Source organism: Hakea prostrata, chromosome 5, assembly GCF_041222555.1.
Source record: "Hakea prostrata isolate BN-2017 chromosome 5, UWA_Hpros_2, whole genome shotgun sequence".
In the NCBI taxonomy this organism is placed as follows: Eukaryota; Viridiplantae; Streptophyta; class Magnoliopsida; order Proteales; family Proteaceae; genus Hakea; species Hakea prostrata.
In genome coordinates this window covers 22,905,874-22,977,962 of record NC_142604.1, presented here as the reverse complement: position 1 = coordinate 22,977,962, position 72,089 = coordinate 22,905,874, and the positions used below count along the sequence as shown (strand labels likewise).

Sequence of the window (72,089 nt, the reverse complement as noted above, 5' to 3'; positions counted from 1 at the left end):
AGGTACAAAGTAGTATCCAACATACTATGTTAGTCGTGTACTATTGAATGTAGAAACAAGATACTTGGAGATGGAAAAACAAGCTCTAGTGTTGATAATTGCAATTGGGAAGCTTCGGCCATACTTCCAAGCGCATCCGATCGAGGTACTAAACAACTTCCCATTTAAGAAGGTATTGCATAAACCCAACCTTGGTTGGAAGGGATGGTAGCTTGGGCTGTAGAATTAAGTGAACATCAAGTTGAGTATAAGCCCCAAAACGACAATCCAAGCACATGCATTAGCAAACTATCTAGTCAAAAGCACGGCACCTACAGAGGAAGTAGAGAGGAAACTTGAACCTGAGAGATGGAATATGTACGTGGATGGATCAAGTAACCACTTGGGAGGAGAAGCTGGCATTGTTTTGAAAATTCCCAAGAGATTTTCCATTTGGTATGCACTACGCTTTGGCTTCCAAGCAAGCACAAATGAGGTGGAGTACGAGGCCATGTTAGCTGGCCTCCAACTTGCTAGAGCACTCAACGTCAGGTAATCAAGGTCTGCAGTGACTCAACTGATCATACAATAGGTTCAAGGAGAGTATGAGGCCTGAAAGCCTAGAATGGTGAAATACCTGAAGAAGATACAACAAAGTAAAGTCGCCTTCAATGATATCATAATCACTCAGATCCTAAGGAAGGAGAATGAATTAGCTAATGATTTGTCATGATTGGCGAATGCAAAATGCAAGACTTTAGGACCTGCAATCTACATGGAAGAATTGGGGGCGCCAAGTACAAAAGAGGCCAAAGTAGCCTACACTAAGGAAGGAGTCACTTGGATATATCCCATTTTCAAATTCCTAGAATGAAATGAACTCACTGAGAATCCAAAGGAAGCCCAATTGTTATACCAAAGGTCATATGCTGGTCCCTTGCTCAAGTGCCTTGGACCTGAGGGTTCAAAAAATTCTCTTGTTGAAGTACATGAGGCAATATGTGGAGCTCACATGGGAGGATGAGTGTTAGTGCATAAGATATTGAGGCTCCGGATGTTTTGGCCAAAAATGCAAGAAGACGCACTCAAGTTTGTGAGAAAGTGTAGAGAATGCTAGATACGTGCCAATGTATTGAAAGCCCCGATCGTACCACTCGTTTCAATCCTGGACCCCATACCATTTGCAATGTGGGCGATAGACCTTATGGAAAAATTCACAAAAGCCTCCGGGGGGAAGAGAATACCTGGTTGCAATCAATTATTTCACTAAATGGGTGGAGGTAGAGCCATTTTGTTAATAACAAAAAAGCTAATGGAGAAATTCCTCCTTGATAGCATTATAAACAGGTTCAGGCTCTCGAAGGTTATTGTCACCAACGACAGCACACAGTTTGACAATCCACAATTCACTAAATTTTGTGATGAATATAGAATCAAACATCAAGTGTCTTCTGTTTCGTATCCTTAGAGCAATGGGTAAACCAAAGGTGACCAATAGAACTTCACTTTATGGTATCAAGAAATGACTTGAAGGTAACAATGCTTTCTATGCAGAAGAACTCCTGAATGTATTATGGGCGTACAGGACAAGAAGGAGGATGCCGATGGGTTAAACACCATTCAAGCTTACATATGGGGCTGAAGCACTAGCTCAAGTAAAGGTGATGACCGGGATGATCCAAGACCGAGATTCAAGAATAAGCAAACAATCAAGGACTGTTGGGTAACCTTGACTTCTTGGATGAGGTTTGAGCAAAATCTGTAATGAGAATGGAACAATATCAAAGGCAAGTATCAACCTACTACAATACTCAGGTAAAGACTACAATGCTCAGGTAAAGTATTGAAGATATCATTTGGGAGACCTAGTCTTGAAGAATACGGCAACGTCCAATCCTCGTCATCAAGGAAAGTTGGACCCAACATGGGAAGGGCCATACATAGTCATCCGAGAAGTCGGATTCGGGGCTTACCGACTAAGGAACCCTAAAATGGGAAGGAAGCACAATTGTTTGTGGAATGCTAAGAACTTACTAAAGTTCTATTAGTAGCACCATTTTGTTAGGTTTATCCTAGGCAATATATGGGCTTGGATTAATTACTGGGGTTAATAATTGATGGGGGTCTCAACACATCGGGCCGATGCACTGCCATTAGGTTTGAGATGGGCCAAACCAATCCATTGTGGAAGTGGACTAGGGTTTGGGATTGCTATTATAAATAGCTATGACGGGGTCCCTCTAATCTCTCAAGTTCTTTTGTTCTCTTCTCTCTCCACAAGAAAGAGGTATGGTAGAAAGACGAGGAGATTGGAGAAGGCTTCGTCACTCTGCAGATTTGGCATTCAAGGTTTGCATCAATCTTTTTCAATATACGTCTGGTGTAAGGTATGCCCAATACTTTCTAAATTTAATATCGTATTCTAGTTCTTGCATGGTTTTATTATTGATTAGGATTTTGAGGAAAACCCTAGAAAATCTAACAATTGGCATCATAGCCTTTCCTGCAAAACTAGAATCGATTGTTCGTTTTAGTCATAATTTTTTTATAGAACATATTATATGGTTTAAAGAGATTTTTTTTTTAGAAATGAGATATCCAATTATGTTATTTAATTTTGGATTGGACCCAATGGGAGGATCCAAGGTTTAATTGAAACCCTAGATTATGTTGATTTGATTAGATCCAGGGTTTAATTGAAACCCTAAATTATGTTGATTTGATTTTGGCTTGGATCCAATGGGAGGATCCAGGGTTCAATTGAAACCCCTAAATTATGTTAATTTGATTTTGGATTGGATCCAATGGGAGGATTTAGGGTTTAAATTATGAAACTAGATCCTGTTAATTTGATTTTCTATTGGGATCCAAATGGGTGGATGATAATATATTGCGTGAATTGTTAATCCATGAAAGTTTTTAAGTATCTTGATTTTTTCGTGAAGTTTTTGATGATATAGGATGATAAGATCTTGAATCCTATCTTGTGTGGGTGTTTTGGGTTCATTTTGGAGAAAAAAATTTTTTCCTTTTTCCAGACGGACCACCGTCTTGTATGAAGCGGGAGTGGCCTCAATTGAACCCCACCTAGCCTAGTCTGGCCATGGACCAAAAAAAAAAAAAAAAAAAAAAAAAGAAAGGAAGAAAGAAAAGAAAAGAAAAGAAAGATTTAATTTTGTATTAACCCCTTGCTGGTTGTGTTTTATATTAATATATTGTGCATATTTTGCTTTTGGACTACAAATTTTGGATGGAGACAATAAGAGGAGGAATGTAATCCACCAAAGTGGCATCTTCTCCATCTTCTTATTGTCTGCCATAGTAGTCAAAGTTTGGTTACATTGCCCAAAGGTGATATTATCTAAGTAACATTGATATATGCACTTAAGTGGGAATGTATAATATTTTAAGGAATTTCATTAACTTAAAGGTAATGAGATTTTTGAGGATTATTGTTGCATTCAATTTTTAAATGTGGTTTAATACATTATGATGTTTTGGGAAGCATAATTTAGAAGTTTTTTTTATCAGCCAAAGGTGAAAGGAATTTTCAAAAGTTATTGCTATCCCGTGGTATTTGCAAATTACATGTGAGACCTTGTATATTCTAACCCAAAGGTTGAAATATTACTTGGTCGGCTCATGTTGGCTAAGATTTCTGCCTTTAGCATGTTTGGTATGGTGTGAATTTCATAAGTTTCTTATCATCCAAAGGTGAAGGAATTTTAGAAAGTCATTACTATCCGCGGTATTTGCAAGATTACATGTGAGACCTTGTATATTTTAACCCAAAGGTTGAAATATTACATGGTCGGCTCATGTTGGCTAAAGTTTTTGTATTTAGCACGTTTGGTATGGTGTGATTCTCATACATGTATATCTAAGAGTGACGTGTGATTCTCATAATATAATCATGATATAATTGTTTGAATGTCTACTCTCATTTATGTTGCTCTTTTGAACTTTTGTTCTCCTCTTAAGATGTCTACTTAAGTTAATGCTTCAGCTTCCATCCCTGCTCTCTCCGGGAAAAACTATAAAAGATAGGTAGATGAAATAAATGCTATGCTTGGATTGCTTGATTTTGATGTGGCTCTTAAAGAGCCAAAGCCCACTGATCTTTCCGTTGCAAGTACACACGAGGAGAAGCTAAAGCATAAAGAATGGGTGACAACCAACAAGAAAAGTTTAATTATAATAAAAAAGTCCATCCCTGAGTCCATGCGTGACAGTGTAGAGATGAAGGACACTGTAGTAGAATATCCTACAGAGATAAAAGCAGTGTTTGAGTTATCACAAAAGGGGGAGAAAGGAGAACTGATGTCCAAGCTGACTTCATCTACGTTTGATGGTATGGGAAGTGTTAGAGAATATCTTCTAAAGATGTATTCTATTGCAAATAAATTAAAAGATCTTGAGACAACGATCGATGACGAATTTCTAGTTCAATTTCTACTTCATCTTGCTATCAAATCTCTTCCAAAGTCATACGCTACCCTTAGAAATTCACTTAATGCGCAGACAAAGGAAAAGACTATGAAAGACCTGATTTACATATGTGCTCAAGAAGAAAACGACAAGAAAAGAACAAGAATCAAGACTATGAATTTGATTAAACACAACAAGGCATCTGTTAGTGGGTCTCATAATAACAAACAATTTTCTTCCAAGAAAAACAAGTATCATCTATATAACAAGGAAAAGAAGAACCATTATGATATTACGTGTTACTGGTATGATCAAAAGGGACATTTTAAAAGAGACTGTAATGCACGTAAATCTTGGCTTGAGAAGAAAGACTCTAAGGATGGGAAGAAAGAGTAATACAGGGGATGAAACCTTTTTCCCATAGTAATTCTTATGTTCTGATGATTGAACTTTGCACTCACATCACTATTATTTGGTAGTTTGATTGATCTTATGATCTGTTCTTGATTAAATTTATTCTTGTTTAGTGGGAGAACTCACTGGGAGTTAATGAATTGATATTGATGATATATATATATGATGAAGGAATTATTTTCTTATGGATGTTTTTATGCATGCATGAATTTAATTGTGCTTTGTTGTTGTGATGTTTTGAAAATGGTAATTTTACCATTTTTCAAGTGTGGCTTTAGTCATAATTGATGGATTGACTATTAACCATGGCCTTGGGCCTAAATGTGTGTTGACCTTGAATGTGACGGTGTTCAAGGCAACCACAGAATATGACGATATTCAGGGGTATGACGAAGGATCAACAAGGAATAATGTCGTTTATGTGATCACAATTGTTGAATATTCCTTGTTCATCTCATTTCGGTTTAGTTAATAAATAAACTTTTGTTGTGACTGATAGAAAGAAATATGTCGTAGATGGGACATATATTCTACTATTGTCCGACATTAGTGAACTTGTTAACTAGATCAAGGATTAATGGCAGACTTTTGTGATTGAGATTCCATGGCCACATCAATCGTAACAGAGTAATTAATCTAGCCTAAGTGGGGATTGTTAGGTTTATCCTAGACAATATATGGGCTTGGATTAATTATGGGGTTAATAATTGATGGCGGTCTCAACACATCGGGCCGATGCACTGCCATTAGGTTTGAGATGGGCCAAACCGGTCCATTGTGGAAGTGGACTAGGGTTTGGGATTGCTATTATAAATAGTTATGACGGGGTCCCTCCAATCTCTCAAGTTCTTTTGTTCTCTTCTCTCTCCACAAGAAAGAGGTACGGTAGAAAGACGAGGAGATTGGAGAAGGCTTCGTCACTCTGCAGATTTGGCATTCAAGGTTTGCATCAATCTTCTTCAATATACGTCTGGTGTAAGGTATGCCCAATACTTTCTAAATTTAATATCGTATTCTAGTTCTTGCATGGTTTTATTATTGATTAGGGTTTTGAGAAAAACGTTAGAAAATCTAACAAATTTTTCATCGTAGAAGTCGGATCCTCGTCACCAAGGAAAGTATCGAATATTTTGCAGTGGAACTTGATCAAGAATTTATTATTTCTTTTTGCAAGAATAAATGCATTTGTGAAACATTTATCACTAAATCATTGAAAACCCAAAATCATACGGAAAAATGGAAATCAAAGAATTACAAGGCTTCAGATTTTATGAATAAGACTTAAGAATCATACCTAGGGAGGGCCTTGAGAAAATCGAGTAAGACCTTCAAGCCCATGAATTCATACTTAGAACTTTTGGGAAACATTTTGCCTATGAGAGCTTCGGGAAAACCGAGTAAGACATTAAAGCCCATGAATTCATGTTTCGTGTTTGTGAAATTAAAAGTAACCGCAAGCGCACGGTATCATGTAGCTAACGGGTCGATCTCAAGGAGATATGCCACTTTAGAATTAACTTCTTAATGATAATGCAGAGTGCAATGATTAAAATTTGTTAATTACTTAATTAAACTAAACAAATGGTCCTAATCCATACATCTAATGCGATCAAATTGAAACGAAAACTAAAGCAAACATAATCAACGCATAATTAATAAAGGCAGAAAAAAATGCGAATAATAAATAAATATAAATAAAAGGGAAGTGATCCGAGTGTCAACTCTGGATCTAGGGAAGGGGAGTATAATTATAATGACTTTGACCGTGGACCATTTGCCGTAGCTTACAGTTCACTGATCGGGGGAACGGATATTAGAGAAAAAAGAAATTACAGAAAAGAAATAATTAAAGCAATAAAATGAAAGGGAAACCTTAACCAAAGAGAAGTACGACTGTAGGCATCTCTGATCAAGGACCCAGGGGAAGGGAGAACAATAAATAAATGCTTAAAGTAAATCCTAAATTAAGAATATGGAGGGGTAGATAGAAGCGGGAATGGAGGGAGGAGAGAAGATTATTGAAGAAAACCCCGAGGGGTGGCTCAATTGGCAAAGCCCAACGCTTCCACATAGGAGGTTAGAGTTGGAATCCCCTTGGGGCCAGGGGCGAAGCCCCGCCTATATTAATTATATAAAAAGCGCCTTGAGGATGTAGTCATGGTGCGCACAAGCTGGCCCGGATTAACCTCATTCCAAAAAAAAAAAAAAAAAAGAGATTATTGAAGAAGGTTACTTATTTCCGGATTGAACAAACTATTCGAATCTCAACCAACCCTAACAACCAGATCTAGATCTAGAATGATCTAGATCTGCAATTGCTAGACCCAAAGAAAAACGAATCTTAAAACTTGAAACTTGAAACTTGAACTTGAAACTTAAACTTGAATTGCATTACATAGAAAAATTAAACCTAAATATTCAATCTAGAAATTTAAATCTCACAAATGCAAACAAAGAAAACTAGAGAAAGCCTAAATAAACTGAAGAGAGAAGAAAGAGTGCTTCTACTAAGCTCTAAAACACCTCCTCCCTTGATGGAGTATGCTCTCCTTTTATAGAGTTTACATGGGATATGAATCTTGACAGAATTTGAATCAAACTCAGGATTTCTATCTGACTCAACCAATTAGGGTTTTGATGTACTAATTGGACTGACTTAGAGAGCTCAAATGCACAATTCCACCGTTGGATTTGAGGATCAATAAGTCATGAAGCTCTCCTCCAAAAATCAACTCGATCGGACACCAGATGACCGTTTGATGAAGGGATTGATCGAAATTGAACAAAAACATTCAAAAACAGGATTTTTCCTTTTTCTTATCTGAATATAATTATTTTTCCTATTTTTCCTATTTTTCTTTCTTTAATCAAATCACAAATAGGAAATAAGATATTGAGGTATGCAAGGACTCGTTTCTCCATTTGGACTCTCTCAATAATATCTCTGTAGATTTGATTGATAATTTATAATCTCAGCCGTAGATCAAATTTGCCTTCTTTATCTCTTAAATATTTCGAAGTTGGCCCATAATCACATCTCTAGCCCATCATGCTCCAGATTAGGTCCATTTTTGCATTTGAGAATTTGAATGGACCTCTTGACGTGTAAAATTGCATGATTCATACCCAAAACTCCCAATATTTGCTAGGGCGGACGAACGAAATTTAAACCGGACAGAGCGAGAACCGGGTGTAAAACCGATCAGAAACAGAGATTCACCACCAAAACAGAATCTAAGATTATGGGTAAGGGGAGAATCCGGGTTTCAAAAAGCTACATTTGCCATTCACAAAATCACGCGATCAAATAGTTTTAGGATGAATCGTTCTTCCCACCAAACTCTAATTTTATAAATTATAACTCCATAGATTTGAAATCTATAAATTTGAAATCTCTAAATATTTGAAATCTCTAGACTCATGTAACCAAACCGGCCCTTAAATATTGAAAAGTCTTCAAACTTGCAAAAAAAACATAAAACCCAAGGTAGCTCCACTCTAAGTGTGTAAAATGCATGCTTTATGCCCTAAGATTTCACATATAAATGTGCTCATCACTTAGCATTGTTGGGAAATATTTTGCCTATGAGGGCTTGGGGAAAACTATGTAAGACCTAAAGCCCAGAATTCGTACTTGGAATTTTTGGGAAATATTTCACCCATGAGGACTTTGGGAAAAACCGAGTAATACCTAATGACCCATGAATTCATACTTGGAAAATTTTGGTAACCCAAATACTCCTTATTTATACTTAGAGAAATTGGAGGCAAGGTGCTGCCTATTAGGGCCTTGAGAAACTAAGTAAGACCCAAGCATTCTTCAGTACTTGGAAAAATTTGGACAAAGAAGCCAGATTGTGCATGTACTTAAAACCTTGTACCAAAGCTTAGAACTCTCAAAAGAAAAGGTACGCATAAAAATCAAGTTAAAATTGTTCAAAAAAAAAAGCACCTAAGGAGGCTGAAGCATCATAGAAAGAAATTGTACCAAAAACCACACAAGGCCTAAATACTTACAAGTCAAATTTTTCTAGGACCCCAAGTGTTGAGTAAACCATTCAAATAATTTTGAAACCCACTTATAGTGGGAACAAGAAACAAAGTCCTGAAAATTTTAAGAAGCTTCGAGTTTGACGGCATTCCCTCGAGTATCAACATTCTCTCTAGTGCCTTCCTAAACTACTTTCTTGAGAATTTTGCTAGTAGCTCATCACTATGGTAGTCGTCCTCTTCGGGTTCTAGATGTACAAGATGGAGGAGGCATCTCCATATGATCCTACACTTGAACAGTGCAAACATCTGAGCATGGAGAAGTATTGAAGTCAGAATCCAGACAGATCCTAACCATCGCGAAAAGCAAAACCATTGTTACAAGAAAGGAGCTCTTGAAATTTCTTACTCACAAGGTATTTCTTAACACATGATTTGTGGAGCTCAGGAGAGTGATGCTTGGAAAGGGTAGAAGCAGCAGCAACAACCTGGTTGCGTCTGAAGTCCTTGATGAAGAGCAATAACCAATAGATCCAGCTACAATGGTGAATCTGATCTACTCATCCTCAATGAGCACCCTTGGTCCCTCATGATTCACCTATTTCCCAACCCATCTCAGTATTTGTACTGCCAAAACCATGGTTTGGGTAAGATGACTTTTCCAATAAAATTATAAGCAAAAGAAAAAGAAAAAGAAAAAAGAAAAAAGAAAAAAGAAGAAATGCATTCACTTGACTTGAACACTTTGACAAATGCACCTGCTCAGAATGCTGAAGTGATTCTATTCCAAACAGTGGTGGACTTTGTAAGGCACCTACTTCCTATATAATCCAACAACACATAGGTAAGATTAATTTGAAGTAAAAAAAATTTTAAAATAAAAAGAGATAGTATGTGCATTTACCTGAGTTGAACACTAATTAGAACCCTCACAAAGTTGTATTAAACTCTGAGAGGCACCTATGTGTTGTACAATCCAACAACACATAGGTAAGATTAACTATCAAATATATATATATATAAAAATCTACAATACAAAAAGAGAATACATGCATTTACCTAAGTTAACCACTTATTAGAACCCTGAAACATTGCCAAGAAATTAGACTGTGGTAAGCTTATTTCAACGAAACTCTACCTTTTCACAGGCTTGACAGACCTCTTCTTCTTTCTAGTTTTTCATGCTAGGGCTTCTGTCTTTTTGCTAATCCCCTTTTCTGAGATTCTTTCGGTTTGAGCTGTAAATTTTTGTATGTTTCACCATATTCTTCAAACAATGCTCAATAGGTTGCACAAGAGTTAGATTTTCGAGCTCCTAACGATTCTCATTTAGATGATCACATAGTATCTTACAACCAACTTCTGTTTCACAATCTTGGTTAATAACTGTCAAAGTTATAGGAGTAATCATCCTATATAGTTGTAAGAGACTTAGTTGTCCATCTAGTTCAATACTTGCCCCTTCTCCTTCTGTCTTATCAACCAATGCCAATTGTCAAACTATCCTCATCCATCTTATCAAAACATATTTTCTAGGAATGCACTTAATTTGAAAGAAATCTAAGACTTTTAAGATATGAAAACAAAAGATCCCAAAACTCTCAAATTTCTTTATAGCTACATGTTATGCTCTCTTCACCTATGTTACGCAATATTCTATATTCATTTTCTATATAATCTCCATTCTCATTTGCCATCCATATCACATATTCCACATAAAAATTATTTGTAACGTGGCTTTTAATACCATAAGCATTCATCAACTCATACTCCTTCATAATTTCTTTAAATATACTTGGAGTATATTACTTGTAAGTTTTCTTTACCAACAGTATCCTTGCATATGAACTACCAAGAACCTCATTTCATGCATCAATTCTTTTTTTCAATTAATTAGCATGTTTGACATCCACAACATCCTAAAAATGTGTCATAAACCTTGGAAGATTAAGTTTGTGTCTCAAACATTCTTTGAAATCAGCATTCACACTTTCAACAATTTGTGTGCTCCTCACACCTATTGTGAAACAATTTTTCACATAACAAAAAGCACATTTTTCTCTCAATTCATATGTTCGACCTAACCAACTAATGTTTGAACCCCATAATTCTCTCTTAAATTCCTTTAGGCAATTCTCCTCAACTTCTATATAACATCAGATGCATTTTTGCAAAATTTTGGAGAATAGTGCCCCTTCATACATCAAATATCCATGGTGTTGGTGCAACCTAGAGGGGGGTGAATCGATTGCAACTAATAGATTGTCCCAATTTTTCGGCTTGATTGGAAATAAATTGAAAATTCAAATGAATCAAACAATAACAATCAACCACAAGACAAGTATTTTATCGTGGTTTGATTTTGCAAGTCTACATCAACTCCTCTCTTGGCCTCAAGAGAGTATTCCACTAGTGATTCTCTTTTAATACAATGGGTAGAGATCAAACCCTTTACAATTTTTCTTACGGGGTCAAGAGCACCCTTTACAGTCTTTGTTTATCCTAGGGCGAAAGCACCCTCTTCAATCTTTGTTTATGGGCAAGAGCACCCAAAAATCTTTGTTCATGGGTAAGTGCACCCAAAACCAATTCTTGTCTACCTAGACTTAGAATTGAAGACAAGCAATTACAATGGATGGTTAGAGATTACCGGACAAGGGGTGTGACATTTTACCCCTTGTGTAAGTGTGATGCAATGAGAGTTGTATGCCCAAATGATATGATTTGCACCACTAACACCTTCAATCACCTTAAGCTTGGTTCCACAAGCTTGTTTAATGCCTTGGTATGTTCATTCAAGGTTGAGTGAAGATGAGAGGCAAAACCCAATTGATTTCTTAACATTTGAGAGCTTGAGAGTACTTGGGAAGTAGTTGATCAATTGGCAAAGTTCAAGGTCTAAAATGGGGTAAATTGGACTTATATAAATGGCCTTTGAGTGCCTTAGCCCAACCGCCAACGGATAGATTTTAGTCCAAATTTCAGTCCAGAAGGACATCCGTCGGAGTCTAGACGGATGTCCATCTAAAAATATAGCCATTTGAAAAATATAACCGTTGCAGATTTTTGACTAAAAGGATATTCGTCTGACTAGACGGATGTCCGTATCAGAAGGATGTTCGTATGATCAGACGAAAAATCCGTCTGAGCTTCTGTGACCAGACGGACGCCCATCTGGATCAAACGGACGTTTGTCTGAGGCATAGAATGCACATTTAGGTGCATACAGGGACTTGATTGGGTTTTAGTATTTCTAACCAACCATAAGCCTCATACACTCTCCTAACATGTTCTAGGTCAGTCTAATGACATGATATGTGTATAATTGAGTGCAATTACATATGAATGTACATGAAGTGACTTAAGTCCTAATTTGCTAAGTCTTCTTGCTTGAGCTTGAGTTGACGATCATTGATGTTTTTAAGTCTTCTCGTACTCCATTCTTCATACTCATCTTGACTTAGACTTCATGTCCATCTTGGCTTGGTCTTGGCTTTGACTTGGGCTTAGGCATTTGACATTGAGTTGGATTTGGTCCACTTGCTCTCATATCTAAACAAACACAACTCAGTATAGCTATTAGTAATCATGTTTGTTATCATCAAAACTAATTAAGGTTGATGTGGCAATGTTGATATGGCATTTCCCAACACATGGTGTTTTTTCGTATTTTTCCAAAGATGCCAAGTGCACAATGCATAGTGTGTATCAGGTGAAACTTCAGTTATTGCCCTTGCCATTGCAGCATCCTGATCAGTAAAAATTGTTTTCGACTTCTTTTGACCATTAATTATAAAGAATGTTATAACCATTTAAATGACTCCACTGTCTCATCATAAAGCAAAGCACCTCCAAAGATAACTACAATCTTATGATGGTTAAACTCCACAAACACAGCCAATGGCCTATTTTCCCCTATTGTGCAGAAAGTAGTATAAAAAATAACTATATCACCAAATGGTTAATAATCACATTGCATCTCTAGGTCAGCCCAAATATATTTGTCAACTTATCTTCATTGTCCATCTGTACACAATGCACAAAAGCAGGGTTTAGGTTCCGTTGATTGTCAAAATAAAGCATCAAACTCCTAGCGTCACCATATGCCAAATCACGTTGTCGTTTGGTATTCAAATAATTTTGAAGATCTTTCTCTGTGAAGCCAAGGTTTTTTTGTCCTCTGCTTGCAAACCCAACAAATTAAATGTGAACCTCATCCCCATTCCAGTTCTCTCAGCCAATTCTATTTCAATAACTTCACTACTAGATATTGCACGTTGGGACCACATTAAATGTATAATTTCTTCTTTCTGAAGATTATGGTTATGCTCATCCAAAAATTTATCAACTACTACAAATTGCTCATCTTTCACTCTTACTACAGTCATCTTAGCTGGACAACCAATTCTAGTCTCTGGACTCTTTAGCTTTACATCTACTTCTTTTTCTCTTCGATGTCCTTTTCTACAAACATAACACATTTGCACGATAATACTCTTATTTACTCTGCTTCTATGCAGATATTGTCTCCTTATACTGAACCCACAAATATGCCCATAGTTGTTATAAAAATCATAAGCGTCTCATATGACCTAAATTCCTTACCAATTTGAGGCATGGAAGTATCTTGATTATTATCCATCTCCAATCAACTTTGACAACTCACTACAAAGACACATTTATAAAAGTTAGGTATCATAAGTAACAAAAATTATTCGAGAATTGCTTTAAGACAACATTAAGCAATTTATACAAGTCATAAGCAAGGTCAAATACGGAAGTTTCAGAAATGCATACATTTATGTCATACATTGCTTTTCTGTTTAAATACATTTCCTTTTGGCATATTGTCTATGAATGATCCATAGCAAAACAACATTAACCTTTTGCTATCAACTAACTACCAAGAAAACAATGGACAAGATAAGAAGTAGAGCATCGCATTAACACATTATTGTAGTCATGCCATTAATATTGCTTTTCTTATTGACACAAAGGTACCCTCTCGTCAGTCTATGACACTAAAGGAAAGGCACTGATTGCTCAAGAAAACTTTTATGTTTTAAATTAACCACAAATGGAGTGTGATCCAATTGAGAACGAGCATGTCTTGCAATATCATATGAAAGGGAGATTCACTTCTCCATTTCCTAAAATCTATGTCATGAGTTTTTCCAAGAAATTCAAAGTAGAAATAGCTGATAGACCTCCAATAATACCGATTGTACTGGCTTGCCTGAGCAGGGGACTACTTATCTCAATTTTTGTTGGAGCCAAACCTGAACCAGAACTTCTCTTAGATTCTGATGAGTGACTACTCTTATCAGTGTGTAAGAGAACTACAAAGGTTGCATAGCTCTAGCTGAAGTAGGCCTACTTTTATACTAGATTGTTGCTTGTTTAGATTACTGGGAAAATGTGATGGGTATATCAATTCATGGAAAGACATTTCAAGCTTCCAACCTACATATTGTAAGCAATATCATTTGAAACTATTCAGTTCCCTAGGAAAAACCCCAAACCTACCCCAAAAAACTATCATAAGCTCTCCAAATCTATTTTTAAATACCAAAACCACTTCACTAAACTAAAACCAGCACCTAAAGCAAAAAAGATTCAACCTAGAGAACATCAACAAACAAAACAAAATACTACTCCAGAATTAGTAAATTTTGAAACTTTCCTCACACAAGCAAGCATCAAAACTAAAAGTTTAGCAAAAAAAACTCATGGTTGTCTTTCAATCACTATTCCCACCCAATTATCTCATTACTATCTACCATTCAAATATATAATAATTTGGGAGAGAAGGGAATCAAAACCACACAAAACAAAGACTTCCCCTTGGTTTCCTGTCCTTCTCGGTGGTTTCATGACATAGATGCACTAACAAACTCCTAAAAACTTAGTTATCATTTTCAATTACCAAAGCCTTTCAAGGAATTCATGGCAATAACAAACTCATAAAGACAAATCAAATTAATTAGAACAGAACAAAAGTTGGAGCATTTTGATGAATGCAAACAGAGGCACCTTGGAGCTTAGAAAAATGCATAGAAAAAGAAGAGATTCAAGGTTCCCATTTGGAGGTTAAACAGATACAAGACTCACATTTGAGTTGCATGACTAAACTCTATTAAATCGTTACTTTGATTTAAAAAAGAAAAAAAATAAAAACTTTGTTTTCATAACCGTTACTGCTAAAAGGAAGAAACAAAAAACAAGGGATTGTAGCTTACAAAATGCAACAGAGGGTCCCTTTTGCTAATCGACTCAATGCACTTTTGATTTGATCGCAGAAGAAAGCAACGCAAACTCTAATTGTCCTGCGCTGGTCCAAGTCTAAAGCTCAAATGGAAGACGGCATCCAATGGAGGGGTTCACTTGCACTGATATTGCAAAGTTCAAATGGAAGAGAGAATCGTGGGGGGGGAAACGTGGGAGGTGAGGGTAAAAGAGAGATCATAGAGCTTCTTCAGATGCAATTTCAGTAGAAGAAGATATGTGGAATTCGTTCGTGCACGGTTGGTAATGGTGATTTTGAAAATATATTACTAGGTTTGGTTCGTTTGATCCAACGGTCTAGAATAGTTCGCAGATTGCAACCAAGCGGTTTGTTCACTGAACCACTCCTACAACCATCAATCGCCACGATCGTTTTGAAGCAATCGGAGGGCTAGTTGAATCGTCCTACGCATTTAATGCGCAAGACTGAAGCAAAAAGCGAGAGAGAGATAGAAGGAGAAGGAAAAAGGAAGATGTTCTACATTTGAAAAAGAGAAAGAAAAAGGAATTGTTGTTGTGTGCCTTAAAGAAGAAAATAAAGAGAAGATGTTGTTGCTGCCTACTTTTTAAGAAGAAGAAAAAAGCAAAGAGGTAAGAGAAGAGAGGTACAAGAAACTTGTGTTTCAAAAAAAAAGAAGAAGGGTAAATTGAGAAAGATTGAAAAGAAAAAGAAAAAGAATAATTGGAGGTTGAAAAAAAATCAAGTCATGTTACAGTGCATCTTACACAAGTTGAGGTAACCCGCATTCATAAGTTCTTGTTTATTATTTTTCTAGGTTATGTTCAGTGATGAAAAACCTAGATCATTAATGTAATTTAGGGAACTTGAATTGTTGTTTTACATTGTAACCTGACAAGTTGGTGCTTGTCTAAGTGGTTGGGGTTGTTGCGCTTGTCTCAGTTGCATTTCATACTGAAGAAATGATCGGTGTTCCTGGACTGTTGTAATAGTCAAAATATTGAGTTTATTGAGTAATATATGAAACCCTTAGTAGGGTATTACTCCGTTGATGTAGGCCGTTTGGCCAAACCACGTAAACTCTGGTGCATCGTGTCTTTGGTTTATTTTTCTTGTTTGTACATATTGAAGTGGTTTGACTGTAGAGTGGTGGTACATTGTTTGGTAGACCCAGCTACATTGTGGTATGTGGTGGACATGTCCATGTATAGTTGATAACTATGGGATTGTCATGATCAACCTTGTCTTGAGTTTAAAGAAGCATCATATCAAAGCGAACTCTGATTGACCCCCCCGTGTTAACCTAGGAATATCAAATTGCAAGAAATAGGAATACATAATGGAACCGAGAACAACATGTCACCATCATTACTGATTTTATTCTATTCTTCCCTGCTCTCCCAAAGAATAGACAATAAAAATTCCCCATTGACCTCTTTAGAGCTCATCTTCATAACCTTAATGGCGCTCGAAAATAGAATAGTAGTTCTCAAAATCGATATGATTAGAAAAGGAAATTTAAGGGTGGAAAAATAGAAGGAAGATTAAGGACCTGACAAATCTTTCTATAAACACTTCATCAAACAATCAAGATAAAAGCCTAAAAGACATGGAAAAAGAGAAATAAGGGAATCTAATATCACAAGAGTTGTCAATTGAAGTGAAGGATGGGACCATTGCAGTTGGGGCACTCTTGGGCATGTTTTGAAATCACAAAGTACATGAAACATCTCTTGCAACCTCCAACTACGAGAACATGTGATGCAGTTATTTTTTTAGTTCAAACAAAGAAGAACAGAGAGAAGAAGAAGACAGAGAGTTCGAGGAGAAAACAAGAGTTTACTATACTGATGCTTTATCCATATGCTCTATTTACATTTATATCCAAAACTATGATCAAGATACTTCCACTTGTCTTCAGATCTAGATCTACAACCTGATTGTAACTGATCACTTACAATTAAGCACCAAGTTGAGTTACAAAGCTTTAAACCAAATTACATATTATAATCCTTTAAAAAGGATGGTTTACCAGTCTTACGTGTGGACCTTCGTGGGCCTTCCTGTGGATGGGCAATTGAAATATCTCCATTCAGAAATTGAGTTGTATCAATCCCACTCCCATAGGAAGCAACCTTGTCCTCAAGGTTGAAGGAAGGAAATTGCTTGGTGAAGTCAGCAAGGGTGACCCAAGTTGATTCAGTAGGGGACACTCTAGGCCATTGCACCAAGAGCTGCTGCACAACAAAACCCAAATGCTGCACCTAGCGAGTTTGAAGAATAGCTACTGGCAAGAGCTTCTTAGGAGGAAGCACTGGTGAGGTATCAGTGATAGGTGCAGTTCCCACAGATGGCTTGAGAAGAGACACATGGAAGACAATAAATTTGAGATTCTAGGGAAGCAGTAAGCGATAGGCCACTTCGCCAATTTTTTGAACAATCTGAAATGGACCAAAGAATCATCTTCCCAACTTGGTATTTAATCGTCGAGCAATAGTAGACTGTCGGTATGGATGCAACTTGACATAGACCCAATCACCAACATTATATGTCTTTTCCAAGGGATGTTTATTATCCTGATCACGCATCCTGTCCTGGGCACGTTGGAGGTTACATTTCAGATCAGAAAGTAATTGATCATGAGTGCGTAACTTAGCATCCACAGAGGCATTAATCGATGAGCTAGGTAAATAGCGAGCAATGGTTGGAGGGGCTCGACCATACAAAGTTTCGAATGGAGTGGTGTTAATTGCAGTATGATGAGAAGTATTATAACAGTACTCCTCCCACCCTAGGTACTTCGTCCATTGGCATGGGGCATCTGTGACATAACAACAAAGGTATTGTTCAAGGGAATGATTGGTTACCTCTATTTGGCCATCGGTTTCAAGATGGTAGGAGGTGATGAAGGCCAAGGTGGTGCCATTGAGGCGATGTAACTCACGCCATAAGCTGCTCAAAAATAAAAAGTCCCTGTCGCTGACGATGGAGCGTGGAAAACCATGGTGTCGAATGACTTCAAGCATAAACATGTCTGCAAGTTGTGAACTAGTAAAAGATGGGGGCAAAGGGTGTGCATACTTGGTGAGACGATAGATGACTACCCAGATAGTGGTTTTTCCCTGTGATGCTGGTAATCCAGTGATGAAGTCCATGGACAGGTCTTCCCATACTTGCACATGGATTGGCAGAGGTTGGAGCTATCACATCCACCCAGCCGATACCCTATTTGGCATACCCGGGTATGTGATCCACAGTCCAAGGATCAAGCATATCGAGGGACCATGCCTCCCACATACACGATAACACAATCATGAACAATGATAATCAAGGTAAAAGCAATAAATAACAGATATCATGAATAACATATGAACAAATAATCAGAGTGCGGAAATAAATGATACCAAGTGTATAAGTATGATTATAAGAAAGAGAAAATGAGCGAAAGTCACTCTCTCAGTGGCAACGGAAAAGTAGTAAAATCAAGTTAAGTTACAATCCAATATTTAAAGAGTAACTCAGTGAAAGTTAATTACATATCCCAGTGTTTAGCAAAAATCCAGGAGAATGGGGCACTAAGCAATGGTTTCTTCTATCTTAATAATTATATCTTCATAAGTGTGGACGAAGAAAGCCCAGCACGGCCGCTCCCTCACCATAGTGGGGCTAACCCTGGTACGCAATGTAATCCTCCTCGGCACCATAACCCTGATCTTCATAGTAGCTACCACCCGGAGGGTAGTATGTGAAATCATAGTCCGTCTCGTAGGGTGCACCATCGGAGTCTTCAACACCTGCGGGATAATCTAACAAACATTTGCACAAAAGGAATGAGTTCAAAAGAACTCAGCATGGTAGTTATTCCATAATTCATAACCATATTAGTACAAATCATAACATGATGCAATATGATATGAAACACATGATGCAAGTATGATTCTAACTCTATGAATGCCAGTCTCTAGTAGACATGCTTTAAGTCACCATACATCTTTAGGTAAGTCTCAGTCACTCAATACCGGGGGGAATTGGGTTCTGCATCCCTCTCGGACAATCCATGGCTGGGGTTTCGATACCGCTTTCTGACATCACCATTTGGTCTAAGTATTGGCGCATGTCAAGGTAAAGCCTAGCCCAATGCAAGTCATCTACTCAATCGTATCAAGTCAGATCCGGATACTTCGATTCCTCCCATCCCAGGATCCTTTCCGATATCCTTCACACTAGAGTCACGAATATTACCCACCGGACTCATCAACCCTATTGGTCATCCATAAATAGTAGATGGGCTCACGTCCTCTCACGGATATGACTCACTGATCTTCGAGCACCCGTGAGCCCAAGTCTAGCTATTTGCAACCCTACCAATAAATGGCCCCTTTCGAGTATCCGTAGCATGGTTTAAGTCCTCTCGGGTTGGTTACCGGTCTTGAGCGCCCGTCAAACCATACACTACCACGGGTCGTTCGGTCTCAATGCCCTTTCGATTCGGGTCTAACATGACAAGGACAATCCTAGCCACACAACAAGACAATAGACAATCCTATGTATGTCATCCAATAACCCGGGAAAGTGTCGATCGGCACCTTCGGAGAACATCCCATACTATTCCCTCTGATGCCCAAGGACAAAAGCGTCAATAGGACACTCCCTAATCCCAAGTTATACCTAAGCAATCACATATTCAAGTCCATCATATCGCATACATTTGATACATCATCATGATAGAAGTTAAATCATTACATCGAAATGATCCATCATATATACAAGTAGCAAGAATAATAAATCATTGTAACAAGAGTATATCAAATCACAATACTACTATTCTAAAACATGTATAGCAGTCCTATGATATTTAAAAGCAATTAAGAGGCTATGTTCATTAAGTTATGAGCATCAAGACATAGTACATAGCCTATGTATTTATGGCGATAACCATCCTTACCTTAAGTTGAGTTGATGATGATCCAAGATTACAAAGGAATGATCCAATAATAGTGTTAAGACCCTAAACAAACATAAATAAGAGATTAGAGAAGAAATCGGGAAGATCGGAGGTCGAACGGGTCAAAACTGGGTGAAGTTGCAGTCAGCAACATGTTTGGTTGATGCTCTTGGTCAATGGCATCGACCAAGGAGGATCGACCAAGACAGTCTCGGGGCGGCATATTGGATTTTGGGGATTTTGGTCCGAAATCGGTCTTCCGGGGCTCGGATCCATCCGGAACTTGGAGGGATGCTTAAGCACTGTATAAGAACACTACTAATCAAAGAAGTAACACAATATAAAGGTCTAAATAGAAAGCCCCAAATTGGACTACTAAGTTCTATAGACAAGAATCATAGCATGATTTGAAATCAATTGCATTTGCATTGGAAAGGCATGAATTAGCTAGGGGAACTTATAGGAATTGAATTAGGATCATATGCTAGCCTTAAATATAGACATAGCACACTATATACCTCAGTTTATGATAAGAATGCATGAAGTTAACAAGAAAATCAAGGAATGCATATGCAAGGCTTGAAATGAGAGCATAGCATCAATGGACATGGGAGAGGATCATAGGTTAAGCAAAAGTGAACATTTGGAGTGACGGTTGCAAGGTTGCAGCATCAACTCCAAGGTTTCAACAGCAAGAAAAGGAGTAGAAAAGAGTAGAAAAGAATAGAATAGAGAGTGAGAGTGATGAATCATACCTTGTAGTTGTTGATGGAGACAAGGAACAATGATTGACAATGATTTGGGTGGAATCTTCTTCACCAATGCCAAGGAGGTGCTTTGGGAAGCTCTCGTTCTCAGGAGTGGTAATGATTAGAATAGGGCTCAAAACACGAGGCTTGCATAAATAGGATAGGGAATATTCCAAAGAATCATAAACTTCGAGTCTGGGACACTTTGGTCGATGGTCTTTGTCGATGGCATCGACCAAGGAGGATCGACCAAAACAGGTTTCAGCAGAAAATCCAGAAATAGTTCAGCAACTTCAGATAGGGATTCGGAGGGCTATACAGGGTCAAATTGAGTGGGGTTTTCTTCTACAAGTCAATCAAGAAGTCTAGTTTAGGGAAATACCTTCGGATTGTGCACGGGATTTCATTAGGTACTTCAACTAATTCATTCATCTCCAATGCGCATCTTCTCACTAAACACCGACAATGCACTCAAGTAAGGGGTATCATCGTCAATGTCCATGGGCTCGGACTCCGACTCAAAATCATCAATCAAAAGGGCCCACAAGTCTCTTCTACCATTGCTTTGGGTCTTTGGACCTATAAACAACAATGGATCCGGGTCAGGGTCAAGGTTAGGATAGGGCTGGATTTTACAGGAGCAAGCCCACAGGTGCCATTGGAGGGACCTTCACCTGTTGGAAAATTACACAACTTGCTACATATGCCTTTATATCTCTGGCCATGCCTTTCCACCATGGCAAAGAGTCATTTTAGAGTTCTGATATAGCCGGCATGCCTACCGATGGGAGAATTATGAAATTCTTTGAGTAACACCTCCTGAAGAGAAGAGGCTTTCGGTATTACCAAATGACCACGGCGCAGCAATAAGCCATTCCTTAAGTCAAATTCTGAAGTGAGAGTAGATTCAACCGAATTCTGCGTGATGATTTTCTACAACTCCAGAGATGCTGCGACTTCCACTCGTAATTGAGTTAAAAATTTTGGGGCAGGGGAGAACAAAGTGAAAGCACAACAGTGGTCTTCAGGGGCTCTAGATAGAACGTAAGCTCCTTGGTTATCTCTACCCGGCTTATATTGAATTTCATAATCAAATCCAAGCAATTTGGATATTCAAAATTGTTGGTCTGGAGTCTGAATTACTTGAGAATTTAATTCTTTGAGGCTCCATTGATCGGCCCGAATAATGAAGTGTCGGCCAAGTAGATATTGACGCCACTTAGCAACAACTTGGACAATAGCGAAGAGTTCTCTGACATATGTGGAGGCAGCCTGCATCCTCGGAGAAAGCTTGCAACTATAATAAGTAATTGGTTTGCCATGTTGAGATAGAATGGCCCCAATTCCAACACCGGAGGCATCTGTTTCAATTAAAAATTCCTATTCAAAATTTGGTAAACCGAGTAAGGGTGTTGTCGCCATGGCTTGTTGAAGGCATTTGAATGCATGAGTAGCGTCCTCTATCCACTGAAAATCACCTTTGCGAAGAAGATTAGTTAAGGGAGTGGCAATGCTGGCATACCTTTTATAAATCAACGATAATACCCTGTTAAACCAAAAAAAACCTCTTATTTCTTTCAAAATTGTTGGAACTAGCCATGCCAAAACTGCGGTGACTTTATCTTGATCGACGGCTAGTCCTTCTCGCGTTACGATGTGACCCAAGTATTCCATTGCTATTTCACCAAAAGTACACTTACTCTGTTTTGCAAAGAGTTGATGAGATTATAACGTTTCCAACACAATTTGTGGGTGTTATAAGTGATCTACCCAAGACTTGTTGTATACGAGGAGATCGTCAAAGAAGACGAGCAAGAACCGTCGCAGGTATGGCCAAAATATGTCGTTCATGGCAGCTTGAAAAGTTGATGGGGCATTCGTGAGACCAAATGGCATGACGAGAAATTCGTAGTGACCGTTGTGGGTTTGGAAGGCTGTCTTCTTGATGTCTTCTGGCCGAACTCGAATTTGATGGTATCCTGAGCGTAAATCCATCTTAGAAAAGAAAGTTGAACCATGGAGTTCATTGAAGAGCTCATCTGCTGTAGGGATTGGAAATTGATCTTGAACTGTCACCGTGTTTAGTGCTTTGTAGTCGATCTAAAATCTTCAGGTTCCATCTCTTTTCTTCACAAGGAGCACCGGCGAAGAGTAGGGACTGACGTTGGGCCTAATGATGCCACTGCAAAGCATTGTAGCTACTTGCCATTCAATTTTAGACTTCTAAAAATAAGGGTACTTGTAAGGGCGGACATTCACCGATTGAGTCTCCGGTAGTAGGGGAATTCGGTGGTCGTGTACTCTAACAAGTGGTAGTGTTGTGGGCTCCTTGAACACTGTAGCATAATGGGCCAAGAGCTGTTTTAAGTCTTCATTAGTAATGGATGTAGAATTTTCACTTGGGCCTTCCAGCTCTAACTTGAATAACATTTCATAATTGTGGGCTTCAACAACTTTTCTCAACCCATGAAATTGTATTTGCATGGGAGCATTATCAGTTGCTCCTTATAGCATAACTATTTGATTGGCATCTTCAAATTGCATTGTCATCCATTGATAGTCAAATATAATGGGTCCCAATGTGGCCATCCACTGTACACCTAAAATTACATCTGTACCATAGATGGGTAATAGATGTGCATCGAAAGTAGAGATGTAATCAGGGAAATTAAAGCTAAAATTATGAACTAACCCTTCACATACTAACCGTTTTCCATCTCCAATTACCATTGAAATATTGCATGCAACTTCCACTGTTAGATTGAGATATTTGACAACCTCACTCCTGATGAAATTGTGGGTGCTACCTCCATCAACCAAAACCTGAACCGTCAACCCGTTGTGACCCGGTCAAGCGAAGGGTGGTTGGTGAATTAACTCCCATCATAGTGAACATCTCATGAGTTGGATCGGCAGTCAACTCAGCATCACTCTTGATTTTGTCAAAGTCCAGTTCACCTCCAGTTGTAGTGGTCTCCTCCAATTCCATCAGATAGAGTTGTTTACTTTTGCACCGGTGTCCCGGGGTAAATTTTTCTTCACACGTATAACATAGCCCCTTTTCTCGGCGTGCTTGCATTTCTGCAGGGGATAACCACTTAATCGGTAATGTGGCAGTAGCTGGAGATGTTGCTGGTAGAGATTTGACCGCGGTATAGGACTTCGGTGTTGGTAGCAGAGGTGGCTTGGTAAAAATTGGAAGGATGGGGGGAAAACACGCCGCCCTTCATAGATCTTAGATTCTTATAACCGTGCGAGTTCTACTGCTTGGTCCATATCCATCAGACGACATGCCATTACTTCATGTCGTATATCAGATCGAAGACCTGAGATAAAACAACTTACCAAGAACTCCGTAGGTAATTGAGAAATCCAATTTGCTAAAGCCTCATAACGTGCTTGATACTCTGCAATAGAAGTTTGTTGTGTGGATTTAGCAAGCATCGCTCGAGGATCCTCAAAAGGATTTTGCCCGAATCATTTCTCAATCAATCTCTTGAATGCCTCCCAATTTGTGAAGAGATTAGACTTATACATCCACTGGAACCACTTCAAAGCTTCACCATCCATGTAAAAACGACGAGATCTTAAGTTGTTCGTCTGGTGTAGTGTGGTAATCAAAAAATTGTTCAGCTTTGAACAACCAGCCGGCTGGATCTGTGCCGGAAAACCTCGAAAAATCCAATCACACCGCTCGCGGCTGTACAAATCCTCTATAATAAGAGCTGAAAGACTCAATCGGCGATCTGTTCTTCCACCGAGGCTCTGGTGTTGGTGGCATCCTCAACACCTGTTCAATTTTTCCATCAAGAGAGGTTAATTTCAACACTAACTCAATTAACGTCTCCCGTTGTTCAGATGCCGTTGCTCGTAGAGAAACCAACATTTCATCGTGCTCCAGAGATGTAGTGCTAAGATGTTTCACCGATTCATCAAGTTGAGCCATTCGAGTTCGTTCCGCCATAGATCCGGCAGGTTAAACCAGTGATGCAATTATTTTTTAGTTCAAACAGAGAAGAACATAGAGAAGAAGAAGACAGAGAGTTTGAGGAGAAAACAAGAGTTTACTTTACTAATGCTTTATCCATATGCTCTGTTTACATTTATAGCCAAAACTATGATCTAGATACTTCCACTTGTCTTCGGAATCTAGATCTACAACCTGATTGTAACTGATCACTTACAATTAAGCACTAAGCTGAGTTATAAAACTTTAAACCAAATTATAGATTATAATCCTTTAAAAGGGATGGTTTACCAATCTTACGTGTGGACCTTCGTGGGTCTTCCTGTGGATGGGCAATTGAAATATCTCCATTCAGCAATTGAGTTGTATCAACATGATCACCCTCGTTGCGGTAATCATCTCTTGAAGAGGGAGGTATAGAAGATGTACAATAAGAAACCCCGTTGTCATACTCATACCCAGTTGACTACGAGCTTTCCTCTTTAGAATAGAAATCTAAACTACCAGAGCTGGCCTTCCTGTCTTCTTTGGGTTTTCTTTCGTTTTCATTCCATTCTCCATATCTATGTAATAAATCTCCCTCATCCGCAAAGGTATACACGCATCCAAAATTTTTAAAAATAACAAGTGCAAAACAAGAACCACCAGAGATAAAGATCCAAATCAATAATAGCGTGCTTGATACCCCTAGTGGGGTGGTTTCCGACAATGGTTCCACCAGTGGTTTCAGCAGAGTGAAGGAAGAAGATGGGTGAAGAAGGAATCCGTTCACCCACCTATGTGTTTGATAACAATAAGGCATCGAGGATATTTTAGTCATGTTATATGAATTAAACAACCTGATTAGTATTTTAGTTCATCCATGTTTGAAATTTGAAAACACTTAACGGTAGAAAATGGTGTTAGTTGCTTTGGGATCTAGACATAATTTATTGCACTAAAGGAATCTAACATTAATTTATGCTTGACTAAAAAGGACCCACGTGTAAAGTTTCTAAAAAAAGAAATTAAAATTTTTGTTTTAAATTTTTTATATTAGAATTAGGAACACATTAAATATCAAAGTGGTCCGTAGCTGTGGATAAAAGATCAGCAATCTCTTTGAACCCGTTCTCTTGTCTCCATCATACAGTTGAAAGGTGATATTCATCAAAACAATATGACAAAGATCTTGTGTTTATATTGGCAACAAAATATTCTTTGTCTCCACCAAACAGTTCAAAGATAATTTTTGTGGAAAACAATGTAAAGATCATGTGCAAACGGTGACAACAATATAGTAAATGATCAATATTTTTTATACGAAAATGTAACATTTGTTTGTACTTGCAAAACAAATACATTGATATCTCATAATCCAAGAATTTCCACCTTTCATAGAATGAACTTAACTATTCCAGTTTTGTAGTTCTTACATGACCATCTAAACCACCATCCACCAAACCAGGGGCGAACCTGCATTGGGGCCCGGGGGGCATGGCCTCCGGATTTTTTAAAATTTGTTATAAATTCTTTAATTTTCTGGTTTTTATGCTAATTCATTTATTTTTCTTTAGCTTTTTCTCTTTTACATGTGAAATGTCACTATTTGGCCCCCCCAATATTGAGAACCATTTTTAAAGATAATATAATAGATATAAATGTCATTCCAAATTAAAAACTAGTTCCTCAATCCCTATTTATTCTCCCCTTTCTTCCCTCTCATGTGTTCTTCCTATTTATTCTCTTATCTTTTTATAAACATGGGTTAAGGAAAATTTTTGAAAAAAAAAAATCTTATTAGGTATTCAAAATTTCGTTCCTAATTAAAAATTAATTCCTCAATCCGTATTTATTCTCTCCTCTCTCATATTCTCTCTCTATTTATTCTCTTCCCTTTCTATAAGTATGGGTTAAGGAAAAATTGAAAAAAAATCTTCTCCACAATTAGGTATTCTTTCTCTTTCTCAATTTATTTATCGTTTCTATTTTTTTATTTTTTTTATTTGATTTTATACTATTTGTTTCTTTATTTCTTCTACAATTTTTGTTATTTGATTTTTTACTGGTAAAACCATGGAAAAGTTCGCGAATTTCGGTGCCTTGCGAAACGATACCATGGGGCGAAACGAGAAATATAATATATCGCCGAGATTTCGGCGAAATACAATATATCGCCGAGATTTCTTCTTCGACCAAACCAAAAGTTCTTCAAAAAAATATAATAGTAGTTGCAGAGATGAACAAAGAAAGAGAAGGAAACTCCAAACACACCACATCCCGTCGACACGGAACCCAAAATCGGACAAAACCCCAATCTCTCTCTGATTCTCTTTGTAAACTCTCTTCTCTTTGAAACAAATATTTGTAAATATGGAGGAAATGAGAGAGAGGGGAGTACACAGAACTCAGAAAAATCATCAAAGAATGAAGCCTATGCTCATAACCCAGACAACGGAGCTCCTCGCCTCGGTGGACGCCGTTGGACGCTTGGACTTGACAAAAATGGAGTGAAGAGTGAAGACACGCAAAAGCAAATGCAAAATATCACCGCCTCATGTACCTCTCTAGAAAAGTGTGAAGTGGTAAAAAAAACATTAATAAAGTAATGTGGGACCAACTAAGTCCCATCACTTTTCTCTTGCAAAACTCCACTGTGATTACGTGAATGAAAAGTTAACTTTTTTTTTTTTTTTGGTAACAATGAAAAGTTAACTTGGGATTGTGACTTGTGAGTATGTGACTTAAATCAGAACTGAAGAGGTCGAAATGTGAGAGAATTTCCGGCGAACTATCGGCGATCGCCGGCGCAGGGGGCGAAATGGCGAACTTCGCCGATAATTCGTTCCTTGGGTAAAACTACCATTGGTTTGCATCTACTAACAAAGAAAATTTTGGTTTGCGTATGACTTTCTAGGGTTGAATTCTTCTTTTCTTTTCTTCTTCTTTTTGTGTTTTTTTTGTGTTTTTTTTTTTTCTTTTTTTTTTTTGCTTTAATTTTTCTATATTTGTCAAAAAATATTATTATCAATAATGGGCCCTACAAAATAAGCATTAGTGCTTCCCAACGGGAAGGTTATTTGGACTTTATTTCTTCTACAATTTTTGTTATTTGATTTTATACCGGTAAAACTACCATTGGTTTGCATCTACTAACAAAGAAAATTTTGGTTTGCGTATGACTTTTTAGGGTTGAATTCTTCTTTTCTTTTCTTCTTCTTTTTGTTTTTTTTTTTTTTTAATTTAATTTATCTATATTTGTCAAAAAAATTTATTATCAATAATGGGCCCTACAAAATAAGCATTAGTGCTTCCCCCAACGGGAAGGTTAGAATCCTGAGTCCCAAACCAAAAAAAAAAAAAAACTACATTTTATCAAGATGATTGGTAGTTGTTGAGCTAGAGTAGAAGAAAATAATTGGTAGCTGTGACTAAGTTCAAATTAATTACGAATTACCAGTTCGACAACAGCAACGGCTCAGTAAAACGTCCAGATACATTTTCTACCAAAAAAAAAAAACAAAACAAAAAAACGTCCAGATACATTGAACCTAGGGGTTATACTCGACACGTTCATCGTTGCTTTCAGTTCGAATCCACAAAACTTACCCGCAATAAATGAAGTTTGAATCTACCAAAATAAATAAATAAATAAATGAAGTTTGAATGCGCAATTCTCAATGAAAGCGTCCAAGTTCAATGTATCTTAGTAAGGATGGATTTGGAGGTTTTTCATGCGCATCATTCATCAATTAGGCATGCATTAATATGTTAAATAATGAAACCGGGTTGGTTCAATTTTTTGTTGAGCCGGGTCTAATTACTCATCGACCCGATCAGAGAACTTCGTCCAATAACCATATGGTGCGTGGACTGAACAAATCAGGAAATAAATTAAGGTATGAATATTATTGTATTCATGTATTATAGCTTAATTTACTAATCAAATCTTATTCTTTATTGAAATTACTAATGCCCTCTTCACTTTTAATGATATAAAGAGCCAACCTATAGAGATTGGACGTATCTATGACCTTCATTATGCCCTTGCCCTTTGTTATAGTTACTAATGTCTTCTTAGAGTGGACTTTAATTACTACATTACACTCTAGTGGTTGCAAGAGTTCGGGACAATTGTCAATAGAAAGTTTGATTAATAGAGTTCAATTAATAATTAAGCTATAGTATAAGGGCACATCAATAATTATCCCTAACTATAACAATTTCATGGTTATTTTTGTGGTCTTTTAACTAGGGCATCATTGAAAAGTTTAATATTAGATTAATAACTTTGAAAGGTAACAGGGATAAAATAGTAATTAAACTACAGAACAGGGAGGATTGATAGACATAAATGACCCGGCAATTTTACCGGTTTGATTTGGTTTGATCGATTACATGGCATGCAAGTATGCAACATCCGTTTCTTGTTTATGGTAAGTAAACACGTAACATCCATGCATGTACATCCAATCATAGTTGGGCCCACCACCACACGTGCCTTGGCAGTTGAATTTCAGTTCCTCAACCCCTTTAAATGAAATGCTCTCGTTTCTTGGCATTCTAGAGAGAGAGAGGGACCTAGAGTGCAAAGGAAACCCTTCGGTTGCTTTGTCTCGGACTTTAGTATAAGCCATTGCAGAAGCTCTGGTTCTTCTCATTCTCTGAAATTTCCTCAAGCTGTGGTTTCCATTAGAGGAATTTGTTGTTTCTGAAATCTATTGTGCTGTTCTGCATTGCATTGCATTGCAGAGATCTCTTCGTTGTCGAATCGATCTCCTATATACACTCAGGTATCTTTTCCTGATTCACTTGATTCTCAACTTCTTGTTGCAATTAATTGATACCCATTAAGTAGTTTCTGTGTTTTCTTTGCATAAATTGCACTTCTCAGAACCGAACAGAATTACCGATTAACATGAGAGGCTACTTACCGTCATTAACATTAATTCCTATTGAATGCACATTATATCTCACTGTTTTTGCCTTTCCTCTGCTAATAACTAAGGAGGAATTTCTCTTTTTTTATGGCTAATAATCCCTATAAATAATTGACCAATATTGGTTTGTTTTACATCAGATTGATGTGCCTTGGATCCTCTTGATTACCCAACTTGAATCTAAGGTTTTGCATTGGGTTTAGTTAATTAAGCCTAACAGCTTTCCTTTAGTGTATTTCACGTTATAGAAGATTTTGGATCTCTATTCTCCACTATGGAGAAGGGTCGAATGGAATATGTAAATGGAAGTTCAAAAAAATTAAACCAAGATTCTGTACACTGTTAAACATGTTTGAGGTCTCAACTGAAACTTCTCTTGCATCTCAGGATATATTCAATCATGGTTCTCTGGGTTTTTGGCTATGGTTCGTTGGTATGGAACCCTGGATTTGATTTTGATGAGAAAATTATAGGCTTCATCAAGGATCATAGGCGGGTCTTTGATCTTGGTAAGATTTCTCAAACCAGTAGACAAAACTCATATTTTTCTGATTTAGATTTGATGATTGCCATTTTCCCAGCAATGGGTTGAGTAGTTTTGTGGATTGGTTGATTCTATTATTTTTCCCGTTTCAGCATGCATTGATCATAGGGGTACTCCTTTAAGCCCAGCGAGAACTTTGACTTTGGAAGACAGCGAAGGAGCCATTTGCGTAAGTAGAAGCTGTTTTTGCAATAAATTAATTCTTGACTGTTGGATGTGCCATGAGCATACATATGGACAATCAAAAAGCAAACTCAAATTTTAGCTATAATCAGTTGGGATTTGAAAGATGGGTAGTTAGCACTTCATGATTAGTATTGTCAATTTATTGGAAGTATATTTTTTAACTTTACTGTTTCTTCAATGGAGAGTGGAGACATTAACATGTTTAGCTTATAGTTGTGTTTGGAATCATTTCACAGTGGGGTGCTGCATACTGTGTTAGAGGAGGTCCAGAAAGGGAGAAAATGGCAATGGAAGTAAGTAATTTTTTTGTCAACCTTATGGTAGTAGTTTACCTCCTAACAATTCATCTTTGCATCAAACTTACTTCCATTATCAATTTAACTCTGTTTCCTTTACTTCTAGTACTTGGAGAAAAGAGAATGTGAATATGATCTAAAGGCTGTTGTTGACTTCTACACGGTAAGAATCATGTCATGGTATCATTTCGGTGAGCATATTTGAAAATTCTAGTTCGTTTCTTCCTTACTTAAGCTGCTGCTTGTGTTCATTTTCATTTCAGGAGGAAGACACCTCAAAACCTACCTTAACAGGCTTGTTAGTGTAAGTAATTAGACTTCTTGCTTTCAAAATTTTCAGTTTTAACAATTCATCCATGTGCTTGAAGAAATTACTGAACCAGGGAACAAGGGCATTGAAATGGGTTTTGTTGTTGAAATGAATAAAAAATGTATGACTTGACCACTGGAATATAAATTGGAAGACATGTCCTTGTTACCTTACTTGCTGATTCTTTCCACCTTTGGAATCAATTTAAAAATTGGAAAAAGCAAAAACTGTCTACAAGTTCAACCTCAACCTTTACCTTCCTTAATGTTGCAGATTCAAATCCACTCCAGACAAAGTGTCTAACAAGTATTATTTAGGGCCAGCCCCATTAGAGAACATGGCAAGGTAACAGAAGATAACATTTGTGTTTGTCCTCTCTTCAGGCCTCTTAAGTTTCTTCAATCTAAGTTCTCAAACTCCATCTCTTAATGTTGCAGACAAATTGCTACAGCTAGTGGGCCATGTGGTAATAACAGAGACTACCTTTTCAATTTGGAGAAAGCCCTGTATGACATAGGTAAGATTGGCTTCTCTATGAAACTTTCCCCTTTTCTTGGTATGTAAGTGAATCCTTCCAGGTCCAATTGAACGCATAATCTACTTGAACCAATGATTTTGAAAACTCAGATAAGATTGAAATTTCAAGTATCCTTCACACAGTGAACAATCTGATATTGTGTAAATATAAACAGGTCATGAAGATCCGTACGTGATAGAGCTGGCTAATGAAGTAAGGAAGGTACTTGAATCTTTTGTAAGGTCGAAGGAAAATTTAGTTGCGGCTCATGCACCACACAGCCTACACATTGCACCTCTACAACTTGTTCCTCTGCCAGAACCATTGACCATGGACTCATAATTAAGAAAGGAAAGGAGAAGGAGAAATCAGATGCGTCTTCTTTATTTGATTATTATCTCTTCTGCTTTTGCTCTCAATTCATTTGTTTGTAGCATCTCCAGGTTTTCTAACCTCACCAATAGATCTGCTAGAGCTAACACATTCATATTGAAACAATAGCCACGGCTCTGATCTAATGTTTTATGGATTCTGTAAGAGAAACTAACATCAACATTTACACTGCAATGTAAAGAATCATGTCCACAAAACATTTTCAGTTTCTGAATGAGACAAATCTAGTAGAATCTTTGTTCCCACTGGTTCCTTGTTCTTATGTCATTCTCAATTTCTTTACCTTCTATTTTGTATTTATCAGGCTATGAAAAGTGAGAACACCATACAGTGCCCTTTTGAAGTGCCTGAATCATGGAAACTCATGTAATTAAAGTTGGTAAAAAGGGGTTTTGTTTGAAGTTTGAAGAAGAAAAACTTCAAGTAATGTAGATCCTATTTCAAAATTCAAAGAGTTAAAACAAGAAACAGTTGAATTGGAGTTAAAACTGAACTGATTTTCTTTGTTTAAGATCCCTTGCTGCTACAACAGCTTCTTAAAAATAATACTGCCCATCTCATCTCCTTCCCTGGGAATCAAAACTTGTTTCGGATTATAAGAGTATCATCAGCACAGGTTATGAGGTCGAGCTACTGCAGTTTCAATGTGGGTTCACCACACTAGCACATATTGCTGATCCAGTGATCATGATAAATCACTTGTAGAAATAAGGTTTAAAGTAAGTATCATACCAGTCCGTGATTTTAAGAGGCTTATCATCCTGTATTCTGTACCATAATGACTAATACATTTTGGTGCAATCCAATATATGCTCATAAAAAGAAAGATGTATTGATCAGTATCGTACTAATTGTATTTAATATGGATACATATCGATCAATATCTTATTATATTGTGGCTTACAATGGTGCCCCCTTCAGAAATCTACTTTGATCTACAATAGGGCTTTCAGATTCTGGATCATTCAAGGGCTGTTCTCTCTCCTATTAGCATCTAGCATCGAGGTCAGGTGTGTGGCCTTTTGGGTGAAAGGCATGTGGTTTTTTCTGTTTTGGTTAGAAAGCTAATTCATTCATAAGGGCAAGAGGAACTCAAAACATCCTAATTACAAAAGGAACTAGGGAGAGCAAATAGCTCATTCTGTCTTTCTTGCAACACTATGTGCATCACTGCGTACATCACAAAAAACGTCAACGTTCGAGGAACGGATTTGTTGAACGTCCCCCCACAATGCCACAAGGCCCACAACTGATAAAATCTCAATGGAAGGAAAGTTGCTCAAGAAGTGTAGGATTTTCAGCTATTTGCCCGTAATGTTAATTAACTACTAAATGGCAATATGGCATGATTCTTTGCTTGATTTTACCCAAGAAGGAAAAAAAGACCATTTGTACCTTCACGAGTCACTTATAAATAGTGGCATCTTGGGCATTAAATGCGCAAGGACCATCAAACCATACATCTAAGACCATCAGATCGAAATTTCGATCTTGACAGTTGAAATATGCGCATGACCCAAGCATACTTACTAAGAAATGTTGGATTCCTCCCCCCCCCCCAACAAAAAAAAAAAGATTTCAAAATAAAGTTGTTTAGACCTTAAAAATCAATCATGAATTATCTTATTTAAAATTATTGAGGGTTATCAATAGATCATTATATTATTTATCCAATAAAAGAAATCGAAATTTTAAATTCTCCATGGCTTCTAAGTTGTAAAGAATTCTCAGGAACAAGGAAATCATAATAATTTTCGCCCCAAGTACATAATCGCTTAATCAAAATCTGAAAGAAGCAATTGAGTCCAATGGGCAATTTCAGAATTTAAGAAATGCTTTTTTAAATCATTCATCTTCAAAACAGAAATAAATGTGTTACAAAAATGTTGCTCCAATGGGCTTGTAGGAACCTTTTCTTAACAGAAATAAACGAAAAGAAAAAGGAAGAGAGAACAGAAACTTCCACTAATGGATAAGGAAAACTATAAACCATGTATACATTTTTACATTTTTCTTCTTCCTCAAATTTCATGTACAAATTTTACCCGAAAGAATTACATACTAACACTAAAAAAGTAGACTGCTACAGGAAAACTCATGAAAATCTAACATTGATAAGGAAGGGAACACATGGGGTCAACTTCTAACTAATATCTGTCCCTATCCATGTGTTTGTTAGATGGTGGTTTTAATAGATAACAATCAGGTAAAGACATCCCCGATCACAGATATAGTGAATTTGAGAACATAATACCTCGCCGAAGACTTGTACTGGCAGCCGCAAACTTGTTCTCCAAATCAACCTCTCCAACAGCATGAGCAGCACCAGACAACTGAATAACACCAAAAGCAAGGAATTACAAAAATTTATGACCAAGATTGTTAGGTAAAAATAAGCCTCCAAGATAATATATTATTAAGATTTGCACAATGCACAACTATGGAATGCCAACCAACAGGCCATCGAGTGGTTTAAGATCTTTTTCTTTGTTCCCAACCCTCAGTGAGGTCAGGCACCCAGTTACCTGGTTCAAAAACTCATCAAGCCTTCGAGCAAGTCGTATGATACTACCCTCAAAGATATCAGTCATTTCTATAACCTCTGAAAAATTTGCACCCTGAAACAGGAAAACGAGAGATGAAGCTGAGAAATCCTAAGACCAACATTATCTGATACTTAAACATGACAAGCACGTTGGATTCTTTTCTTTTTTTTTTTGGTTTTTTTTTTTTTTTTTTTTTGGTGTGTGTGTGTGTGTGTGTGTGTGTGTAATTTTAATGAGAAAAGGATTTATAGGAGTATTAACAAACTAAGGCTAAAGCGTAACATGATCCTTGGACAATCTAACAACTGAACAAACCTAAAGCAATAATGGAAACCATGATAAGGAGACTCGCCTTTTCATGTTATAGCATGCCTCTAGTTGAATAAAGCTCTTAAATTAATTTAGTTCAGAAAGAAGCATGATAAGATGTGTGCATCTGTGTGTATAGAACATCTAATTTCTCAGCTACAACAAAAGCAAATGATATAACTAACCTTCGACCAGCAGTAGATCACATCCATCAAGTATGGTCTTATTGTCGAATCAACATACTCATCAACGTTCACATCCAATTTGCATTCACGTTGTATCTGTGGCAAAAAGCAGAAAGATCATTACAAACTCTATGCAAACTCAACAACAAGAAGAAAGTCAATGACTCACTTCTGCTATTCTTCTTGCATTGTCTTGGAGTTGCTGTAATGGTTTTCCTAGTTCAGTTCTCAAATGTATTTGTTCGTTTGATTTATCCCCGGGAATGAAGCAGCTAGCAAGAGCAGCAACTTGGTGATGATCAAGATCATTGAATGTACCTATTCAAGAATTTGATCAGATATCATACAGACAATTACTGAGTAAGTTACAAACACTCCAGACAGTAGTTGAAGAGAGAGGGGGGGAGAACGGAGCAGCATATTCACCATTGAACATCAATTCGGTAACAAGAAGTTCATCCCCTGTGTCTATCAAGCAAGCAGCACGCCCCTTTAATTGTACAACACCATCAGCATCAATATGGCCAAGCTTCTTCAAAACCCGAGACCGGTTCTTGAGCTCATCACGGAATTTTTGAAGCTACAGAACCATAATTTATAAGTGGTTAAATACCAAATAATTAGAATGCAGCTTGATATAATTTCCACCGAAACTTTTCAAACGACATCAGCTGCATTCTAACATTTCTTGAAGAGGTAAAACATCAAGGAATAATGGGTAGCCACAGGAATAGAAAAATGCATATTTAAGATCAACCATGGCCCCACCTGATGCAGGCCTAAAGACCTACACCAGCAAGAAGAAACGCAAGTAAAGCTTTTGAAGCTGCCAGACAGTATAATAGTAGTAGTATGGGTAAAGTCCCTATTAGGGTGCAAGGTTGGCTCCAATGGCCCTGACCTACCCTGAGCCCGAACAGGGCCTAGGCTCAAGATCTTGGCCTTCAAGGCGAGTGCTAGCCCGGAATCAGGGATAAAGGCGGGCCTGCAATTAGTGTTGTTTGTCCCACCCTTCCTGTACCCCATGTTTTGGCCCTGATTTTGGCCTTGATCCGAAATGGATATGAAATCAACTTGCAACGAGATTGAGACAGGAATCTGATGTAACCGAGGGGAATCCCCCATCTGAAGAACCCATTTCTTGTGGCCTCTCCAAGAAGGCCAAACCTGGAGAGGGGCAAATTGATCATCTTGCCTTCCTTTTTTGGAGTCCTTGTGAGTCTAATTAGATGCAGATAGTTTCAGGAGTCCAAAACTATTTTTATTCGTTATTTGAGTTAGTCCTTGTTAAGTTATGAAGGAGTCGTAGTCCAATTACAGGTCCTAATTAGAGAAAGATTCCTTTTGTTGGAATCAGTATGTTAGTAGGGTCGAGATCTACTTTTACTATTGAATTTGAGTCCGTTGTTGCCAAGTTATTGAAGAGACCAAGTGAGGGTAGGCGTCCCAAGTTGAGAGAAATTCTCTAAGTTATAGTCCACTTCTTCACACAGCCTATATGTTCTTTTATTTTGCAATTTGGATCATTCTAGGTTGAATTATGATAACGTCCTTGTTTGAATGTGAGTCCTTAGTCCAATTAAGAGTTCTAGTTAGGATCACCTTCTAAGTTCGAGTCGTAGTGTGAGTTCATCTGTGTAGGCTATAAATAAAGACTCTCTAGCTTGTAAATGACAGATCTGAAGATCAATAAAATTTGAGAATGGGAAGGTGCCAAGAGTCATGAATTTCCCTAGGAAGGGTACAGCTGCTGCCTGTTTATAAATTTCTGCAACCAGAAAGTTCTTTAAGCTTCCATTAAGTACAATGACCCCACCAGAGTGCCTACCCTTTTCTCCCTTTCTTCTCTCACTCGCAGCCCCCTCACCCCCTTGCCACTAGCTTGTGGCAACTCCTCCCAATCCCAATCCCTTTAGGAAACCTCTTTCCCCTCTCCTCCCCTAGCTTTCAATCCTAACCCTAAAATTTTCCCCACTTAACCTTAAGACTTCCCTATTCTTAGCTCCAAGGTTTGGAATTCAAATAAGCTAAACCACCGACTTAATTGGTCCCCTACAGCTGCTGTCCACTTCAGAGAAAACTTGTTACATGATTGTAAGCCCTAATTTCGCTTAGAACCCTAAGCTGCAGCGCATACTGATTATACTTGGTTGCTGTCCATTAAACTCAGCTGAGATTAGAGCTATAACAACAAGATTAAACCCTGATTCAGTGCTGGTTCTCTAAAGAGGAATCTGAAGACTGGCCCCTTGATCTGGGGTTACATGAGAATCAATGCCAAAATGTTATTTAATTTTAGGGTTAATGCTATCTAGATTTGTATTCTTCTAGGTTCAAACAACTGACTTCTTATATATCAGATTTATTAGGCGCAGGTTCAGATAGAGTGACAGAGTGAATCAGGGACAGCAACAGGGCCAATATGTTCCAACCCGGTTCAAGCAGGGACAATCCGGCAGCATTTGGCTTGGCTTGGTCCGTCAAGGTTCAGGATCAGGAGAAAAACTTTAGGCCTTCAGTCAGGTTCAGGGCTGAGATTGGCTTTTGAAAAGTCAACCCAGCCTGTCCTTGTTGCAGCCCTAGTTCCTATAGTTTATTTTCCAGCTGCTAAGCAGTTGGTACTTTTATTTAATATTTGGTCCAACCTAAAAGCAGAGAAAGATCAGTTTTTAATGTTTAAATTAAATGGTATGCGGATTATTGAAGGAGCTCCAGGAGGTAAGGTTCATTTTTCTTTTCAGAGTTGGGAATTAGTAATTCCTAATTATTCTAGGTCTTGGTACTATGGCCCCCCATACATAACAACCCCCCCCCCCCCCCCAAAAAAAAAAAATTCTTCTAGGCACAGAACAAAAACGATGAGAAGAATACACGTCAGTCTATGCTATTTCCTCTGTTAAGAGTTCAGATCTAGTAAATTTAAGTCTAGACTGAGGAACCTTGGTGGCTGAAGTCCAAGACCTGGGATCCTAGGTGTTTCAAGTCCAAGGTGAATGTGGACCTTAGGTGCAACTGTAGATACCGACTTCATCTATCCCACAGTCTGCCCAATTGAAGATTAACTGATTAAATTCAACAAAAAGGTAGGCTGCAGATCTTATACCTCTTCATTGCATTTCCCATAATTAGTTTTCTTGAAACCCAAGATGCCCATTGAGTAAACCCTAAGCCTAAAACAGAAAACCTAAATTCCCAGGAATTCAACCATCAGTTTTTGTTCAAACTTCACTCACACCATTCCACCCTTAGACAAGGGACTCAATCCCCGGTGCAGCCCATTCCTACCAGCCAAAACTAAGTTACAACTTTCCTTGACTCCAAGTAAACCAAGAATCTAGATCTAAATCAATCCATCAATTGGACCCCAAACAAACCCCCCCCCCCCAAAAAAAAAAAAAAAAAAAAAAAAAGAGAGGAAAGAAAAAAAGAAAAGAAAAGAAAAAGAAGAAGAAAGAACCTTCAAGTACCATCTCCATTCATTGCCTATGGGTTTAATCCATCCCCCCAATAAGGCAAAAAAAAATCCCATCCATCCATCCATTGGATCTCAAGATCTCCATCTCTTGAATTCTAAAAATCATCTACAATCTTGTAGGGATTAAAAAGAGAAATACACACACACATCAACCTAATGTTAGATTGGATTCAAACTTGACTCCGCACATCCTTTAACCCCAACCCATCTCATCCAAGAAAGTATCAAACCGGCCTATTCTCCAGGATCTCATTCTACATTCCCCATTTTTTCACCCCCATACACCCTAACTGAAAATCCAAAACTTCCTATTTTTCTCATCCATTCAAGTTGGTCCTGCTTAAAGATCTTGAGCCCTCGTTCAATTGAGGCTACATCAATACCCCAAGAGATTACCCAGGCTCAAACCAACAAAGTCGGACAAACATAAACACACTGATGTATTGTGTAATAAAGGGAGGAAAGCCAGAATTTTCTTTTCTTTTTTCTTTTTGGGTGAATAAAGAACAGTATAAATTATTTTCTGTGTTTTCCCGTGTCTTAGCAACAGTGGGCCACTCCATATTTCATTTACACACCAATACCATTGTATCCTAGATAGAACAATTGAATACCTGGGAGTCCCGCATCTTAGATTTGAGTTGTTGAATTTCATTATTCACCTCTGCTTTCCTTAGATAACACTTGTTGTGTTGCTCATCTTGAGACTGCAAAGCAAATACTTTGTCAAATTGCACCAAGCTCATACAAGTTGTTCTAACGCACAAATATATTCAAAGAGCATAAATAACTAGATGCTTCATATTGATTTTGACCAACATTTTCAAACCTTATGCATCGGATGGGCAAGTAACCTCTGCTCCAATTCCTCTATTTTATTGACCATCTCAACAAACTCAGGATCCTCAATTCCCATATCCTGCCATATGGTTAAAAAGTCAGAATAGAATGAAACTTCCAAAATCTCAAACTTTGCATGTCAAGAATCTACTCTCAGCCCACTGCAGGCAAATATCTTAGAATAAGCACAGTCAAGAGAACGAGAAGTTATTTTCTTTGATTAGAATTTTACTACAAGGGGTTAACCGAAAGAGAGATTTCCAACCATATAAAAGTTCCTGGAACTAGACAGACACGTATATCTAATCCATTAACAGCAATCACTGTCCATCATGACTTGCCATGACAGATATGTCTAAGCACACAAGGATGTACATCTATCTCATTGGCCTAGATTCCACCCCAAAGGCAGAGGGAGTGGATCAAAACCTAGTCCAAAATGGCAAAATTACGAAATTTCACTAGATTCACAGAAATAGCTTTTAAATTTTATGGAAATTTGAATTCTCATTGTAACTGTCTCTCCTCTTACTGCACTGGAGTTAAACTTGTGAAATACAGCCCTCTTATCACAGGGACCTACCCTACCCTCTTATCTCCATTTTTGTGACAGCATGGAAACACACAATGCAAAAATACAAATTTCAACTTTCTAATGTTAGGGTTTTCTAAAACTAAAAAATTCCAACAAGGTAAACATTCGTAAACCAAAAGAAAAGTTAGCAATCTGGATCATGAGAAGGGGTAATACTTAGCTCAAGTGATCTCCTTGATAGGATCCACCTCCTGTTCCTTCCTAATATTCCTACTACTGTTACACCAACTGAACTATCACCCTGTCCGCTATATCTTAGCAGACAATGCTGGCTAAGAAATGAGACACCAGCAAATGGAAAAACAACATGTACTAGACCATCTAACAGACTCCCAACTATTAAAGCTGCAATTCCAACTACAGTTATTTTGAACATTCGGCAGAGCAGCAATTCCAAGTTTTTTCACACCTGAACTAATATATCACATGTGCGAGTTACAGCACTTTCAAGACAGTGATTCAGTAAATTTATGTTAATTGACTTTCTCATCCTTCAAATAGCTCCAACCACTCCCAAGTTCTTTCCAAACAAGTCCTTCGGGTTTAAGTATCTCTTAACCCAAACTTCGATTTACCATTCCAAAAGAGTCCAGCAGTGGTCTGAAACTCACATAGTTGCTTTGGATCCTAAAATTCTTAATATCAGAAGGCAATAATGACTTAGTCAAGGCTTTTGAAACCCTAAGTTGTATCACACACACACCATGAATGAATTTTTGACAAAGCATCTGGGGAGAAGCGGCATATGCTAAAGCTGAAAAAAAAAAGAATACCTTCACTGGATTAAGTTTTGGAAGCCCTTGAGGGAAGCGTGTTCCCAACTCCTGTACTGCCAGCAGTATGCTTTGCCTCACTTCCATTGGTCGAAGGTCAGATGGAACCGATAATCTTATTTTGCTCAGAGAAGAAATTAGGGACAGCTGAACAGGAACCTACAGAAGATGAAATCAACCACATTAAACAACCACTCAAACCAAGATCTCAGTTTGAACTACCTAACCAATAAAAACAATGAACTGACCCTTCATAAAATTGTTGATTTGCATGACCTTCAACTCACCACATGCATTTCGCCCTTTTCTCCAGGACGAGGTGGGCATGGTTTGGGGCGCGACCCATTCTCACTTGAACCAGGAGAGCAATGAAGCAGAGTGTCCACTATATAACCACTACCACGTGCAGGCAGAGTTCCTAATGCTGCTGGGGGTTTTTTCACCACATTGACTACTACCCCCCAACCCCAATCAGTTGTACCATCACGTACCTTTACCTGCAACATTTAAACCATTTCTCAGCATGTTTGAAACCACAGTAAATCTTCAACTGAGCAGGGGGTAACACCTTACAAGCTAGGCACTTTATTCCTCGTAAAATCAAGTCAAAGAACTTTTACCAAAATTCTTCTAGGCTTCTTCTTCTTCCCTTTTTTCCCCCTCTTTGGGGGGGGGGGGGGGAAGGGAATAATTAGGTAAATTAAGATATTAACTGCAACAACAAGACCTCATCCAACTTATGGGGTTGGTACATAGATATTTTACCCTCAAATCAGCTTTGTTTTAGGTCAGTGTTAGAACATCAACAAACATGTTAATAATCCCAATACCCCAAAAGAGGTTCATGACAAAAATAAAAAATAACCTATCAAAATTTCAAATTAAATATTGACTTGATAAGAAAAAAAAGGTTGAGACAAACCAGAAATGAAATTGACTACAGCCAGATTTGGTATCATTTGTATTTCAATTTCGGATTGACTACATGAAATAGTCAACAAACAGATTTTTAGTTAAAAAGATGAACAGTTCTCTTTGTACCAATATGTGATATTCCAACAATAGAGATAAAATCCATTAGGTAATTCAATTTCTGAAAATAGATTCACTATATTTCTTTGGTAAGAGTAGTGGTAGAGGCAGGGGCAGGGTAGTGGCAGCGGTAGGGCAGATATGGTGACAGCAGAAATGGCAGTGACAGTGGGGGTTGACATGGTAAGTGACAGCAGAGCAGCAGCATTGGTGATGGTGGTGGCAGTGAAATCAAATTAACCATATCCTCAGTAAAATAAAATGAAATACAAATTCCAAAACAGATATTTCAGAATTTTTGTTTCATTGATTGAAATAAGGTGCAAACCAAACTTCTTAACCCCCCCCCCCCACAAAAAAAAAATTCAAACCGAACAATTTCCAAAGTAGAAATCACCCCCGAAAATGAAACAGAAATTAAAAGAATGGATCAAACCAATGGCTTGTTCCACTAAAATGATCATGTTTTGCACATACCAGCCTTCCAGGAAGAAGAAAGTAAAGAGCTCTTTCAGGCCTGGTTATTTCACACATCATCTTCTTCTCGATTTGGGCTATTTCAAGCCTTATCTTGTGGTATTCAGCAACATCAGCCTGTAAACAACACAAAAATAACAGCTATTGGAAACTTGGGAACATCATGAACAAACACAACAATAACATGGTAAAAAGATCACCTCTCCCGATGCATCAAGTGTAGCAGCTTCCTCTTCCAGTTTCGACACCCTTTTCCCAATATCAGGTAAAGTCTGAACAAAGAAAATAAAATCTTCGCTTATCCCCAAAAGGCATCTAATTAAGAAAGGAGAGAAAAAAATTGCTAACGTTAACACATTGAATGACCTTCTCATACTGAAATTGGTGAAATGAATTCCGGATGACATGCTCAGCAGTGAATTGGCCCTCAGCACGACTCATTAAGTTCAAAATTGAATAGTAGCTCAGTCTGAAAGTACTGACCAAAGGAGCCGGTTTACCCAAAACCATGTCCTTGAGGGTATTCATATCCATCTGAGTAAAATCAGAGCCAATTTATTTGGATGAACAATAAAAATATCCTGATTTCTGAAAAGTTTTGAAATTGCATTAAAAAGTCATAATAAGAAGCATTTTCCTATCCCCGAAGTCATTCAAGAAGGAAGCATACAGAATTACAGATGCAAGAAACCGTTTGTTAAACATGTGAAATAAAGGAAAGGGAAAGTGGCTCTAAGCATATTCATTTAACAGCAGCTGGCCTTTGTGTATAATTTGGACATAACTAACAGCTTCACAAAGTCCTTACCAAATGGAAAGTGAGTTGCACTTCCCAAGAAAGATAAAGAAAGGAACTCACTATTAAGCCACGTTTGCCTGGCCAAAAACTGCATCCTATAGCTTTCTGCTTAAAAGAAGAAATTGAATATCGCCTAACACTAACGTTTCAATCTTCAAGTACACATTTAAACAGTTCTACAAGAAGATAGAAGAAGACAAGAAGAGGTAGATTCATCTGTCCTATAAACTACCAGGGGGGAAAACCCAAAAAACGAAAAGGAAAAAATAGTAAACAAATATATTAATAAACCATCCAACAGCCTGATGTATAGTTCATCAACTAAAAGAGTACAAGCTGCCCTCTCTTTTTTTCTTTTTTCTTTTTTGTTTGGGGGGGGGGGTCAACACTGAAGAAAGGATCCATTTTTTTAAGAGCAAATTGCACTGGCACCCCACAATGGAGGTTTTAAAGCACTGACACCCCACTTTATGTTTAAAAAACACAGACACCCCATTTATTAAACACACTAGTCCATTCTGTTAGTAAATCATTAACCCACTGTTTATTTTTTTCTAATTCCAAAAATGTCCTTACCAAAATCTGGAGAGAAAAAAAAAATAGGCCATTGGATCATTGAGAGCATGGTGGGAGATCTCGCGAGATCTCGGCGAGATCTCGCGAGATATCTCGTTTTTTCACCTTGGCGAGACGAGATGGAGGTCGAGATCTGCGAGTTGGGATATCTCGCTCGAGATCTCGCCATATCTCGCCATATCTCGCCATATCTCGCTATATCTCGCCATATCTCGCCCTGGATCTCGCTGGAACTCTCAATTTTTGCCTTTTTTTTTGTAGATTTTGGCTGAATTTTCACTTACAACTACTCTTAGCACATCTACAACAAGGAAGATCAATCATTCTCTACTTGTCTTATGAATTTATGATTTAATGACTTATATAGAACTTCTAATGGTTGTATAATTATTTTATTCTTGAAAATTGAGATTGTGATAGTCATATGAATGGAATTTTGATAACATTTAAGTTAGTTGATGCATGATATACTGCTATTTATATGCTAAAGGTCTATATTACATGTTGTATAACATGCACCCTAACCTACACATTGGTTTCACACATGGGAGACTAGAAATCATACATAGGGTGTGACAAACCAAGGCCACCAACGTGTTCAAAAGGCCTTAAATAAGCTAAATACCAAGTTTCAACCTAATTGGGACCCTAAAACCCACCGAGATGGGCCACCGAGTTGATGCCAAAAATGAATTGACGAGATCTCACCGAGATGGTGAGATCTCTCTTTTTCAAGGTGGCGAGATCTCTCTCGAGAGCGAGATCTTCTACCATGATTGAGACGTGTTTTATTCTAATCATATGTTCATTATTGTTCCAACAAATAACCATATTTTCAACCCCAAATTTAGTCTCTCTCGTCACTCTGCTCTCCTCTACTTCACCCTCTCCGGCTCCGGCTCCAACTCCGGTAGCAACAGCAGCTTTATCTCCAAATTTTCATGAAGAACGGCTGTGATTTTTTGATTCAACTCTTGATCTGGACTCTCTGCTCTCCTCTGCTTCACCCTCTCCGACTCCGGCAGCAACAACAGCTTTATCTCCAAATTTTCATGAAGAATGGCTGTGATTTTTTTATTCAACTCTTGATTTGGAATCGGGAACTGCAATTATAGGGGCGATTTGATCAGAAATTACAACTCTTTTTTCTTTATTTTTGGTCGAAAGAAATTTCTTCTTGTTGGAGTTTGTTGGAGTTTATGCATCTCGGAGGATCCAAGGAGTTGGATTTTCTGATTCAGCGCTCGATCTGGACTTGGGAACTGCAGTTTTAGGGGTTTTTTGATCAGAAATTTCAACTCCTTTTTCTTTATTTTTGGTCGAAAGAAATTTCTCCTCGCAATCGAAGGAGTTGGAAAACCTGTAAGTTTCTCTGATCTCAGAGATCCAGTTTATTTTTTGCTCATTTTCATTGGTGCCGGATCATTTTGAACTTGCGATTACTGCTTTCAGTGCCGTATTCAAAGCTTTTCGGTAAACATCATCAAACCTGATCTCGGTGTAGTTTTGACCTGGGCAGTAATGGAAGCCAAGCACAGATTCTTCTTTCTCCTTGTAGTACATAGCTGGGTGGAGGAACCAGTGACCCATCGACAGCACCAGCAAGTCACTCAGTTCCGACGCCCATCGTTAGTCCACGGTGTCCAAGTAGAGCTTGTTGTGATCAGAACCATTCTCAGATTTCTCGATCCCCTTCACAAGGAACAGAGACCAATAATAGACTGAGATGTTTAGTTGTGAGAAGGGAAATGCAGGGGCCAGAACTTGTTGTCGTCGCTGCCACGATACACGAGATCTGGGGAGAAAGCCAAAGAGACGAGGTACTTTGAGGGACTCCAACTGATTCTTGGCCGTGGAGTCACCTCGAACAAGGGAGAGGAAGATGGAAGGTTTGAACCTGGCAACTTGCATTGAGGCAATTTTGGCCATCTTTGATGGTCCTGCAACTACTGCCGGAGTCGAAAATAGAGAGGGTGAAGCAGAAGAGAGCTGAGTGAGGAGAGAGAAATGATTGGGGATGAAAGCATGGTTAAGTGTTAAGAAGAATAATAAACATAGGATTAGAATAAAACACGTGTCAACAATCCAATGGTTTATTTTTTTTCTCTCCATATTTTGGTAAGGGCATTTTTGGAATTAGAAAAAAATAAACTGTGGGTTAATGGTTTACTAACAGAATGGACTAGTGTGTTTAATAAATGGGGTGTCTGTGTTTTTTAAACATAAAGTGGGGTGTCAGTGCTTTAAAGCTTCTATTTTGGGGTGCCAGTGCAATTTGCTCTTTTTTTAATTTTATTTTCTTTAACAATGCTATGAACTCCTTGATTGATAACTTCTAACAAAGAATACGCTGGTCTTGACACCACTAATATCTAGGGTGTAGGACAGGTGGCAAGACTCCATAGGGGGCAGCCACCCCATGGGCACAACAGAAAGTCTGGGTTGTTGCACGGCATGTGGCCTAGTTGGAAAAGGGTGAGCTATGCTGGCAGGGGAGACAAAGACTCTTCGTAGGGGTATATCAAAGAGAGTATTCAGGTTTGGGGTGGAACCGTGGAAGTATGTAATGCAGTTCTTGTACGTCTGTTTATGCTATTTGGTCGCCATGCATATGCGTGTGTTGAAGTATGTAACTGCATGGAAGTATGTAATGCAGTTACTGTAGGTCAGTTGTTGGTAACTTCATCACCTCGAAAAGTAAGGTTACTGTTGCTAGATCGAGTGCCAAGGTTGAGCATTGGGCAATGGCACACCCTACAGCTGAGTTACTATGGTAAGTCATAACTCCAGGCCCTATCACTGAACCAATATAGTTGTTATGTGAAAACCAGGCTGATACTTACACTGCAAGCATCCTAGTGTTTCATGCAAGGACCTAGTGCACTCAAGTTGATCGCTGTTTTGTTCATGACGCTGTTATGAAGAAACTGGCTACCAATCCATTCGTTTCCACATCCAACCAACTAGGCAATAAGTTTACCAAGCCATTACCTGCATTTCAGAATACAGCCCAGGGCCTGACGGGGGAGCATTGAAGAAATTTGGGTTCGACGTATTTATATCTTGGGATAGTTTATGTTTGGTTTTACTTTTGTTTGTGTTGATCATGAAATATAACTTATGAGATTCCCACTAGGATTAGGAATCTCTTTTCTAACTAGAAGTGATATAATATTATAAAATAAAGTTGTGGGAGAAGGGACCATCGAGTTAGACAGTTCTACAACTCAGTCCCTTGTTTCACCTTATCATCTCTTCTTTTCCACTCATTATCCTTTGCTCTGGCTACCTAAGGTTCACTCTGCAATAGTTTGCATTGGAAAAGAAAATGAAAACTTTTCTGGCATTACATTGCTTCATTAAGTGCTAAACAGAGATAACCTCCTCACATTACTGCAGTATATACTAAAACGTTACCGCATAAAACCATTTATATACCTCAACCGTACCATACCATTTACATATACCTTTTTTTACTGCAACCGTACTGTACCATGATGGTATAATAATGGTTTGTAAATGTTAATGCAAATACAGTTTTGGCTTTGGGTTGTACGATACCGAAACCATACCTTTTGGCATCCTTCTGAGGAACCATTGTTATCAAATGTCTGCCTAGGCACCTAGGCAGTTTTTGAACCGCCATAATTCCAACTGCTTTCTTGATGTGCAAATTTTCAGCCGCTTTATCACCTAGCACTACTGTATTGGCGCCTTGTGTGCCGGATTGCCGCATAGGGGCTAAAGCAGTCACCCTTTTGACATTTTGTACATAATTTTTTTTTTTTTACATCAAATTTTATTCTACAAAGCCATGTATGAGCTTAATTTATCGTGTTTGGTCAAAAAAAGTGGTAAGAAACAAACATGTAATTACTACTTTCATTTTCATATTTATGCTTTGGTACAGTTCATTGTCATATGTTATGATGATTGATGAGATGAACTTTTTTTTTTTTGGTAATAATTGATGAGATGAACTTATATTTGTGTTTTTAAAGATAATCTTTTGTAATTATGATACTTGAATGTTTGTCTAACTTATAATAGAACTATATCAGTTTAAAAGTAGTTGTATTAAAGAAATTTGCCCCAATCACTTTGGTCACCATATTGCCACCTAGGCGCCATTTTATTGCCTAGATGGTGCCCCAACTACTTTGGTCACCTTGACAACCATGTGAGGAACAAGATTGTCAAGGTGTCGTAAAGCAGGCTTTAAAGCCCAATGCAGACCACGTTGCTTTCTGTGTTAAGGTGCCCAAACCCAAAACCTGTTCTTGGGTCCGTGTGAAAATCTTGAGCATTTCTCACTTCTATCTTTATAAGTTTCATGGTATCATCTTAACACCCCTTACATAAGCTCATACTTGAAAAAATGGACAGGGTATATAACGTGCCATGGTACCCTTGACCCTCCCAGCCATCACCTTAGCACACCTTAAAACCATGTAAAGTAGGATCTCAATTCATCCCCTCTCATGATCTCATGATGCAATCTCATTGGAAGACACAGATCGGAAGAGTCAAGGACACTCTCTACCAGGTATGTAACTGTAACCGCATTATATATAGTACAAACACAAAGGAAAAAAAATACAAAACTAGCAGACTGTAGCATGAAGCTCTCAGTGCTTTCAAGCGTTTAACAACAACCAAATCAGGAAGATTCAACTCTTCAAGGATAAAACGCATCTTTCTATGTCACGGGGTAGAATACTGTAGGGTATCCTAGCCCAGGCCTAGTTACATTCTACAAAAGTTACCATCAAGCCCTTCCAGCCCTAAATTTAGTTTTTCTTTCAGTTATTTCAGTAAAGTTAGTTTTGGTTTAATTTATTTAGTTTTGTTTCAGTTTATTTACATTTTTTTTTTTTTTTGTTTCATGTAACTTCCAAAAAAATATTTTATAATCAAAACAGCTTGTCTCAGCAAAAATTATTGGGGAAAGGCTGCATGGAAAATTGCCCCCGGACTCTACTTGTGAAGAAGCCTTCAGCATCGGGTTTGCCCAAACTTCCAATTTTTAATTCTATTAGAGGCGTGTTGAACAGTTATAACCACCTACAAAGAAAGTACGTATTCATTCGTTTTCTTTAAAAGGGTGACTGCAGCCTCTTTGAAAAAAGAAAAGAACAGAGTAGACAAAATAGATTAAAGCTTGGGATTGCTGTGTGCACATGCACTTTTCTCCCCTAACCCCCACCCCAAAGAATATCAAACAAGAAATTCTTCTTCTCATGTAATTTCTCTTCTCCCTCACCCTACAACTCTAATTCTTCTTCACTTTGTTGCACATCCCCCCCCCCCCTCTTAAAATAAAATAAAAAAAATTTTAAAAAAAGTTTGAATGATCTTCCTTGATTATTGTATATCCAAAAATAATAGATGCTGCTGCCATTGTTGTTAAAATCTTCAATAAACCACTTGCCAAATATGAAAGAAGTGAATATTTCCAATGGCTACCCAAAGATACAATCCTCTTGACTACTATTTTACAAGAAATATTAAATTGCCTTCTCAAATACTTTCCATTTTCAGAATTAAAAAGTAGGAAAATGCAATATTTTTCACTTCTGAAAATCAATTAGGCATCGTTTGTTTGCTGAATCTGAAGTGGGGGGGGGGGGGGAGTTTGAAAAAGTAAATTTTTCCATGAAACCTCAAAGTATGACATATTTGGTTCAATGGGGTGGGAAAGTTGGTAGACAAGCTTCCTTATATTAAGGAAGCTTGTCTATTGATGTGGCATGCTAACTTTCTCACCCCATCCCTTTTCAAAGTCCCACCAAATAGGTGAAATTTTGTGAAAAACTGTGGGAAACAACAGAAGTGGGACCCACATTTAGAAAATTTTCACAAAAATCCTTTACTTTCCTTTCTTGTTCCCCCACCACACTACATATAGGTCCCACATATTGATTTTTCCCACCCCTTTTATTTCCACCCCACCTCTACAAAAAAAGGGTGCCCTAGGGATCCTTGGCTAGGACTTCTGTTTCCAGGATTAGATAGTTCCAGAGGGTAGGAACTCCTATCATGCTGAAATAGGTACAAGGTTGTCACGTAGATAGGGGGAGAAAAGCTGGCTAACATGGCATGCAACCTGGGCTGCTTGCTAGGCTGATAGCACTAAAATATGAGGATGGCTGTGTTGAGCTTCAAGTTGATGAGACTCAAAATCCCAGGACATCTTAACCCAAGCCTTATAAAAACCTAATAATTTTTTTGTATTTATTTATGTAAGATGAAACCTTCCAAAACCTCGAAAACAAAATACAATCCTCTACTTCCCTTAATTTTTTTTTTGTAATTATTTATGCAATTACTAATGAAACCTTCCAAAACCAATAGGAAGTTCTACTTTCCACAGATCCTCGGCTTTGCTCGACGTAGAAAACCCATATCCGATATTAGCTCATCTTAACGCTTAAAAAAAACTTCATTCATCCTAGTTCCTAAATTAATAAGAACTGAGAGGGCAGGTCTTTGCACAATGGGACGGTTGCTCCATATGACCAAGAGATCGCAGGTTCGAGTCTACAGCACCCCTTAACAAAAAGAAGGGAACATGAATAATGCAGCATATGTTATGAACCTCCCCAGATCCAGCAATGATTGGAGCCTCACGCATCTATGCTCTATTTAATTATAGATTCTATAGCCTATAATTGCAAGATTAGCATTGTCTATCAATAACACACACATTAGGCAAATTTGGAGTATGCTATAAATGAAGGAAAACAGTTGCTTTGCCAGTGTCACGCAACTTCTGCATGACTACACAAAGCAGTCAGGATGGAGCAATCCAATTAATTGCGAAAAATAAAACCAAATAAACAACTCAAAAATGAAGAAATCAAGTAGGATTGCATTAATTAGAACCAAGCGACTATGTTGGCAATAATAAGTGAAGAAAAGGAAGGAAAGCATTGTGACAGAATGATACGCTAGCAGATTTACTAAAAATAGCATACCTCTTCGTCAATCATTATGATACAAATACCACGGTCATCCTTGCCGCGACGCCCAGCCCTTCCACTCATCTATCCACAGTTGATAAAAATGTGATGTAAGATAACTATGTGAAAGGAAAATGCGATGTATGTGTAAATTTACTATCGATGTTGCAGTTCACTACTACACATACCTGGATATACTCGCCAGAGCCAATATAGCGATGACTATCACCATCCCATTTCTTAACAGCAGTAAACACAACAGTTTTTGCAGGCATGTTTAAACCCATCGCAAACTGCAATAATATGAACCCACACAGAAATATGTCAATGTCACTTGGCATTTATAATAGCAAAATCACAGGTTAATGGGTTATCATTCATCAAATTGAGAGACATCAAACTAATTTTCCAAACAGAACAAAAACAATGTTGAATTGACTAAGTAGTGAGATAACCCTTACCGTCTCTGTAGCAAAAAGGGCCTTAACAAGGCCTTCTTGAAAAAGAAGCTCCACCAATTCCTTGACAATTGGAAGAAGTCCCGAATGATGGACTGCAATACCTCGTTGGAGAAGCGGCAACATTAATTCTATAGCAGGTAATTTTCTGTCCTCCTCATTCAAGCAAAGTATCGCGTTTCTGAACACCTGCTCCACGATTTCCTTCTCCTCTTTGGTATTAAAATCCAGCTTCGACATGGACATTGCATGTTGTTCACAATCTCTTCTACTGAAACTAAAAATGATAACAGGTTGAAGTTTGCGTTCCATAATCATCTGCAATACAACAAATGCTCCAATTTTAGAACTAACCAGGTAAACGGATTCAAATCATAGTAAGCACTAGTCAGAACCAAGAAAGTTGACAGGCAAGAAAACTAAAACACAGCTCAAGTCCCATAGGAATTTTAATGGCTAGCAAAAAGTTATTTTAAAAGAGAAAACAGTCAAATAGACATATAGGAAATATGAGTAATTTTTACCCTAATAAGTAATAAAAACTGGAAAAATAACCCTCAGCGGTGAAAAGTCATTATTCAGAGCAAGAGGACATGGACCAGTGGCAGATCTGCCAACAGAAATTTTATTTTATTCTTAACCACTACAGAAACTTTACTGAAAATTCTCAATTTCTCAATAGCCATCACTCCCGACAAGGAAAGATAACATAAGAGAAGGCACATCTCTATGTTCACCGATTTTATAGTACATTAGTACCTTTACATGCTCCATAATTTTGATAATTTTTATTTAGGGTATTAATTATATAAAGGTTGAACAGTTTAAGTAGGACCATTTGGAGGATCAATGGTGTCTGGTAACCCTTCTCCTTATTCAATTAAAAGCCTCCCAATCCACTGAATCTCTAGATTCTCCTTAATCCTTAATGAAGTCATTTTCAATCATTTATGTTTTTCTCCGTTCCTAATGGTTGCTGAATTCAATTTCAAAACAAGAAAGGGTAACTAGAATTATTGAATAATGCCAGTAGGACATGTTTCTGTTCATACCCCAGTACTTGTCTTCATTGATATACGGTCATGACCATTGAAAAATACTAAATAGTAGTTATTTTTCTTGGACAAAGTGTTGGATGGAAGACATCAATAACACAGAATAATCCTAGATGGCCAAGGAAATAAATACTAATGCAGCCAAATTGGATAAGGAAAAACTAAAACAAATAACAAACAACACCAAAAACGGTTAAAACAATACCAAGAATACATCACATACCTTCACAATCTTGTATATGTCAGAACCACCGGACGCATTCCCACCTTTTGCAATCCTTCCACTTGATTTGGCTCCAAACCTGTTACCCTCACCCTTATTCTTCTGTTGAGCGAAAGTATCTTGTAGCTTCATAAAATTGTCCTCCTTGAACTGTTCATTCTCATCCACAACAAGATACAATCCTGAGCCACCCATTGGGAACACATAATGCTGCAGCGGAGTAGGCCGAAAATCTGTGTACACAACGTGACAGGGCTGTTTGTGCAAATAACAAATCCATTCAGCAAATTCAGTAGCATTTGACATTGTAGCTGAAAGAAAAACCATTTTAATTGCAGGAGGCAAAAATATAATACTTTCTTCCCAAACGACTCCTCTTTCCCTGTCCTTCATGTAATGAATTTCATCAAAGATAACCCATGCAACTTCCTTCAACACCTCAGAACCCCTGTAAAGCATTCCTCTCAGAATCTCTGTCGTCATAACCAAACAACTTGCATTAGGTGATATCGTAACATCTCCAGTCATAAGCCCAACATCCGAGAACTCCTGGCTCAACTCTCTGTACTTCTGATTACTCAGAGCTTTCAAAGGTGATGTATATATAACCCTTTGCTTATCTCTGAAAGCCATTGCAATGGCATACTCAGCAACAGCAGTTTTACCAGCAGAAGTATGTGCCGACACCAAGACAGACTCATTTCTCTCAAGACAAGCTACGGATATTTCTTGAAATGGGTCGAGATTGAAAGGATAAGTTTTAGCCATGTCTCCTTTGTAAGTAGGATTCGAAAGGGTCCCATGCACAGCTTCATCTTTGGTAGAAGTGTAACCAGTGGGAACTGCAACCTCATGAACGCACGTACGAGTCAAACTCCTTCGCTTCAATGCTGATTCTGGTTTTGGGTTTTCTTCGATTGGTTGTTTTGGTTCCGTCTCTGGCTCTTCGGAGCTTTTCCGCTTCCCCAGTGTTGGAGACTCTTCCATTCTAGTGTTGTTCTTCACTCCAATCCCAGCTCTACAGATCTCCCAAGCACAAAACTCACAGAACAAGAAGAGGCATAAAAGAAAAAAAAATCTTCGGACGCTACTACTGGGGTTTCTGTGAGATCTCAGGCGTTATGGAGATTGAAATTAGAAAAGTTGTCAAAAAAAATCAGTGAATTATCCCTAAACGGGCTGAAATAGCGGCTCTGCAACCGAACAGTGAGGGGTTTAGATTCGAAACCCTAAAAATATTGTCGGAACTCGGAACCAAACGTGGGTGAAAATACCGACCCGACCGGACTCAATCACCTGAGAAAGCAATTACTATTGGTGGATCACATGAACATTGACTCTGTTGCAATCATGGTGCAGTGTGTCGGCCATATATCACCAACATCGCCGTGTCGCTGGGGGGCAACACAATACCCCCAGCGACACGAAAAATACCATTTATCGAGGAAAATCGGCGATATATCGTCGACGATGGACTTATTCGGTCTACACTGCACTGGCCAACACATCTCTTCCTCTTCCTCCGCATACCAGCCGCGCTCAATCGCCCATGGCTTTTCGAGAAAAACCCTAGCATTAATGACATAGAAACCAAAGGTTGAAGGAAAAATTCAAATTTGATTTTAGAAGAGAAAGGGAAGATGAAGCAGAAGACACCTCCAATTTCCTTGTCGAAAAAGCCAATCATTGAGGTGAAAGAAACCCTCATTTTTTTTTTCTTCTTTCGCTTCAATCGGAATGCTTCCGAAACAAAGTTCGACAGAATCCAACCGTCCAACACCCACTATCCAACCATCCTCACCACGTTTCCCGCTTTCCTCCTCTTCTGCACCCACCGCCGGATTGCTATTGCGGTTGATCTCAGTGACGAAAGCACATTTTCCGTTAAATGGGCTGTGCAGAACTACCTTTGCCTTGGTGATGCTGTGAATCTGTGATCCTACTTCATGTGTGCCCTACTAGCGTCCTTTATGGTGCTAATTGGGGCTCACAAAACTGTTGATATTGATGAAGAGTACTAGCAAAAGCTCAAGGATGATTTTGATGCCTTTACAACTACCAAAGCTGTCGATCTTTCACAGCCCATATTGTCAAAAAGTCGTCCGACATGTCGCCTGTGTTGTCTATGTCGGTGGTGTTGCCAGGCAGCAACATGGGGACACCAGGCGACATGTCAGACCTTGGTTGCAATAGGCAACATATCGCCAAAATTTGGCTAAAATTTCGGTGAACTGAAACTGAGGCTTGCAAGATATTGCCAATTTTCACAAGATATCTCCGAAAAATCACGATATTTTCGGCAAAATAATGCAAAATTTTGCCAAATTATTGATGAATTATCCATTGATTTTTGGTAATTTTCTCTCTTTTTGCCAGAGCTCCCCGGACCTTCTCTATCCTACTTCTTGTATTCTTGTCATATTTTTATTCGATCTTCAACATATAGTTATAGGTCTTGCTTCATTCTTGATGAGAATAGCGTTGTTTGTCACGATCAAACGGAATTTCACATAGATCTGGGAGTTTTGTAGAGTTTTTTCATTAGAGAGGTAACCATTGTTCTCCAAACTGTATTTTTTTCCTTTCAAAATGCATACCATAATATTATTGGATGGGTATAAAATTAATATATGTTAAACACTGTAGGCTAATATACAAACTCACGATGTTATAATTTTTTCGCTAAGTAATTTATTTATTTATTTATTTTGCCTAAAAAGTTGTATTTTTCTACACTGAAAATGCTTACTTTTTACATGTTATATGTGTTGTATCATGATCAAAAAAACATATGTGGATCTCCATGGACTGATTTATAGACTCAGAGTCAAAAAAATTTCCACCCAATAAATAATTATTTTATTTTTTGAAAATTATTAAAACATTAATATAAAATATAAATAATTATGAAAAAACTAAGGGAAAAGATTATTAAAATTATAGAAATTTATGGAATAATTATATAAGCATTTTCAAGTGCTGCTCATGTGGTTTCATTGTCAATTTTGATATGACAACCTTTTCTTCTATAGAAAAAAATTTTAAATAATTATTTTGTAGAGAATATTATTTTGGCATTGTTTAATTGTTAATTTTCGACACAACAGTTATTATGTCTAGCAGTGGGAGAGGAACAAGTTCACAGGGAGGACAGTAGGGCCAAGGACAAGGACAGTCATAGTGACAGCCATATAGAGCTGCAGTGAATGAGAGGATTGTTCAAACATGGCAGTATTGTATTGCTATTGATGACAAGAAGAGTAGGACAAGATGCAACTTCTATGGTACGGAATTGAACTCATGTAGCATTAGCAGGTTTAAGGCTCACATCACTAGCAGTTTGAAGGATGTGGCCACGTGCACTGAGGTGCATGTTGATATAGTGAAGGTAGTAAGAGAGTTGGAGAAAGCAAAGGGGAAGAAGAAACATGAGAAGAGGAGGGTGAATGTTGCATTGGACGAGGCGGTGCGGGCACCGTCATCTTATAGAGTTGATTCATATTCTAATTGGGATGTTGATCCAGTTGATATTAAAGAGCATGAGGAGAGGGATATCAGACGGGCAATGGCAGAGAGCAAGGAGATGCAGTACTAGGAGCAAGAGAGGGCCAAAGCTAAATTTGTAGGAGCTGGTCCCTCTAGGGCTATAGGGGCTGAAGCATCTATCTGGGGTTGGAGCATTTGGATATAAGGACAAGGGTGGTATATATGGTATGTTCAGCCAATCACAAAGTCAGAGGGCCACTTCTACAACAGATCTACCAGCACCACGTGACAATCCACAGAGGAGGGATCCTATCCTAGACTAGGATCCTGACATTTTCAGAAGGAAGAGGGCCAAGCAGCCCAACATTACATATGCATGGAAATGGATGGCTAAGAAGGTGAAGAAGGCAGTGGCGAAGTGGATTTATTACAGTTCTATTCCAAAAAATACAACATAGGGTTTGTGTCACACCCCACCCAACCAGATCCGGTCATACCCGAATACATGTAGGGGTGATACACTGCAAGACCTAGGTTCAGTGACAATTCCATACAACATATGATATAGCATAATCAAACGAACAATAATAAATAAAGTTCAAATAATAAATTATCACATCTGAAATGATGATTAAAACCATCCAAAACTTCAAATCAAAAGCTAAACATCAGAGTTCTAAAAAATAAAGAATGTCTACAACGAAAATACTCAAGAGTCTAGGTAGAAGATACTCTCGCCTCTCCCAAAAGAAATCAATGTATATATGTAGAAAAGAAACATGAAAGAAACTAAAGATTTCCTACGGATAGCAAGGTCTTTATCTGTCACACTCCACTCGCTAGTCTCGGTTACACCCGACAACCCATGGATGCGATCCGCCACAAGATCCACGGTCTTACCATCAATAATAATAAATGCAAGAAATGGATATCAAAAGCAAGAGCAAGTTCAAATAATTAATAAAAAAGGATTACAGGAGTCCAAATACTCCAAAGAATTAATCAAAGAAATCAAGTTTCAAAAATTATTGAGTTCTGCGGAAGCAAAAATAAATGACTAAATTAGTTTCTTTCCAGTAGTCTTCTCTAAAGCTAAAAACTGATTTTCCAAATTAGCAAGAAAGGAGGTTCTCCAGTTCTTCTCCAAAGACTTCTCAAAATGCTTGGCAATTTGCCTTCTGCCATCAATAGGTGTTGTAACCGCACTCCAAGCACCCGCAGGAGGCTTCATGGATACATCTCCGTCTCCCACTGACAGTACCACATCTTCTTCATAGATGATGTTGCACTCACACAAAACTTCTCCTGATTCTGTTGCACTACCATCTATACAATATATTATAACATACAAAGAAATGAATGAGTTCTAACAAACTCAGTAAGGATAACACATTTCTCATACATATGACAACATATCTAGATAAGCATATATGAAATGAATGATATGCAATAATATGAATGCTACTAAGATCTAACTATACAAGTCTCTAGACAGTTGACATGTTTTAAGATATATCACCAGCCCTCCTCTGGGTAGGTCTAGTCACTCTGATCCCTCACAGACTAGTTACATCTCTGTTGGGATCCCGGGTAAAGGGTTTTAGTCCTCATCAGTCAACTATAGCTGGGGTTTAAGTCAACACTCTCTTACCACTACCATTGGCATGAGTACTGGCGCATGTCAGGGTTTCTAATCCAATGCAAGGTCATACGGTAACATACTACATGAAGTCTAAATACCTCCCCTATGGCACCAACCAACTTGGTTCCGTATCCTTCTCTACCTAGGAATGAGAACCCTCACAAACTCGCTACTGCTGTTGGACTCTATTCCCTAACCCTATGGTCATCCACATATTGTTGGGGCGGATGCTCTCATGACTCCTCATGATTCCCTAGCCACTCCTTGGATGTCCATGAGCCCAAACCCTAACATATGCAACCCTACCATTGTATGATCAACAGTGGACCACTGAGTCTTCGCACGGACTGGTTATAGCAGTAGGATGAAACAGAGTCACATCACCATTATAACGGGTCATTCGGCTTCAATTCCCCTACCGAAAGGGTAGTAGCATGTAAGGGTACCTAGCCATGCAATCTAAACTCCCTAGGTATGTCATCCAATAGTCATGATAATGCTGAGGCATCAGTGAGCATGTGTTCCATACCACAACCCTTTGATATCCCAAGCAATGGATACGTAAATAGATTCCCTTCCATCACAACTGCATCACATCATCCATCATTATATCATAATCATTCAGTCTATATCACATTGTAATAAAGTATATAAAAACATCATATAAAACATACATTCAACATTAATTTAATGACTTATACAACTACAAGAAGTTACATGAACAATGGAGAGTGTAAGAAATATACCATTTATCATATAGCATATCATTACATATAAATAAGAAAGTGTGTCCTTACATTTTTCCATTCCTTTCCCTCAACTCAAGCCGGAATGTATCCCATCACAAGAGCGTACCCCCAATGTATCAGAACGCATCATACACAAGGTGGGTTGAGGTTTTCATCCCCTTCAATTTTAAGGTTGGTCTATTCTTGAGGAGACAACACACCATCTAACTTAACTTTTCATCATAGGCCTTTTAGGTGCACAAACATGAGTGTCATTAAGTTTCTCAAGCGTCACAAAATTTTCCCCACCTAACTAATATTCTACCATGAACTACCCAAATTAACTCAATTTTTTCATTGCAACGATGAAATTGACGAATGATAGGAGGACAAAAAGCTACAAAAGACAAGATGTTGTTGGCCTTAAAATTGCCAAGAGATTGAAGGAATTGGTCAATGCTTCTCACAAGTTTTTATATAAAAGACTTAAGGGTAATTTGGGTAGTTCATAGGATGAGATATGACGGGGTTTCCTAGCTAAACTCATATAGACAATGTCCTAGGTATGACATCCAGTAATTGCGGAAAGTGCCAAGGGGCAACACAGGAAAGCATCTCATACCACCTCCACTGATGTCCTGAGACAGAAATACCAAAAGGGTATTCCCCATTCCACAATTACAACTTAGGCAATCACATCTCAACATGATTCCACAAATGTATCATATCAAGGTCCAATCACAATAGAATCAAATAGATTCATATAAGTATGCAAGTTAACATAATGAAACATATTATGAAGTTACATAAGTATAACAAATATAGAAAAGTCCTAAGTTAACACATGCATACAAGTTCTAACATAGTATAGAATGTAATGATGTCAATTGTGGGTGGATGTATTCACCTTAAGCTTGATTCATAAACTCCGAAGAAAGAGATCAAAGGTAGGTCAAAAAGCACCAAAGAAATCCTAAACAAACAAGTATTGAACATAAGGAACAAACCCTAAAGGATTGGAGACGAAACGGGGTCAAACTTGCTGTCACAGGACACTTTAGTTGCCCCAAGCATTCTGTATACGGACAAAAAACCCAAGTTTTGATCGAAAACTCATCGTTTGAGTTCTGAAAACTCCAAAATTAATAGGAAAACTTCTGAAATAGTATAAGGAGACTATCTATAAAGATCTAAGCATCAAACATGGTCAACGGAGCGAAGATCTAATAAATCACATAATAGGCTTAATTCGCAGATTTTACGGATAGACTAGAGTGATTGAGAATTCACTCTAGAGATAAGAAAACAATAGATCATGGTCAACAAATAACCTAAGAATAGATCTATCATGGTTTAGAAATCAAATAGTTCAAGTAAGAATAAGATCATGAAGATCACACTAGGCTTTTTACCGAAATCATAATGTGTTGTCCACGGAAAGGATAGAGTGAATGAGGATTCACTCTAAGACTGTGAGGATAGAAGAATGGGCCATTATAGTAGCATAAGACCCTTCTCACAATCACAACAATGGGTAGAAATAGAAGCGAGAATAGATCTAGAGAGAATGAGAGCAATTACTAACCTTGAAGAAGAAGATTCAACGGAGGAAACGCTCATGGATGCTTGGGGATCTTCCTTGGCCTTGGAGAGGGTGCTCTAGGGTTCTTCTCACGTTCTCCAAAAGCTTAGAGGTAAAGTGGCTCGAATTAGATCGAAGTTTGAATATACTGGGCTTCAGAAGCCTAAATTTCCAAAAATATCAAATCTCTCTTGAAAGATTTGCTTGGCTTGGTTGCTTGGGGCGACCAAGGCAATCGACCAACCAATGCCTTTTGGTCTCCAAAACCCACAAGCTCCACTTGGGTCCTTTTCCAACTTAAGAAAGAGTCTTACCTGGTTCTATAGGACCTTCCAAGGGTGTTAACATTGTACTCATGGTCCATCTTCCAAGTCCGACATCATTTAGATTGCATCTTCTTCCAAAGTAAAATAGGGTTTCCGTAATAGGTTCTTCATCATCAACCTCCATTAGTTCATAGTCAAATCCAATGGGTTAAAATGAGATGGGTCTCCCGGTAGGGGTCTCCTTGAGCGACCCCTATAGGGTGTTGTTCAAGCAACCCCTATCCCTCATAGGTCTCTCGACAGGGGTCACCCCAATAAACCCCTACTAGACACTATTCATGCAACCCGTGCTCCCTTGGGTTGATTGACCATGGGTCTCCTCGAGTAACCCATACCCCCTCGAGGTTCATTGACCAAGGATCTCCCCAACCAACCCATTTGAACATTGTTCATGTGACCCATACCCCCTATGTTAGTTGGTCAGGGTCTCCCTGGGCCACCCCTACCTATTACTATTCATAAGACCCCTACCTGCCAGTTTTGGTTTTCGTTCCTATTTTCGATGTAGGACTTCTAGGTTGTTTCAAACCTTTAACCAACATTTAAATAATATTATTTGGGATGTGTTTAGACACCTTTTGATTCTTTTAGAAAAGTACAACTTATTCACAAGGTGAGGGAATTCATTTATTTATGCTTATCTTGATTCCTAATATGATATTGGACTTGTGTATTAAGTTGTATGCTCCTGTTTAGAGACTTGTATACTCTTGCAAAGATCCGAAATTGTGGAATCATGTTTGTCTACTAAACTGCAAGTGTAATTGTCCAGGAAAAATAGAAAAGGACTTGATCTGGGGTTATGGTACAACCATTGCCCTAGGAATCTTAGTATGGACATGTCACTTAAAATGCATTCTTAGGATGTCTATTTGCATGGTTAGGAATGCCCCTAACATGTTATGACCCTATCATGGTAGCGGTATTTGGTTGGTGGGTGCCCAACAATGCGAGAAGCATGAGGGGACACAACATTGCCGTCGGGGCCATTCAGTGGTAGGGTTGCATATAACAGGCTTGGGCTCGTGGGTGCCCAAGAAGGCGAGAAGCATGAGGGAACACAAGAGCTTCTTGCCCTTTATATGTTGATGAAAAATAGGGTTCTAGGTGCGTAGTTCGAGTTGGTTGGTGCCATAGGATATAGTAACCCTAGACTTGGGAGGATACTGAACCAAGAAAGCGAGAAGCATGAGGGGAGGTATTTGGACCTTGAGTAATATGTTAAAGTAGATGACTTGTATTGGGTTAGGCTTTTTCCCTAGCACTTGTTGTAAAATCCCGCTCCAACCCTAATCCGGAAATCTATGTTGTAGGTCCAAAGACCCGAAGTCAAGGTAGAAGACAGTTGTGGACCCTCTTTGTTGAACCCATCAACTCTGACCTAGAATCAATGGTAGTGAAGATTCCATTATGGAAACCTTGTTTGATTTTGAGAGAAGATGTTGCTTGAATGATGATGGACTTGGGAAGTGGATTTTGAGTATAGTGTTGACACATTTGGAAGGTCCTAGGAAGTCAAGTAAGAGCCTTCCTTAAGTTGGTTGAGGACCCAAGTGGTGGATTTGGCTTCCGGGAACCAAAATTTAGTAGTTTGACCTAAGGCACTGCTCTGGTCGATTGCTTTGGTCGATCCAATCGACCAAGGCTACTGACCAAAGCAAGCCCAAGGACTGAATTGTCTATTTTGGGGAATTTAGGTTCTGGGAGCCCTATATATTCAAACCTCAATCTAATTTGCACCACTTTGCCTCTTTGCGTCTAAAGAACGTGAGAAGAACCCTAGAGCTTCCTCCTTAAGCCCAAGGTTGATTCCAAGCATCCAAGCGAAGTTCCTCCATTGAATCTTCTTCTACAAGGTTAGTATTTGATTATATTCTTTATTGATCTATTCTCTCTACTATTTCTACTCTTTGTTTTGATTGTGAGGAAGGTTTTACACTACTGTAATAACCTAATCTCAAATCCTCATAGTCTTAGAGTGAATTCCTATTCACTCTACTCTCTCCGTAGACAATAAAGTGTGATTTTGATGTTTTGATCTAACATGAGACCATGATCTTTTCTTATTGTTGTTATTTGATTCTAATATATGTTAGATCTATTCTAGGTTGTTTTCTATGCATGATCTACTGTTTTCTTATCTTTAGAATGAATCCCCATTCATTCTAGTCTTTCCGTGAGAATCCGCAGATCAAGCCTATTAGGTGATTTATTAAATTTCTATTCCAATGACCTTGTTTGATGTTTAAATCATCATAGATAGTCTTACTATGTTATTTTAGAATTTTTTTTATTAATTTCAGAGTGTTCCGATGTCATTCGAAGAGTTTCCAACCAAAGTTGGAAGTTTATGTCCGTGCAACATAGCTTTGGTCGATCAATTGACCAAAGGCCAATAGACCAAAGGGGTCTGTGATAGCAACTTTCTCCGTTTTAGCTCTATTTCTTCTCTGATAAATAGGGTTTGTTCCTTATACTCTCTACATGTTTGTTTAGGGTTATTTTGGTGATTTTGGACTTGCTCTTTGATCTCTTACTTGGAGTTTACAAAGTTGAATGTAAGGTGAGTACGTTGACTCACAATTTGCACAAATACATGGCTATCTATCAATCGATTTGAAAATAGCATGTTCATATCGCTTTTCGTTCATTTCCGCCACGCCAACATAGCCGCCATAATAAGAAGCAGGCGGAGCTGCGAAGAAAAAGCCTAACCTAACAAGCAAGTCCTTTCGCATGCTTTGATATGTTAGGACTTATATGCATGAGTTAGCTACTGTAGTTATACTTTTTATATATTGTTATACCCCTATAACTACAGTAGGCTATTCATGATATGATTTTCATCTTGTATTGAATATGAATGATGTGATTGTGAGTTGGACTCTATTGTGATATTTATGGAATCATGATGTGTTGTGACTGCCTAAATGTGGTTGTGGAATGCCCTTTTGGCGTTTCTGCGTTTTGGCGTTTCTGCGTTGGATATCAGTGGAGGTGGCATGGGACGCTTTCCTATGGTGTCCCTTGGTGCTTTCCGTAACTACTGGATGACATACCAAGGATTGGTCTTGTCACACCCCGCCCGCCGGGCCCAGTTAACCGCCCGACAACCCGCGGATGTGAACCGTCACAGGATCCATGGTTTTAGTCTATCAATAATAATAAATACAAATACATGAATCAAGAGCAAGAATAGTACAATAATCAATAAAAGGTTACCAGGAGTCCAAATACTCCAATAAATATCCAAGAACGAACGAAAGAAGGAAGATCAAGAATCAAAAGTAATATCGAGATCAGCGGAAGCAAAAAGAATAACTAAATAATCTTCATCTTCAGGAGGCTTCATGCTCTGCAAGTTCATGTATCACTGTCTGTGCCACATCAGCTTCAAACGAGAAGGCTCTTTCATACGAATCATCTCCAACTTCCGACGTTGTGCAACCATCTGTACAATTCATATAATACATACAATGAAAGGAATGAGTTCCAACGAACTCAGTAAGGAACAAGCAATTCTCATATATATGTCAATACAATCCACGAATGCACAGATGAAATGATATGGATGGTATGCGAAATATGAATGCTACTAAGATCTAACTATGCAAGTCTCTACCGGCTGACATGCTTTAAGATATACACCAGCCCTCCTCCCGGGTAAGTCTCATCACTCGATCCGGCAAGGACTGGTTACCTCGTAGGGATCCTGGGCAAAGGGGTAAGTCCACACGGCTCTCAAACCATGGTGGGGGTTAAGTCAACACTCTCTCACCACGACCATTGGCAATGAGTACCGGCGCATGTTGGGGTTTCTAATCCAATGCAAGGTCATAATGGTAACATACTATATGGAGTCCAGATACTTCCCCTATGGCACCAACCAACCGGTTCGGGATCCTTCGCAACCTAGGAGTAAGAATCCTCATGGATGGCTACCTCGTTGGACTCCACTCCTTAACCCTATGGTCATCCACATATTATTGGGGCGGATGCTCTCATGACTCCTCACGACACCCGGTCCGCTCCTAGGACGTCCATGAGCCCAACCCTAACATATGCAACCCTACCATTACATGACCAATAGTGGACCACCGAGTCTCCGCACGGACTGGTTACCGCTGTTGGATGAAACATAGTCACGTCACCATTGTCACGGGTCACCCGGCTTCAATTCCCCCGCCGAAAGGGTAATAGCATGTGGGGTACCTAGCCATGCAATTCTAGACTCCCTAAGTATGTCATCAAGTAATCATGATAGTCTTTGGAGACATCAGCGGCATGTGTCCCATTCCACGGCCTTCGATATCCCAAGCCAAGATATCCCAATGGAATACCCCTTCCATCACAACTACACTACAATCACTCTTTATCATACCATGAACAGTTGTGCAATATCATGAAAGATGAAGTACATCAAGGAATACCACCAAACAGCAAGTGCACAATAAGATTCACATGCTTTATACAATTACAGCAAGTTACATGATCAAAGAATAGTAAATAGAACAACTGAATCATCATGTATATGTAATTGCATATAAATAAGAATGCATGTCCTTAGCTGTAATTATGTAAAATCCTTCTAACTTGAATTCCAGAAACTATTATAAGACTTTTACTTGAAACGAGAGAACACCTAGGCATAGGGTTACAAGAATATATAAGAGTCAAGAGTCAAAACAAATCCAAAATCAAACTTACACGGACACGGAAAACCGGTCGCTTGAGCCGGTCGCTTAGGTTGAGCGACCGCCACTAGTGACCGCCCCAAAAACAGAGAGTTTCAGATCCGAAACTCAGGCTTCTGATCATCCATTTTCAATCCGGATTTCGAGTGATCATGGCCAAAGTCTCGAATCTAACACTCCAAGAGACACTAGGTGAAAAGAAACCTAACAATTATCATAAATGGATTACCCAGAAACTCTCCCCTTGACTAGATCTATCCATTAACAAATGCAGGGATTCGTTTCTGGACAGGATCTCATCAAGAACATTGAAAAGGGAGTACAACAAATCAAATGGATAACCACCAACAAAAAGGGGATGGGTTCAAATCAATTAGAGGTTAAAAAGAAGAGAATTGCAGATGGAGATTCATTACCTTAGTCAGAATCACCAAGAATAGAAGAGAAAAGGTTTCATATCATTAACGACTTCGACCGAATCCCGACGTTCCACAGCCGCCTAATCTCCCAAAATAGCAATCCCGAACATAATAATGCGTTAATAGGGCGAGGGATGCTATTTATAACGATCAGGGGGCAAAATAGGGTAAAACCCCGAAAACAGAACCAGGCGGTCGCCGGTCGCTTGGTTCAATCGACCCCACTAGCAACCGCCCCCATGTATATTGCTATACAAGGGTGCTTTGCTCATGGGGTTGAAGACCAAGTACAACCTAACCCAAATGAAGACATGGGGGAGATCATAGTCCGAAAATCAATCTCAATAGGTCAATAATAAAGGGGTTAGGGTTTCATCATAACATAAGGTTCATGAAAAGGTTATGATCACGAAAAGAGAGGGAATGATTGTTATCAAGAAAATAACAAGAAATCATAGGAAATCTAGTTAGGTTAATAGAAACATTACCCATGAGGTTTCCCTCACATGGAAGGTTACAAAAGGTTTCCAGAAAGATCATTCAAGGGTTAGGGTTAAGGTTTCAAGAATCTATTAGCTAGGGTTAAGATCATGATGATGATCATAGATCTCAAAGAATAGAATGAGATCATGGAATAGATGGTTGCAAGAATGCATCATCTTCTTCCTGATCTCAATCAAGAACAAGAACGAAGAAAGAATAATTAGAAATCCTAATTAGGTTAAACATGGATCATGAAGAAAATATAGTGTGATCAAGGATAAAGAATTAGAGAATGATAGGTTACAATTTTAGTAAAGAAAACACATTGATTGGCTGTTAACAAGATCAAACTAAGGGTTCTTGGTTTGATCCAAGAGGTTAGGATTTCACCCTTTTTTGGCTCCCAATGAAAAGGTTGAGAGCACCGGATGAAGGGAAATAAATTGATAGCCAATAAAACAAGAAAACATAGATGATCAAGTTTAGGTTAACACAAATATCACCCAAGGGAAAGAGAAACAAAGAATCAAGATTCACCCATGGAAAAGAGAAACAAAGAATGCACAATCTGAAAAAGTGTTGGGGAGTTTCCAACAAATAAAAGAACAATAAGGTCTCAGATATGGTTACCTCTCATGAGAGTTGGTTACCTCCCATGAGAGTTACCCATAAATAATGCTCACAAAAACAACCCAAGATAGATAAAGGAATATCTCATTAGTATTTCAAAATAAAGAATGGAATTAGGAAGGGTCTACTAATGAGAGAAAATAAGGTTCTCAATTAAAGTGAAGGGAAATAAATTCAAATCATACAATTAGGGATTTACTAACAAGAATCCGTGTATGCCACGAAAAGACTAAGGAGAATAAAGATTCACCCTTCGGGCAAAGAATTTACAATCAAGAAAGGTTTTGGGGAGAGTCCAAAGAATTAATAGAAAATAAAAGGGTTGCCAATTGGTTACCCTCTCATGAGAGTTACCCAAGAATTTCCCCTCAAAATCTCTCCCTTTTGGTTTCCAAAGGTCCAAGGGAATATCAGGGATCAACTCCTCAATCATGAGGACACAAGGGAAGGTCATGGTAATAATATGAGACCTTCCCCACAATAATAAACATGGGTAGAAAATTCAGGGAAAGTATCATCAAGAGCTTTGGTGGAATCAAATTCAAGGATCATCGCCATATGGCTTTCAAGAACATAGAGTGAATTGTGGAATTCACTCTAGGGCTAAAAGAATTAAAGAAGAGGTCATTACAGTAGTGTAATACCCTTCTCATGATCAGAAAATCAGAAGTAGAGAAGAAAGAATGAATTAAAGAATAAGCGAATTGAATACCAACCTTTTAGAAGAGAAACCACTGAAGAAACCTGAACAGATACTTGAGGATCTTCCTTGGCCAAGGAGAGGTTCTAGGGATCTTCCCACGTTCTCCCAAGGCTTAGAAACAGATTGAGAGTGAAACACATGGAGTTCCCCCTTTTAAATAGCACAAAGAGTTCAAGAGTTACTAGGGTTTCACCAAACTGACCAAACTGACCCTGTTGGTTGATTGGTTGCCAAAGAGGAAGTTCAAAGGTCGATCCCACACTATCTAGAGGTTTAGAAACATGGTGGGAATAGTTTACCACGAAATTAAAAGAAAATAAAGCTTTTGAAAACCTTCAAAACAGATATTTCCCAAAATGCCACTGCCTGGACAACTTGTTCAAAAATAGGGATTTAATGGGCCTAACTTCAATATTTTTGGATGGGCTTCTTTCAACACATCATACTACTTACCTAGTATGGAGGGATGTCTTCAAACTAGGTCCATCAACCAAGTTCTTCTTAACAAATAAATAGTTCAACACCAAATCAAGTAAGCTTTCCATAAGGAAACACCATCATCAATATCCATGGGTTTTGGGTCAAACACCATATCTTCTACTGAGATGGCCCACAAAGACATCTTCCTAAGATTTTCAAAGATAGTAAAACTGAAATCACGGTCAAACTTCAAAGTCAACATTAAACAAAACCCGACTTCACCCAAAACAGATCGGGTCTTCGGGCTAGATTTGGGCTGGGTGTCACAGGTCTAGATGAGTTTAGCTAGGGAAACCCTGTTATATTTGACTCTATCGGAAGGGGTATTGTGACCAAGTGACCCATGGCAACAATGGTGATTTATCAAAAGACATGCATCAGAGCCTTAAGAGGACATATATCACATTGTGGGGGCCATTCATTGGTAGGGTTGCACATGATAAGCCTGGGCTCATGGGCGCTCAAGACCGGTAACCAACCTGTGAGAGGACCTGAGAGCTTCCCGTTTATCATATGTGGATGACCAATAGGGTTAAGAGTCTACATATTCGAGAGGGAGACGGTGACTCTAGGGAGGGAGATACCGGAACGAACTACCTAGGCACGGAAGGGAGGCTATCATACCGGAACGGACTGTCTAGTGCACGGAAGGGAGGTATCCGACTCCAAGTAGATGTGACTTAGTAGATGACTTGCATTGGGCTAGGTATAACCCTGACACATGCCAGTTGTCACATCTCCCTACTAGTACCCTATCTGCAATACCCGAAGGTGTGATCCACAGCCCCAAAGATCAAGTTTAGGGCGATCATATCCCACATAGCACAAAATATAATCAAGAGCACGAACAAATCATTGTATTAAAGTAAATTAAGAAACAATCAAGAAAGGATCTCAGAAGGATCACAAAAGAATATCAGAGTGCGGAAACAAAAATAATATTAGAGTATAGAGTATAGCGGAAAATAAGGGGTTGTATGGTAATGATTTTGGCACACTTATTCTGTGCCATTTGCCCGTTTTGGCACAGGAGTGACCAGAATCTTGTATGATAAACCGGTTCGGATTTTTTGTGCTGGTTCAGCAAATGTGTGCCGAGTTGGGCCAAAGAAACGTGCCCATCTGTGTCCAACCATACAAGATTACGGCAACGATTCTGTGCCAAATTTGCCCACTTTAGCACAGAAGCATGAAAAGTGGATTCTGTGCTGAAGTGGGAATTTTGGCACAGAATGGTTACCATACAACCCCTAACTCTACATACCAAAGCGGAAGGTAGATCGAATCTAAAGAATTACAACCGAGAACAATAAAGGAAACTAAGAATTGTTCTAAAGCTAAGCAAAACGAGTATCTATTTCCATCAAACAATATCTAAACTTAGATGTCTCCGTCATCACATGGGACACTCTAGCTCCAAGATCCATCTATTTTTGGTATGCTCCGTCATCACACGGGTATGCTTCACTATATTGCTCGTAATCGCCAATATCTTGGAAACCATACGAGTCACGAGTAGTGGCCTCGTAGTTCAGAATCTCGTAGTCATCGGTACCTGCAACACAATCTAAAGAAAACATGCTCCTTGAAGGGTGAGCTTAAAAGAACTCAACAAGTAGTTCAACACAATTAACAATTATAAACAATCATAATCTCAAGAACAAGAACAAGGCATGAATGCAAATTAAATGAAATAGTATGCAAGTATGCTTCTAACTCTATATAGGCTGGTCTCTATTGGTAGACACACACTAAGATAAATCACCATACTCCTCTGAGTAGTCTCAGTCACTCTTCCCTCAACCTTTTAGTCTATTTGGTTCTCCACGGTAGTTGGGTCAGGGCATCTTTTCCGGACATTCCATGGTTGGGGTTTTGGTCAACACTATCACTCACCACCATTGGTATGAGTATCGGCACATGTCAGGGTTAAACTTAGCCCAATGCAAGTCCACTGAGTCACATATACTTAGGGTTGGATACTTCCATTCCATGCTTCCCATGATCCTTTCCGTTATCTTTCCCCCTAGAGTCACTGTCTCCTTCCTGGCTACGTAGACTCTTAATCCTATTGGTCATCCACATATAATAAATGGGAAGCTCTCATGTCCCTTATGCCTCTCGCCTTATTGGGCACCCAAGAGCCCAAGCTTACTATATTCAACCCTACCAATGAATGGTCCCCACAATGTGATTTGTGTCCTCTCACGGGATGGTTACCAGTCTTGAGTGCCCATAAATCCCCATTGTTGCCACGGGTCACTCATCCTCAATACCCCTTCCGATAGGGTCAGATATGATAGGGTTTCCTAGCCAAACATTGCTAGACATGCCCTAAACATGTCAACCATTAATCAGGGAAAGTGCCAAGGGGCACCATAGGAAAGCGTCCCATACCACCTCCATCGGTGTCCAATGACAAAAACACCAAAAGGGAATTCCCCATTCCCCAACCACAACCTAGGCAATCACATCACATCATGATTAAAAAATCATCATATAGAAGTCCAACTTACAAACACATCATTCATATTCCATACAAGTATGTAAATCATATCATGAATATCCTACTATAATTGCAGAAGTAAAACAATATAGAAAAAGTTCTAAAGCAGTAGCTAACATATGCATACAAATCTTATCATAGTATAGCACATAATAATGTCAATTGTGAGTGAATGTACTGACCTTGAATTCGATTCGTAAACTTCGAGAAGAGATCAAAGGGCAAATCCAAAATCACCAAAATAACCCTAAACAAACATGTATAGAACATTAAGAACAAACCCCCAAGGATTGGAGATGAAAAACTAAGCAAAACAGTGAAAGTTGCTATCATTGACTAGCTTGGTCGTTTATGGTTGGTCGCTTAAAGCGACCAAGGGTCAAACGACCAACCTTGCTGTGTACGGACAACAACCTTAATTTTGGTCGAAAACTCTTCGAACGACATCGGAACACTCCGAAATTAATAGGAAATTTTCAAAATAGTATACTAAGACTATCTAGCATGATCTAAGTATCTAAAAAGGTCATTGGAAAAGAAATCTATTGGATCACATAATAGGCTTAATCTGCGGATTGATTCGTTGATTTCACGGAGAGACTAGAATGAATGGGGTTCATTCTAGAGATAAGAAAACAATATATTTTGCATAGAAAACAACCTAGGAATAGATCTAACACAGATTAGACTGAGTTCTATTGAGCTCACCCTTCGGGGGATATGTTTTTTAGATAACCTTGCAGGTTCGGAAGAGATCTCGTGCACCAGTACGGAGGACCCTTCCTTATATGGTGCAGCTATGAACTCAATGGGAGAAGCTAGTGACCAATTGTAACAACCCCCGTATTTCCAACCCAGGATCTGTATTGCAGGTCTAAGAACCCGAAGGTCTAGTCAGGTAAATTTGTGGAATGTCTGGATAGAAGTCCATGATCCATACCTTGAACCCATGGATCTAGATTCTCTTGTTGAAGAGCTTGCCTTGCTTGGTAGTTGGACCTTTGGAAGGCAAGTGGTGTCTGGAGATGTCTAGAATGAAGGTAAGACCTCCCCCATGTGTTGATTAGGGTTAGATTGTACTTGACTTCAACCCCCTGAGCAAAGCACCCTCGTATAGCAATATACTAGGGGGCGGTTGCTAGTGGCGGTTGACTGGACCAAGCGACCGCCTGGTCTTGGTTGCGGGGTTTTGCCCTATTTTCCCCCCAGACTTCTATGAATAGCAACCCTCACCTCTTTTACGAATATTATATTTGGAATTGTTGTTTTTGGTGGTTAGGCTGTAGTAGAGACGTGCTGGAAGGTGAGCGAAATGCTGCTGGTGATCTAGAAGCTTCTCCTTTCTTTTATGGCTGATCTAGTTGAGATAAGTGACTCCTGTTCACTTATTCTCTACCCTCATCTATTAATTAAAGTAGATTTGTTTTCCTCTTTGGTTATTCATGATCCTCTCATTACAATACCTACCTTTTTAATACTCTTGATGAAATCAGGTTCGAAAATGAAACCTTGCTTTCGTGAAAAGGACCTTGGTTGTGGTAGTGTTAGGTTCGAAATTCGGACTGTGATCATTCAAAAATCGGATCGAAATTGGATGATTAGAAGCCTGAGTTTCGGATTGAAACTCTCTATTTTTGGGGCGGTCACTAGTGGCGGTCACTCAACCTAAGTGACCGGCTAGTTTCCAGAGAGCAACTAACTCCTGGCTTTTGTTCGGTTTGATTCATTTGACTTACATATTATTGTAACCCTGTTTATAGGTTTCCTCTGTTTCAAGTAAAAGTTTTATAATTGTTTCTGGTTTGCAATCTAGAGGATTTCTACTTATTTACAAGTAAGGACATACAACTTCATCTTTATGAAATGACTTGAAAATGCTAGTCCAATGTCTTTCAATATGGTTCTTTCATTTTATATACTGCTATAACCATGAATAGCATGCTGATCTTATTATATGCTTGTTGTTTGTATTGTCTTTACATATGCTTTATCAATTACGAATGTGGTATGATGATGATGATGATGGTTTGTGGTTCTGATGGAAAGGGTATTCCATTGGGATATCTTGGCTTGAGATATCAAAGGGCTGTGGTATGGGACACATGTTCGCTAATGTCTCCAGCACTGTCATAACTATTGAATGACATACCTAGGTAGAGTCTAGAGTTGCATGGCTAGGTACCCCAAATACTACTACCCTTTCGGTAGGGGAATTGAAGCCGGA

The 72,089-nt window shown here is 38.5% G+C and overlaps 2 protein-coding genes across 2 annotated transcripts; one reads left to right on the top strand and one right to left on the bottom strand.

Moving 5' to 3' along the window:
- The first annotated feature begins 29,277 nt into the window (after nt 1–29,277).
- LOC149015719 (gamma-glutamylcyclotransferase 2-1-like) lies at nt 29,278–32,376 on the top strand. The gene is made up of 9 exons (XM_089155802.1): nt 29,278–29,488; nt 30,023–30,144; nt 30,272–30,348; nt 30,602–30,658; nt 30,768–30,824; nt 30,925–30,965; nt 31,245–31,316; nt 31,409–31,488; nt 31,664–32,376. The coding sequence occupies exons 2-9, from the start codon at nt 30,036–30,038 to the stop codon at nt 31,828–31,830; spliced, it is 660 nt and encodes a 219-aa protein (XP_089011928.1). The 5' UTR covers nt 29,278–29,488; nt 30,023–30,035; the 3' UTR covers nt 31,831–32,376.
- A 1,159-nt stretch (nt 32,377–33,535) lies between these two features.
- On the bottom strand, nt 33,536–53,456 carry HEN2 (RNA helicase, ATP-dependent, SK12/DOB1 protein). The gene is made up of 16 exons (XM_089155133.1): nt 52,187–53,456; nt 50,912–51,226; nt 50,639–50,743; nt 50,466–50,534; nt 42,480–42,647; nt 42,314–42,385; nt 42,114–42,230; nt 40,892–41,101; nt 40,605–40,763; nt 39,226–39,315; nt 39,011–39,103; nt 35,348–35,501; nt 35,091–35,239; nt 34,922–35,017; nt 34,407–34,499; nt 33,536–34,214 (listed from the first exon to the last, which is right to left on the bottom strand). The coding sequence occupies exons 1-16, from the start codon at nt 53,171–53,173 to the stop codon at nt 34,104–34,106; spliced, it is 2,988 nt and encodes a 995-aa protein (XP_089011259.1). The 5' UTR covers nt 53,174–53,456; the 3' UTR covers nt 33,536–34,103.
- Between the last annotated feature and the right edge of the window lie 18,633 nt (nt 53,457–72,089).

What these genes read in the sequence shown, in the direction of transcription:
- LOC149015719 (XM_089155802.1), top strand. Translation starts at nt 30,036, where the DNA reads ATGGTTCTCTGGGTTTTTGGCTATGGTTCGTTGGTATGGAACCCTGGA. An exon ending in GGGAGAAAATGGCAATGGAA is followed by an intron (nt 30,659 to 30,767) that starts GTAAGTAATTTT and finishes CTTTACTTCTAG; the next exon opens with TACTTGGAGAAAAGAGAATG. An exon ending in ACCTTAACAGGCTTGTTAGT is followed by an intron (nt 30,966 to 31,244) that starts GTAAGTAATTAG and finishes TTAATGTTGCAG; the next exon opens with ATTCAAATCCACTCCAGACA.
- HEN2 (XM_089155133.1), bottom strand. Translation starts at nt 53,173, where the DNA reads ATGGAAGAGTCTCCAACACTGGGGAAGCGGAAAAGCTCCGAAGAGCCA. An exon ending in ACCAATTTCAGTATGAGAAG is followed by an intron (nt 42,386 to 42,479) that starts GTCATTCAATGT and finishes TTCTTTGTTCAG; the next exon opens with ACTTTACCTGATATTGGGAA. An exon ending in CAAAACTTAATCCAGTGAAG is followed by an intron (nt 39,316 to 40,604) that starts GTATTCTTTTTT and finishes ACCATATGGCAG; the next exon opens with GATATGGGAATTGAGGATCC.